Source organism: Aristolochia californica, unplaced genomic scaffold (genome assembly GCF_029961685.1).
Source record: "Aristolochia californica isolate CCGP_79_NKW_82.1479 unplaced genomic scaffold, dmAriCali1.0.hap1 SCAF_5, whole genome shotgun sequence".
NCBI classification, from domain to species: domain Eukaryota; kingdom Viridiplantae; phylum Streptophyta; class Magnoliopsida; order Piperales; family Aristolochiaceae; genus Aristolochia; species Aristolochia californica.
Genome location: NW_027182214.1, coordinates 19,253,730 through 19,325,818, shown reverse-complemented (window position 1 = coordinate 19,325,818; position 72,089 = coordinate 19,253,730). Strand labels below are relative to the sequence as shown.

The following is a 72,089-nucleotide window of genomic DNA, read 5'->3' as shown; positions in this document are numbered from 1 at the left end:
CCCCGCCTCCTCCTTTTTCCCGATGAATGCAAAACCTGATATATAAAAACTAAAAAGAGTTTACAATCCCTAAAAATCACAAAGACTTTTTGGAATTATCTCTCTTTACACTTGTGCATTTCCATTTTAGATGTACACTCTTTTCTTAAATCAAAACTTGAGTTTTCACTTTCCCTTCATCTCCTCATAAATAAAAACGATAAGGCAAATAGATCACAACCAAATGAAAAGTTTAGAGTTTACGCATGGAAATAATTTAAAACAATAACAAATGTGAGTAAATAAAATTTATTCACACACCACAAATGAACAAAAAAGTTTTGTTATCCATGTTTGGGAAATTCCACTAGTTGAACCCTAATAAAAGCTTGGGAGATTTCTAATTGATCCTAACTTGTTTTAAATATGGACATGCATGCTTGAAACCAGTTAAATATGCAAGTGACCTATGGATCCAAACATTTTAAAGAGAATAACTAATGCTCATTAAATTCTCAAGTGAACGTGTTGTGGGATATTTAACAGAGTCAACACAAGCCATTATTTTGCCCACTAAAAAAGACTTGACCTAACAATCATCAAGGATTGTAAAGTGATTTATTACGGGTAACGGGCTATATTTTAGTAAGAAATGACATATGGGTTGGGAGTCAACACTCAGTTAAAAATCCCCCACCTCCCCCTTTTCCCCGATGATAGCAAAACCTGATATATAAAAACTAAAAACAGTTTACAATGCCCAAAAATCGCTGAGAATTTTGGAATTGTCTCTCACTACACTTGTGCATTTCCATTTTAGATGTATACTCTTTTCTTAAATCAAAACTTGAGTTTTCACATTCCCTTCATCTCCTCATTAACAAAAACGATAAGGCAATTCAATCATAACCAAATTATAATTAATGAAAATTTTCGAGTTCATGCATGGAAAAAATTAAAAACAATAACTAATGTGCGTAAAGAAAATTTATTCACTGACCACAAATGAACTCAAAAGTTTTGTTATCCAAGTTTGGGAAATACCACTAGTTCAACCTTAGTAATAGCTTGGGAGATTTCTAATTGATCCTAACATGTTTTAAATACGGATAGGAATGCTTGAAACATGTTAAAGATGCAACTGACCTATGGATTCAAACCTTTTAAAGAGAATAACAAATGCTCATTAAATTCTCAAGTGAACGTGCGTTGGGATATTTACCCGAGTCAACAGAAGCCTTTATTTTGCCCAGTTACAAAGAGCTGACCTAACAATCATAGATGATTGTAAAGTGATTTATCTTGCGTAACGGGCTATTTTTTTGTAAGAAATGACATGGGTTGGGAGTCAACACTCAGTAAATAATCTCCCAACTCCCCCGTTTCCCCGATGATTGCAAAACCTGTTATATAAAAACTAAAAATAGTTTACAATCCCTAAAAATCATAGAAACGTTTTTGAATTATCTCTCTCTACACTTGTGCATTTCCATTTTAGTTGTATACTCTTTTCTTAAATCAAAAATTGAGTTTTCACTTTCCATTCATCTCCTCGTAAACAAAAACGATAAGGAAAAAAAATCACAACCAAATGTAAATTATAGAGTTTATGCATGGAAAAAATTAAAAACATTGACAAATGGGAGTAAAGAAAATTTATACACACACCACAAATGAACACAAAAGTTTTGTTCTCCAATTTTGGAAAATTCCACTACTTTCATCCTAATAATAGCTTGGAAGATTTCTAATTGATCCTAACATGTTTTAAATATTGATATGCCAAATTGAAACATGTTAAAGATGCAAGTCACCTATGGATCCAAACCTTTTAAAAAGAATAAAAAATGCTCATTAAATTCCCAAATGAACGTGCGGTTGGATATTTGTCCGAGTCAACACAAGCCATTATTTTGCTCACTCACAAAGAGCTGACCTAACAATCATAGAAGATTGTAAAGTCATTTATCATGCGTAATGGGCTATATTTTTTTAAGAAATGACTTATGGGTTGGGAGTCAACACTCAGTTAAAAAAACCATGCCTCCCCCTTTTTACCGATGATTGCAAAACCTAATATATAAAAACTGAAAAGATTTTACAATCTATTGGAAGAAAATATCAAGCCCAAACGACCAAGGAAGGCCCACATATGTAACATTATTATAAGATGGGCCACATGACCAAGGAAGACCCACAAGATGGGCCGAAGCCCATAAGATGTTGGACCCACAATGATTACCAAGAGTTGGCATCCTTATCACATCAGTTGGAAGATCAAAAAGAACTCACAAAAGTATCTTTATCTTATGGTCACGACCAAGAAGATTTTTAGTCTAAGGTATATTTGACTTTTATCAATATTGAGTAACCTAATTATATTAGGACTTACCTTAAGTGTTAAGTTTTGGGTTGTAATTGGACTCTACTATCTTCCTCTATTATAAATAGAGGTTCATGTACTCTGATTACAGCAAGTTATTGATGTAAATCATGTATTTCACTTTTCCATAAATTCAACACAATCCCTAAAAATCACAGAGACTTTTTGGAATTATCTCTCTCTACACTTGTGCAATTCCATTTTAGTTGTATACACTTTTCTTAAATCAAAACTTGAGTTTTATCTTTCCCTTCACCTCCTCGTAAACAAAACGATAATACAAATAGATCACAACCAAATGAAAATTTTAGAGTTCATGCATGGAAAAAATTAAAAACAATAACAAATGTGAGTAAAGAAAATTTATTTGCACACCACCAATGAACACAAAATTTTTGTTATCCAAAGCTTGGGAGATTTCTAATTGATCCTAACACGCTATATATATGGATATGCATGCTTGAAACATGATAAAGATGCAAGTGACCTTTGCATCCAAACCTTTTAAAGAGAATAACAAATGTTCAATAAATTCTCAAGTGAACGTGCGATGGGATATTTACATGAGTCAACACAGGCCATTATTTTGCCCACTTAAAAAGAGCTGACCTAACAATCATAGATGATTGTAAAGTGATTTATCATGCATAACGGGCTATATTTTCGTAAGAAATGACTTATGGGTTGGGAGTGAATACTCAGTTAAAAATCCCCCACCTTACTCTTTTTCTCGATGATTACAAAACCTCATATTTAAAAACTAAAAAGAGTTTAAAATACTTAAAAATTATAATGACTTTTTGGAATTATCTCTCTCCACAATTGGGCATTTCCATTTTAGATGTGTACTCTTTTCTTAAATCAAAACTTGAGTTTTCACTTTCCATTCATCACCTCGTAAACAAAAACGATAAGGGAAATAGATCACAAACAAATGAAACTTTTAGAGTTATGTAAGGAAAAAAATTTAACAATAAATAATCATGCGAAAAGAAAATTTATTCGCACGCAACAAATGAACACAAATGTTTTGTAATCCAAGTTTGGGAAATTCCACTTGTTCAACCTTAATAATAGCTTGGGAGATTTCTAATTTATCCTAACATGTTTTAAATAAGGATATGCATGCTTGAAACTTGTTAAAGATGCAAGTGACCTATGGATCCAAACTTTTTAAAGAGAATAAAAAATACTCATTAAATTCCCAAGTGAGCGTGCGGTGGGATATTTACTCGAGTCAACACAAGCCATTACTTTACCCACTTACAATGAGCTGACCTAAAAATCATAGATGATTGTAAAGTAATTTATCATGCGTAACGGGCTATATTTTCGTAAGAAATGCCTTATGGGTTGGGAATCAACACTCTATTAAAAATTCCCCGCCTCCACCTTTTACCTGATGATTGGAAAACCAGATATATAAAAACTAAAAAAAAGGGTTTACAGTCCCTAAAAATCACAGAGACTTTTTAGTATTATCTCTCTCTACACTTGTGAGTTTCCGTTTTAGATGTATACTCTTTTCTTAAATGAAAACTTGACTTCTCACTTTCCCTTCATCTCTTCGCAAACAAAAACGATGAGGCAAATAGATCAACACCAAATGAAAATTTTAGAGTTTAAGCAAGAAAAAAATTAAAAACATTAACAAATGTGGCTAAATAAAATTTATTCACACACCACAAATGAATACAAAAGTTTTGTTATCCAAGTTTGGGAAATTGTACTAGTTCAACCCTAATAATAGCATGGGGATTTCTAAGTGATCCTAACATGTTTTAAATATGGATATGCATACGTGAAACATGATAAAGATGCAAGTGACCTAAGGATCCAAACCTTTAAAAGATAATAACAAATGCTCATTAAATTCTCAAGTGAACATGCGGTGGGAAATTTACCCAAGTCAACACAAGCCACTATTTTGCCCACTTACAAACAGCTGACCTAACAATCATCGATGATTGTAAAGTGATTTATCATTCGTAACGGGCTATATTTTTGTAAGAAATGACATATGGGTTGGGAGTCAACACTTAGTTAAAAATCCCACACCTCCCCTTTTTTTCTCATGATTACAAAACCTAATATATAAAAACTTAAAAGAGTTTATAATCCCTAAAAATCACTGAGACATTTTTGAATTATCTCTCTCTACACTTGCGAAATTCAATTTTAGATATACACACTTTTCTTTAATCAAAATTGGAGTTTTCACTTTCCCTTCATCCCCTCGTAAACAAAATTGATAAGGAAAATAGATCACAACCAAATGAAAAGTTTAGATTTTATGCATGGAAAAAATTAAAAACAATAACAAATGTGAGTAAAGAAAATTTATTCACACACCACAAATGAACACAAAAGTTTTATTATCCAAGTTTGGGAAATTCCACTAGTTCTACCCTAATAATAGCTTGCGAGATATCTAATTGATCCTAACATGTTTTAAATATGGGTATGCATGCTTGAAACATGTTAAAGATGCAAGTGACCTATGGCTCCAAACTTTTAAAGAGAATAACAAATGCTCATTAAATTTTCAAGTGAACGTGTGGTGGGATATTTATGCGAGTCAACACAAACAATCATTTTGTCCACTTACAAAGAGCTGACCTAACAATCTTATATGATTGTAAAGTGATTTAACATGCATAACAGGTTATATTTTCATATGAAATGACTTATGGGTTGGGAGTCAACACTCAATTAAAAATCCCCCGCCTCCCCCTTTTTCCCGATGATTGCAAAACCTGATATATTAAAACCAAAAAAAGTTTACAATCCCAAAAAATCAAAGAAACTTGTTGGAATTATCTATCTCTACACTTGTGCATTTCCATTTTAGATGTATACACTTTTCTTAAATCAAAACTTGAGTTTTCACTTTCCCTTCATCTCCTCATAAACAAAAATGATAAGGCAAATAGTTCACAACCAAATGAAAATTTGAGAATTTTTGCAAGGAAAAAATTAAAAAAAAATAACAAATGTGAGTAAAGAAAATTTATTCACGCACTACAAAAGAACACAAAAGTTTTTTTATCAAATTTTGGGAAATTCCACTTCTTACACCCTAATAATAGCTTGAGAGAATTCTAATTGGTCCTAACATGTTTTCAATATGGATATGCATGCTTGAAACAAGTTAAAGATGCAAATGACCTTTGGATCCAAACATTTTAAAGAGAATAACAAATGCTCATTAAATTGTCAAGTGAACGTGTGGTGGGATATTTACCAGAGTAAACACAAGGCCTTATTTTGTCCACTTAAAAAGAGCTGACCTAACAATCATAGATGATTTTAAAGTGATTTCATGCATAACAGGCTATCTTTTTGTAAGAAATGAGTTATGGGTTGGGAGTCAACACTCATTTAAAAATCTGTTGCCTCCCCCTTTTTCCCGATTATTGCAAAACCTGATACATAAAATTTTAAAACAGTTTACAATCCTTAAAAATCACAAAGATTTTTTATAATTATCTCTCTCTACACTTATGCATTTCCATTTTAGATGTATACTCTATTCTTAATAGAATACTTGAGTTTTCACTTTCCCTTCATCTCCTCGTAAACAAAAACGATAAGGCAAAAAAATACAACCAAATGAAAATTTTAGAGTTTATGGATGGAAATTTTTTTTAAAAATTACAAAAGTGAGAAAAGAAAATTTATTCACACACCACAAATGAACACAAAAGTTTGGTTTTCCAAGTTTGGGAAATTCCACTAGTTCAACCCTAATAACTTGGGAGATTTCTAATTGATCCTAACATGTTTCAAATATAGAAATGCATGCTTGAAACATGATAAAGATGAAGTGACCTATGAATCCAAACCTTTTAAAGAGAATAATAAATGCTCATTAAATTCTCAAGTGAACGCGCAGTGGGAAATTTACAAGAGTCAACACTGGCCATTATTTTGCCCGCTTACAAAGAGCTAACCTGACAATTATAGTTGATTGTAAAGTGATTTATCAAGCATAACGGGCTATATTTTCGTAAGAAATGACTTATGGGTTGGGAGTCAACACTCAGTTAAAAATCCCCCGCCTCCCCCTTTTTACCGAAGATTGCAAAACCTGACATATAAAAACTAAAAAGATTTTACAATCCCTAAAAATCACAGAGACCTTTTGGAGTTATCTCTCTCTATACTTGTGCATTTCCATTTCAGATGTATACTCTTTTCTTAAATCAAAACTTGAGTTTTCACTTTCCCTGCATCTCCTCGTAAACAAACACGATAAGGCAAATAGATCAATACCAAATGAAAATTTTAGAGTTTATGCAGGGAAATAATTTAAAACAATAACAAATGTGAGTAAAGAAAATTTATTCACACACCACAAATGAACACAAAAGTTTTGTTATCCATGTTTGGGAAATTCCACTAGTTGAACCCTAATAAAAGTTTGAGAGATTTTTAATTGATCCTAACATGTTTTAAATATGGACATGCATGCTTGAAACCAATTAAAGATGCAAGTGACCTATGGATCCAAACATTTTCAAGAGAATAACAAATGCTCATTAAATTCTCAAGTGAACGTGTTGTGGGATATTTAACAGAGTTAACACAAGCCATTATTTTGCCCACTAAAAAAGACCTCACCTAACAATCATCAAGGATTGTAAAGTGATTTATCACCCGTAACGGGCTATATTTTAGTAAGAAATGACATATGGGTTTGGAGTCAACCCTCAGTTAAAATCCCCCCACCTCCCCCTTTTTCCCAATGATAGCAAAACCTGATATATAAAAACTAAAAAGAGTTTACAATGCCAAAAAATCGCTGAGATTTTTTGGAATTGTCTCTCACTACACTTGTGTATTTCCATTTTAGATGTATACTCTTTTCTTAAATCTAAACTTGAGTTTTCACTTTCCCTTCATCTCCTCATAAACAAAAACGATAAGGCAATTTGATCATAACCAAATGAAAATTAATGAAAATTTTAGAGTTCATGCATGGAAAAAATTAAAAACAATAACAAATGTGAGTAAAGAAAATTTATTCACACACCACAAATGAACACAAAAGTTTTTTTATCCAATTTTGGGAATTTCCACTTGTTACACCCTAATAATAGCTTGGGAGAATTCTAATTGGTCCTAACATGTTTTAAATATGGATATGCATGCTTGAAACAAATTAAAGATGAGAGTGACCTATGGATCCAAACATTTTAAAGAGAATAACAAATACTCATTAAATTCTCAAGTAAATGTGCGGTTGGATATTTACCCAAGTAAAGACAAGCCCTTATTTTTCCCACTTACAATGAGCTGACCTAACAATCATAGATGATTGTAAAGTGATTTATCATGCGTAATGGGCTATCTTTTTGTACGAAATGAATTATGAGGAAAACAAGTGTTTGTGTTGACTAGGGTCAATATCCCACCACACGTTCACTTGAGAATTTAATGAGAATTTTTTATTCGCTTTAAAGGTTTGGATCCATTGATCACTTCCATCTTTAACATGTTTCAAGCACGCATATCCATATTTAAAAGATGTTAGGATTAATTAGAGATCTCCCAAATTATTATTAAGGTTGAACTAGTGGAATTTTCCAAACTTGGATAACAAAACTTTTGTGTTCATTTGTAGTGTGTGAATTAATTTTATGTACTCACATTTGTTATTGTTTATAATTTTTTCCTTTCATAAACTCTAAAATTTTCATTTGCTTGTGATCTATATGCCTTCTCGTTTTGTTTACGAAGAGATGAAGGGAAAGTGAAAACTCAAGTTTTCATTTAAGAAAAGAGTATACATCTAAAATTGAGGTGCAGAAGTGTAGACAGAGATAATTCCAAAAAGTCTCTGTGATTTTTAGGTATTGTAAACTCTTTTTAGTTTTTTATATCAGGTTTTGCAATCATCGGGAAAAAAGGGGAGGCAGGGGATTTTTAACAGAGTGTTGACTCCAAACCCATAAGTCATTTCTTACAAAAATATAGCCCGTTACGCATGATAAATCACTTTATAATGATCTATGATTGTTAGGTCAGATTTTTTTAAGTGGGTAAAATAATGGCTTGCGTTGACTCGGGTAAGTATTCCAACACACGTTTACTTGAGAATTTAAAGAGCATTTGTTATTCTCTTTAATTGGTTTGGATCAATAGCTCACTTGCATCTTTAAGATGTTTCAAACATGCATATCCATATTTAAAACATGTTAGGATCAATTACAGATCTCCCAAGCTATTTTAGGGTTGAATTGTTGGAATTTCCCAAACTCGGATAACAAAACTTTTGTGTTCATTTGTGGTGTGTGAATAAATTTTCTTTTCTCACATTTGTTATTGTTTTTAATTTTTTCCATGCATAAACTCTAAAATTTTCAGTAGGTTGTGATCTATTTGCCTTATCATTTTTGTTTACGAGGAAATGAATGGAAAGTGTAAACTCAAGTTTTGATTTTAGAAAAGAGTATACATCTAAAATGGACATGCACAAGTGTAGAGAGAGATAATTCAAAAAATTCTTTGAGATTTTAATGGATTGTAAACTCTTTTTAGTTTTTATATATCATGTTTTGCAATCATTGGAAAAAAGGGGGAGGCGGGGGATTTTTAACTGAGTGTTGATTCCCAACCCATAAGTTATTTCTTTAAAAAATATAGCCCGTTACACATGATAAATCACTTTACAATCATCAATGATTGTTAGGTCTTTGTAAGTGGGCAAAATAAGGTCTTGTGTTGACTCGAGTAAATATCCCACAACAAATCCACTTGAGAATTTAATGAGCATTTGTTATTTTCTTTAAAAGGTTGGATCCATTCGTCACTTGCATCTTGAACATGTTTCAATCATGCATGTCCATCTTTAAAAGATGTTTGAATCAATTAGAGATCTCCCAAACTATTATTATGATTGGACTAATGGAATTTCCCAAAATTGGATAATAAAACTTTTGTGTTCATTTGTGGTGTGTGAACAAATTTTCTTTACTCACATTTGTTATTTTTTTAATTTTTTCAATGCATAAACTCTAAAATTTTCATTTCGTTGTGATCTATTTCCCTTATCGTTTTTGTTTACGAAGAGATGAAGAGAAAGTGAAAACTCCAGTTTTAATTTAAGAAAAGAGTATACATCTGAAATGGAAATACACCAGTGTAGAGAGAGATAATTCCAAAAAGTCTATGTGATTTTTAAGGATTGTAAACTCTTTTTAGTTTTTATATATCAGGTTTTGCAATCATCGGGAAAAAGGGGGAGGCGGGGGATTTTTAACTGAGTGTTGACTCCCAACCCATAACTCATTTCTTACAAAAAAAAATATAGCCCATAACGCATGATAAATCACTTTACCACCTTCTATGATTGTTAGGTCAGCTCTTTGTAAGTGGTCAAAATAATGGTTTGTATTGACTCAGGTAAATATCCCACCACACGTTCACTTGAGAATTTAATGAGCATTTGTTACTCTTTAAAAGGATTGGATCCATAGGTCACTTGCATCTTTAACTTGTTTCAAGCATGCATATCCATATTTAAAACATGTTAGGATCAATTAGAAATCTCCCAAGCTATTATTAGGGTTGAATTAGTGGAATTTCCCAAACTTGGATAATAAAACTTTTGTGTTCATTTGTGGTGTGTGAATAAATTTTCTTTACTCACATTTGTTATTGTTTTAAATTTTTTCCATGCATAAACTCTAAACTTTTCATTTGGTTGTGATCTATTTGCCTTATCGTTTTTATTTACGAGGAGATGAAGGGAAAGTGAAAACTCAAGTTTTGATTTAAGAAAAGAGTGTACATCTAAAATGGAAATTCGCAAGTGTAGAGAGAGATAATTCAAAAATGTCTCTGTGATTTTTAGGGATTGTAAACTCTTTTTAGTTTTTATATATCAGGTTTTGCAATCATCAGGAAAAAGGGGGAGGTGTGGGAATTTTAACTAAGTGTTGACTCCCAACCCATAAGTCATTTCTTCCAAAAATATAGCCCGTTACGCATGATAAATCACTTTACAATCATCTATGATTGTTAGGTTAGCTCTTTGTAAGTGGTCAAAATAATAGCTTGTGTTGACTCGGGTAAATATCCCACCACAAGTTCACTTGAGAATTTAATGAGCATTTGTTATTCTCTTTAAAACTTTGGATCCATGGGTCACTTGCATCTTTAACATGTTTCAAGCATGCATATCCATATTTAAAACATGTTCGGATCAATTAGAGATCTCCCAAGCTATTATTAGGGTTGAATTAGTGGAATTTCCCAAACTTGGATAACAAAACTTTTGTGTTCATTTGTGGTGTGTGAATAAATTTTCTTTACTCACATTTGTTATTGTTTTTAATTTTTTGAATGCATAAACTCTTAAATTTTCATTTGGTTGTAATCTATTTTTAAAACAGAGTAAGCTCAACCCAGGAACGTCTCAACAGCAATCAAGAAGAAAGTCAACTCTGATCTCTGTTCTAATACAAACGGATTTCGTCCCACCACACGCTCTTAGAAGAGCTTCAATGGCTTCTGGACTTACAGAAGAAGAAACTAAAATAAAACGAACAGGGAATAGGTATGATTCTAGATGCCCTTCGTTGCTGAAGAACACCTCTATTTATAGGTATTTTGTAGCACTCAATCGAGGAAGACAGCCGGGAGACAACTACGGAAATGATGGTAGGAAGCTTCACTTCTCTTCCGGCGCCGATGGAGGCCTCTGTCCGCTGTGACGGTCAGTACAGAGTGTGCCTCTATTTTTTGCTCCGTCCATTAACTCCCGTTCACACTTGGGTGATTTAAATTTCCATTCATACATGGGTCTCCCAATCATGACTAAGGGCATACCCCAGACCCCGCCGCCAAGAGGGCCAGCCCCCTTGGACCCCCGTTGGGGCTGACGCCCGAACCTCGCCTTCATTTTACAGTTTCTTCACAAATAACCATTGCGGTCACAATTTGACCACATCAGCGTCTATGCCAGAACCGCTAACTAATTTACTCACTATCGACATTGGCGCTCCTTGTAATTGGGGGCCAGTGAATACATTACATTAACAGTAACTTGAGAGAGGTGGGCATTGACACACTAACACTATTTGCCTTATCTTTTTTGTTTACGAGGAGATGAAGGGAAAGTGGAAACTCAAGTTTTGATTTAAGAAAAGAGTATACATTTAAAATAGAAATGCACAAGCGTAGAGAGAGATAATTCCAAAAATTCTCTATGATTTTTTGGGATTGTAAACTCTTTTTAGTTTTTAGATATCAGGTTGTGCAATCATCGGGAAAAAGATGGAGGCGGGGGATTTTTAATTGAGTGTTGACTCCAACCCATAAATCAATTCTTACAAAAATATAGCTCGTTACGCATGATAAATCACTTTACAATCATCTATGATTGTTAGGTCAGCTTTTTGTAAGTGGGCAAAGTAATGGCTTGTGTTGACTCGGGTAAATATCCCACCACACGTTCACTTGTGAATTTAATGAACATTTGTTATTTTCTTTAAAAGGTTTGGATCCATAGGTCATTTGCATCTTTAATATGTTTCAAGCATGCATATCCATATTTACAACATGTTAGGATCAATTAGAGATCTCCCAAGCTATTATAAGGGTTGAACTAGTGAAATTTCCCAAACTTGGATAACAAAACTTTTGTTTTCATTTGTGGTGTGTGAATAAATGTTATTTACTTACATTTGTTATTGTTTTTAATATTTTCCATGCATAAACTCTAAAATTTTCTTTTGGTTGTGATCTATTTGCCTTATCATTTTTGTTTACGAGGTGATGAAGGGAAAGTGAAAGCTCAAGTTTCGATTTAAGAAAAGAGTATACATCTAAAATGGAAATGCACAAGTGTATATATAGATAATTCCAAAAAGTCTCTGTGATTTTTAGGGATTGTAAACTATTTTTAGTTTTTGTTGTGTACCAAGCCAATACTATCCAAAAGACCGGCCTTGCAGGTAACGGAAAGTTAAGTACTTAACCCAGGATCCCATAATCCTTTTTGGCCCACAACATCACACCCACCTTCATGAGCCAACGACCCAACGGATTAACACTTAACAACGAGGTCTCGGGCCTATTTCACCCCAGGTCCACTGTTTCGTGGATGCCTGCGTCTGGGATTCGCGATCGCCCACGTCGGGAATCGAACTCATGACGTAGTCCTAGCTCTGATACTAAATGTTGTGTACCTAGCCAATACTGCCCAAAAGATCGGCCTGGTAGGTAGCGAAAAGCTAAGTACTTAACCCAGGATCCCATAATCTTTTTTGGCCCACAACATTGTGTTCCTCCACAGGACAACAACTCTCAAGTGGTAGAGTAATATATGATATTAATGGGGGGAAGTAACATAAATACAACACTAAGTTCCTCCGTCATGGACTTCCAACCACAAAAATGTGATATTTTGTACGGGGATGAAGTTCCTCCGTCATGGACTTCCAACCACAAAAAATTTGATATTTTTTACGCGGATGAAGTTCCTCTGTCATGGACTCCCAATAAAAAAAAATTGATATTTTTTACAGGGATGAAGTTCCTCCATCATGGACTCCCAACCACAAATAAATTTGATATTTTTTACGGGGATGAAGTTCTGCCATCACAGACTCCCAACCACAAATAAATTTGATATTTTTTACGGGGATGAATTTCCTCCATCATGGACTCCAAACCGATCAAATTTGATATTATTACGGGGTTGACAATAAATAATGGTATAAGGCTACCTCTTCTTTAATAATAATGTATCATCAAAAGTGACACAATAGCAATAACTGAAATGGGCTTGGCTTGGGTCCATTTAACACAACCCAAAATAATCCTTGTAAAATGAGCCATGAAATAATCCAATGCACATATCTAGACCAAATAATATATTGACCAAAGAATAATCTGTCAATTCTCCAATAATAATCCAGCCAGATATAAAAAATTTACCGAGTTGCACCGAAATCTTGGGCACATTTACAGAGGTAGAAAATAAGTGGCCCGAGTCAAGGTTGACCCGGACCAGAGTTGACGGTCTGGGTTGACTTGGTCTGCTGGTGCTATAACAGTGGCCGGCTGGGACGGTGGCTCACTGGTCCGAGTTGACTCGGGCGAGTTCGAGTCTCGGCAGAAGAGCGGGCCCGAATTTAATAAGCTCTTCCAAACTTAGGAAGAATTAAAATTTGGAACAGTGCGTCTTCTTCCTCGGCATCTTCGGCGGAAACTGCGGAAGGACAGTTTACCACAGCGCTCGGCGGGAGGAAACTTTCCCACAAAGGCTCAAAGGATCTCGGCGAAAACTCAGAAGGAAAGTTTCCAACCCTCTTCGTCTTCTCTGGCAGCGGTGGGTCGTCTTTCCCCGCGGCCGAACAGAGAACGACTGAAAAAAAAAAATGCATAGTCGAGCAAAGACAACGGGAACTTCCGAAAAACAGCAACGCAGAATAACTTTCCGAAGATAGGTAGCAATGATCTTTCCGACAGCAGTAACGAGAAACTTTCCGGTAGCAACAATCGTTTTCCACCTCCAGAACAGAAACAATGGCAAGACATCTCATTCGGTGGATTGTAAACATCAACAGAGCAACGCTCACTGACTTCCTCTCCGTGAGAAGTTGTCTTCTCCGGCGCCATGGAAAAAATACTTCTAGTTGTAGCAAAGGCTACCAGCAGAGCAGTGTGAAGGCCGGCGAAGAACTTCGATAATTTTCATAGAGAAATAACTCAACGGCAGGTTACTCGGCAATAGTTCGGTGGGAACAGAGTCTGGTTGCCAGTGCGACTTCCTTGTCGTGAGGAGTCATCGTCTCCAGTGCCAATCTCCAGAAACAGTAACATGAATCTTTTGTAAGGGTTGGAGTGCCCTTCTAAAGACCCCCCACAGAAGCTGCAGGTAGAGAGTTTCGGCGATAGTGGGTCGACAGCAGGGAGATTTTTCCAGTGGTCGGCCTTTGCACCGGTGATGAGTACCGGTGAAAGCAGAGACTTCGTCCGTGGAACCAAGAAAACTAAGGTTCAAATCAGAGACTTCCAGGCTTAAATCAGTAGTTTCAATTAGACAACCAAGAAAACTAATAACAAGATGATGAAAGACTAGGCAACGGTAGAACAAAGAAAAACCTTTAATTGAAAAATGCTATAGTTTGGGGAAGAAAATAACAAGAAAGAAGAAAGAAGAAAAAATACGACAAAAACATATATATGGGTTTTTTTATTCAAAAAAACCATACTACGAGTCCTGAAAGTCAAAGCTCTGATACCATGTTGATTTTCAGGACTTCATGAATTTAGCTCGTAAAGAAAAAGGGAAAAAAACCCATTGAGAGAAAACTGGAGGAAGAAGGGTTATGGAATTGATTATTCCTTCCCTCCCCCTAAAGCTCTATTTATAGATTTATGAAACTACTATATTATAATAATACCCCTTAACTTAGGGTTTAGGGTTTAGGGTTTTAACCCTGGAACTTTAACTTAATTACATCAATGTCATCTCTCTGAGATGTCCCTTTATTTACCATCCTGCCATCAATGTATGTGGGCCTATGGGCCTACTCATTGATCTGTAGGCCTTGAGCATGTCTTCTATTTCTCTTGGTTGCATAAGTCTTCCTTGGTCTTATGGGCTTGGGCCCATCTTCTAAAATACTTTGATATGTGAGCCTTCCTTGGTCGTGTGGGCTTGGGCCCTGCCTTCCAAAACACTGTCTTCACTGTTAGCTTGATTTGCCTGACTAATTTTTTATCCTCCATTCTCTATCAACTATAAATAATAGAGTTTGCCCCGTCTAACACCATAACCAATAATCCTCCGGGTTAGAATGTCCTGAAAGACACAAAATGAAGATAAAAAAGTTACAATACAAGCAAGAGTTGAAGTAATTTGGCTAACTGACAAAACATTGTATTCAAGAGATGGAACAACAAGGATAGTATCTAATGTAAGATTATTCGACAAGATAACCGATCATTCCCTAGTAATAGGAGAGGTATTGCCATTGGAGGTGGAAATAACGGATTGCGGAGAAGGTAGGACAAATTTGAACTGACTAGAGTCCTTCGTCATGTGATCGGATGCACCTATATCAATAATCCAAGTTTTATTCCTAGAATATGTAGAGAATATTGTTGCTTTACAGATAATACCTGGATGGGCAACATTTTTCATAGGCAGCTGATTTTTTTTTGTGGATGTCATCATGGTTTTCCCAACAATATTTTTTCGAGGTTTTTTTAGAAGTCCCACCACTCCGGATAACCAATAATCTTGTAACATCGCTATTGAAAATGACATTTTCCCCCAGAATGAGTGCATACCCGGTTGTAAGCTTTTCCATAGGATTGAGTGTTTCGATTATGTGATGATCCTTGTCAAGTATGATCCATTTCAATTTTTTATTTTTTTGGTTCTCGATCCAGTCCGGTCTGGGAACTGGTCTGGTTTGCCGTGGGGCTACCCCGATTTGGGTCTTAGATTCCGGTCCGGTCTGAGCCTGGGTCGCTCGGCAAAATAATAAAAATACGGACCTAAGTTAATGGAAGAAAAAATTTTATTTTCGTACCTTCGTATTCTTCTAGATGATGCGGCTTCTTCTTCGTCGACCGGTGATGCGGTCTATTGGAAGGCCGAGTGGTGGACCGGTTGTTCACAGCGACGTTAGGAATGCCATCGGACTTCTCTTATGGTGGCTCTGGTCACAATGATGACAAAGAAGAATACGGTGTTCACGACGGAATAGAGAGTCTTCTCGACGACAACAAAGTGCCTCTTCATTTCACAGCAATGATAGAGCGTCTTCGGCGATGACAAAGTGTCTTCGGTTTTTGTGGTGCGGTCATCGGCGACGTTCGGGCTGGTGGTGGGGTCATCGGAGATGTTTGGAAGCCGGTTTAAACCAGCTCTTCGTTCACGGCAACTACTGAGCAGACCTGCTCAGGTTTTTTTGTATTTTGGGCAACAGAGTTGCTGATCTGTGCTTCGGCTATGGGATAGAGCTTTCTGCTCTGTTCTTCAGCTATAAGATAGCTTTTTCATTCACGGTGACGGCAGGAGACTTCTCTTGCTCTGATACCATATCAAATAGAGTAACACCGAAGAATGATTTTTTGATATATTCTTTTCTCAAACGGAGGCTATTTAACATACATATACAACCTAAAATCAAGAAAACGAATCAGGGAAACAAATCGTTTCCTACAATTACGCTAATTATACATGTCATAATTTTACATTACAGCTTTGCACACAGAAACCACTTCCTAAAATAAAGGGTTAAATATATAACGTGTCTAACATAACCATCCAGTATTTTCTCTGATTTCCTAAGTGGTAGCAGATAGTTTCCAGAAATGAGGGCGACCGGAGTGGAAACTGACGAGGAGAAGTATCCTTCAGGTGCCCGGAGTCTGCTGCTACAAAGAAGGTCAAGCTCCCTTGCAATCCAACTACAAGTAAGACTGAAACAGCTAGTTTGAGACCATGTGCAATCCTGATGAAACTCCAACTCTGATTGGTGATGTTGTTAACCAAGCGAAGGTGGTTTCCACTTTCCTCTACAATTCTGCATCTGCATATTTCACGCTCAAATTACATGGAGACACCATGACGTGAAGATAACTATTACAGGTTTGGCCTAGAATTTTACAGCTCTAAACTCGTAAAACTCTCGACTGTTGATTGCGCAATCGCAAAAGATGCTGTAGCACATCATCTTGCTGGCCGCTGCACTGCAATTTTGTCTCATTAACGTACACTGGGCTGGCTACATGCCGAAATGGGCATGAATGGTCTCGTTTGCAGCCCAGATGGATTCCAATAGAGCCTGCCCACAAGGAGAGACGAGTCGTCGTTATTCTGAGCAGTACTGGGCAAAGGAGAAGAAATCGAAAGGCCATTTGGATCTGCAGAAAATCAGATTCTCGGTCAGTCACCAACTCCACAAAGGATGCACATCAACCCTCTTGAATTAAACTTCTGATGACGTCGTTTCGTGCTTCTCCTTCTTTCTGCAATTTCTACCTCGCAGCACAACTTATGATAGCCTCCGGTATGAAAGTCTTATGTGGGGTCGAACCAGAGATGGAAACTGCTGCAAACGCAATTTGTCCCTCCAGCACAGCAGGGCACTATAGATTTGCAAAGTGGAATTCTTCATGCAAAGGTGAAGGATTTGAGGTTTTCAATGCACCCAAGGATCCTGGGGCAGTCTTTAGTTTGAAATGCATGCTCTTGTGCATGGTTATGCTGAATCAAGCTGACTATGTGGCTAGGATAATCTTGTCAAAGGCAGAAATGCTATATGTGGGGCCTGAATTGGATACGATGAAAGCTTAATTTCACATATTGCTTAATTAATTGATCTGCCAGTTGATCATGTGGAGAAGGAGCTCTCGCAGATGATTTTGGCCACGAAGTTTGCTTGAGGAAATCGAGTGAAAAGATTTCAACAAGTTCTGGCCAATAAGTCTTGAGAAAACTTCTCGCTTCCTTCAATTCTCCCTTCTTTAGGAAGAAAATCAACGACAACAACAATAACAACAGACACTCATTCTTTACGAACACAGCAGACATGAGAATGACACTAGCTGACAGGAGAGGCAAAACTCCATATTTCGTATGAAAGGTCGTCCACAGCTCATCATTTGCCCATCCAAGCAGTCTAAATTTTCCAAAAGAATGTCACAGAAACAGTCTGGATATTTGTCATAAAATTTGAGCAGCATGGTGATGGCTTTTTTGTGAATGAGGGACTTAGCAGAAGATGAACTGATAGAGCTGAAAAGTAGAGGACTCAAGGAGCTGATAGAGTTGATGGATCTATTAATGATAAAAGACTAACATGGAATATGGAAAGACTAGCAGACAATGAGTAGTCTATGCGAAGGAAAAAATTAAAAAGGTGTACTAATTAAAAAAATAAAGAAAACTAACAACTAGAATCACACCAAAAAAGTGCTCCATTGTCTATATGGGCTGACCGAGTCAACTCATAGAGCCCACTCTAATACCATGTTGATATTCAAGAAAAGAGAAATTAATTCACAAACAATGAGCTTCTATTTATAATAGAGGAAACAAGTTCAATCATATTATAATTAAACTACATTTCCCAGTTGCACTCAAACTCAAACATTAAAAAAAAGTTCTAAAATAGTTAAAAAAACTGAACATAAATAGAATTCTAATATAATTAAAACACCTCTGAATTGAGCTATTTCAGTGGGACTTCTTCCTATGAGACTCCTATTACTCCACCATGTTAATTCTGGTTTTGTTAGACTTCTTAATATGAAAGTCGTGTATGACTCTTCCAAACTTGTTCTTACACAAATCCAAGTATAAATAAACACTTACTTTTACATATGTTGAATGACTTTTGTCAAGTGTGTTTAAACTAGAGTTCAGTTACTATGAAATTGAGTGCAAAGGCTCAAATTGCAACTTATATGCTGAAAATTTTAAGTCCTACCAATATTGAGCTGCCCCATGATTTGGAAATCAAATCTAATTTTTTTTGCCTTAAATTTTATAATATGGTCTATTTAAGACTTATTGAGCTCTTCCACATACATTGGGCACATAGGATTTGTTGTAAATCTTATTTGATCTTGTAACTTTGAAATCGGCCTATTGAGGGGCCTTATATATGTGACCATAAATGTAAGCAAGTAACTCTTACATGTGATTGGAGAAGAGTTATGAAAGCATGGCCTTTCCTCAGCGTAATTCTTTTGTAGCTGTTGATGACATACTGGAATCTCTTTGTGAGTTTAGGCTTGTGTACTCTAGCTAGTTGGTGAAAATCCCCATAATGGTCTAGGCCAAAGAGCGTAGTTAGTTTTTGTCGATTAGCTAGCTGTTGAAAATTTTTTATGGTCTATGCAAGACTGCCTAGTTGGTTGTTGAAAAGCTCAAGAGTCAATCTAAACCTTTGTGTCTAGTTCATTGCTGAAAATCCCAAGTGTGGTCTTTGTTACATTCCCACTCATATGCAATGACTTGTGTAGATAGAATTGAGACTCAAGCACCCTAGGCAATTTATGTGTTGAAACACTCTCCCTAGGCTCAATTTGATAAATTTACCACTGTGGTTAAAGCTCAGGTTCAAGAGGTTTGAAAATGACCACTCAGTGTTCACCAAAAAACACCACTAAGGAAAACATCCTTATGATTGTGTATGTATATGACATTTTTATTACAGGCAGTGATTTTAGTGGCATTCAATAGGTTAAGTAAGACCTAAAAAAAGAGTTCCAAACCAAGGACCTTAGACTTCTCAAGTACTTCCTAGGGATTGAAATTCTTGATTCCAGACATTGTATAATTTTATCGAAAAGGAATATGTACTCGATCTGTTGAAGGAAACTGAGATGCTTGGATGTAAGCCAATTGATACACCCATGGAACCTAATGTTAAGCTATCTGGTGGAACTGGGAATGATGCTGATGTTGGTCGATTTCATCAATTAGTTGGAAAAATTATCTATCTCACTGTCACCATACCATATATATCCTATTCAGACAGTGTTATCAATCAATATATGCATCAACCTCAACAATTGCCTTGAAAAACATTGGATAGATTCCTTTGGTACTTAAAGAAAAGTCCAGGGCAAGGATTGCTATATTGTCATGGGAACACAAAAATTGAAAGCTTTATTGATGCAGATTGGATCGGGTTTCTTGGTGATAGGAAATCTACCTTTGGCTATTGCACAATAGTTTGATGCAATCTAGTCACATGGAGGAGAAAGAAACAAAAAGTGGACGAGATCGAGTGTTGAAACTGAATACAGGGTTATGACACTAATTGTGAATGGGTTGGTATGGCTGAGATCATTCATGACTAAGCTGGGACATTTCTGATAACCATGCCGATGCAACTTCATTAAGATAATCAGACAACTATCCATATTATAACCAATTCAATTTTTCACGAAAGAACTAAGTATATTGAGATAGACCGTCATTTTGTTTAGTAAAAACTCCTAGCCAGATTAATATCTAACCTTCAAGGAATCAATTGGTAGACTTCTTTACAAAAGCTATTGTTGCTAAGTCACTCACAGATACATGCACATAGCTAGGAATATTTGATTTGTTTTTACCAGCTTGAGGGGGAATGTTGAAGAAATTCAAGTAGTATAGAATGTAATTAAGAGTGTGAGGTGTGTAGGTTGTAATTAGTTATAAGTTGAGAGTTATTTTTTGACTTGCTCATGTATTAAAGTATTCATGCCCACCTATATAAGTAATACAATGAGGGGGAGGAGGCTCATTTGAGCTCATCTCAAAACCCTAATTTTCACTCCAACTTGTGCCTCTCACAAGCACTCTTCTTTTCATCGTCTCTTCTCATCTTCCTTCCTTCTTTTTCTCTCTTCTTCTTCTTCTCAAACCTAGTTCCTATGGATTAAAACCTAGAATTTAACAAGGTCATTGAGGAGCATGTATCGATTCAAGTCTTTAGACCTTGAAAGTAATGTCCCTTGAAGGAAAAGTATGTAGAAGACTAGATTTACAATTATTATTTCTATTAAGTTTTGTTATCATCAAAATCAAGAAGGGATTCAACGCTCAATCAAAAACTTGGACTCTAATCTTTAGTTGTTCATTTCTTTTCTTGGGGGTGCTCTTTCAAGATGATTGGACACATATTTGAAGTTTGAGGTCTAGAAATGTTTGTGCCAGTTCTTTTGTATAAACCTTGAATTTTGTGTCTCTTGAAGGAAATGCATATGAAATTCTACATTTTCTATTAATAGATCGATTAATTTTTTATATCATCAAAATATGGATAAGAGTCAGCACTCAGTCAACACAAAGCACGATGGATCTTTTCCCTAAGCAATTCTAACATGTTTGAAAAAGAGATATGCATCAGTAAAACATGTTATGAATTCAAAATGTCCTATATGTCCAAACATTTCAAATTTTAATTCAAGTTTGAAGAATTGTGCCTGCACTCTTACATAGGTAGAGTTCTGTTAGGATCCTCACGAGCCATGGATCTTGTCACCCTCCTCTCTTCTCTTCCTTCCATTATCTTGCTTGACGTTGAGATGGAATGAGGGGTTGAAGGGGATTGAATTTCGGAAAGGAGAATTGGGGAAATTCGGAAGAGAGCTTGAAGGAGCTCTTGACCTGTTTATCTAAATTACGTTAACTAGAGTGAACTCAATTCATAATCTTCATTACCCTAGTCGTCCCCTTAAATAGGGTGGAGGACGTCCAAAACCCTAAAGACCTCTTGGGTCAATGGTTCAAACCAATAAATGCTAAACCAACCCAAACCAAAGACAAAACCAAACCAAAGACAATTACATGGAAATTGAAAACACATTAATTAATTCCTACGCCTGTTGGTAACTCGTGATGCTATAGAGTCCATAACATCACCCCCCTCTTGGAGAAAGAGCTTGTCCTCAAGCTCGAAGGAAGGATATAAAAGTCGAAATGTTGATAACTGCTCCCATGTGGTGTCACTGGGATCGGCATCGGCCCACTGGACTAGAATTTCCCAATCCCCTTGAATGTGGCGTACTTGTATTACCTGAGCTGGAATAGAAAGGACTCTGCCCTCATGTAGTGGCGGCAGTGGAGTGTGTAGTAGGGGCGAGTCACCTTGGAAGGGCTTCAATTGGGAGACGTGAAATACATTGTGGATCTTTGCTGCCGGTGGGAGCTGCAAACGGTATGCCACGGGCCCAATTTGGTCCAATATCGGAAATGGACCATAATATTTTGGAGACAGCTTATGGCGCTTGGCTGCAGTCAGGGACAGCTGGCGGTAGTGTTGAAGCTTTAACCACACATAGTCTCCAGGGCAATAAGATGCCTCCCGGTGCTTCTTATCATAAAAGCGTTTCATAGAGTGTTGGGCCGCTTGCAGATGTGTACGTACCTCAGTGAGCATAGCATCTCGTTCAGCTAATGCTTGGTCCAAAGTGACGACTTTGGATGCCCCCGGTTCATATGGTAACAAACGAGGTGGATCTCTGCCATAAACTACCCTGAAAGGAGTAGTACCCAGTGCTGTGTGGTAAGATGTGTTATAGCAAAATTCTGCCCATGAAAGCCATTTCACCCATCTTCTAGGTGCGTCCCCCACAAAACAACGAAGATACATTTCAATAGTGCGATTGACAACCTCTGTTTGTCCGTCCGTTTGTGGGTGATAGGCTGACGAAAATGCCAATTGGGTGCCCTGTAATTTGAATAATTCCTTCCAAAAGAGACTGGTAAAAATTGCATCCCTGTCACTGATAATAGATGAGGGAATTCCATGTAATCTGACAATGTTGTCCATAAATAATTGAGCGACCTGAGCAGCAGTATATGGATGCGCCAAAGCAAGGAAGTGCCCATATTTGGAAAACCGATCAACGACGACAAAGATCACCAATTTACCTGATGAAATGGGAAGTCCAACAATGAAGTCCATGGAAATATCAGACCAGATTTGAGATGGTAGTTGCAGAGGTTGCAGTAGGCCGGCTGGACTTAAGGATTCGGCCTTGTTTCTTTGACAAATCTGACAAGCAACTACATAATCAGCAATTGTGCTCTTCATGCCTTTCCAGTAAAAGTCCCGACTGATTCGGAAATATGTTTTCTGTTGACCCTCATGTGTGCTATCATGGATAGAGGATAGGATTGTGTGAAGAAGTGGTGATGTATTATGTAAAAATATCCTGTTTTTGTAGAGAATGAGACGATCCTGAATCGTCCAATGAGAAGCAGCTGTCCCCTGTTGAATATCCTGATATAAAGACATAAGATCCGGATATTGATTTACTTCCTCACGAATAGAATCTAATAGCAGTGCACGTGGGTGACTGATAGCATAAATTTGAGTGGTGGAAATATCCCGACGTGATAAGGCATCAGCCCCCAAATTCGAACTACCTGGCTTATAATGAACCGTAAAATCAAAGCCCATGAGTTTAGTTAACCAATGCTGCTGTGGGGATGTGGTGAGGCGCTGTTCCAGAAGATACTTGAGGCTACAATGATCTGTACGAATGAGAAACGGTCTTCCCCAAAGATACGGTCGCCAATGTTGGACAGCCTTGGCTAACCCAATCAATTCCCTCTCATATGCAGCTAACTTATTATGGTGTTGTCCCAACTGACGACTGAAATAAGCAATGGGGTGCCCCAATTGTTGTAACACTGCCCCTATACCTCCCCCGGAGGCATCACATTCCACCACAAATTCTGCCTCAAAATCTGGTAATTGTAGGACTGGCGCTGAGGCTAAGGCCTCCTTTAACAGGTTAAATGCCTGTTCTGCTGAAGAAGACCAGTGGAAGGCATTTTTTTTGAGCAGGTTGTTGAGTGGTGCTGCTATCTGTCCATAAGATTGGATAAATTTTCTATAATATCCCGCTAAGCCCAAAAAGCCCTTTAATGCTGTAGTGGAGGTGGGAACCGGCCAATCTGTAACTGCTTGAATCTTGCTCTGGTCAACTTTCACGCCCCCAGCTAATATGACGTGGCCCAAATATGCCACCTCAGATGTACCCATAGCACATTTAGATTGATTCAAAACCAAATGATGAGAGCGTAGAATGGTAAATACCTGGTGGAGGTGGTGGAGATGTTCTTCCCAATTTTTGTTGTAGACCAGAATGTCATAAAAAAAGACTAACACATAGTGGCGCAGAAGTGATGAAAAGACCTCATTCATGAGGGCCTGAAAGGTGGATGGTGCATTGGAGAGACCGAAGGGCATGACGAGGAACTCGAAATGACCGTGATGTGTGCGGAAGGCAGTCTTCTCCACATCCGCCTGGTGAACTCGTATTTGATGATAGCCCGATTTCAAATCTAATTTGGTAAAAATTGTAGCACCATGTAACTCATCCAGCAACTCGTCCACAACTGGAATGGGGAACTTGTCCTTAACTGTGTGCAAGTTTAGTTGCCTATAATCGACACAAAATCTCCAAGATTTATCTTTTTTACGTACAAGTAACACTGGTGAGGAGAAAGGAGATCGACTGGGCTGGATCACACCCTGAGCGAGTATATGCATGCACTGTAGTTCTATTTCATCTTTCTGGATATGTGGGTAATGATAAGGCCGCACCACTACTGGATTAGTTCCCAACTTTAAATGAATGTGGTGATCGCAATGACGCACTGGTGGTAGACCTGTAGGGTCATTAAATAAATCCGCAAATGCTGTAAGTAAAGGAGCTAACTGATCATCACCCGTGTGTTGAATATGCAAAGTGTGAAGTGCGTAAGGGACCTGTGCCACAATGCCTTGTAATGTAATCTGGCCCTGTGGTGCTGAAAATGTCATAGTCCGAGCCTGAAAGTCCCATAATATCGGTCCTAATAACTGGAGCCATTTGACCCCGAGCACCAAATCAAATCCAGCCAATGGAATGACTAGTAAATCTGCCTGAAAGGAATGCCCCTCAATGGTGAAAGGGGTGTTAGCACATAACCCCACGCTAGCAATTTTGGCCCCATTGGCCACTGAAACTGAGAGACCCCTTTGTTGTTGAATTTCCAATCCCAATTGTTGTGCGGCTGGTTCACTGATAAAATTATGTGTGCTGCCCGAATCAACTAAAGCAAGTAGCATGAGATGATGTAACCTGGCCTTTACCTGCATGGTATTAGAACTATGCAGGCCATGCATGGCATGGAGGGAGAGCTCTGCTTCCTGTTGTACCTCTTCCACAATTTCATTTTCAAGAAGCTCTTCTGAATCTTCTTCCAATAATTCAATACTGAATAAACGTTTACAGGTATGTCCGGGCAAGAATTGTTCGTCACAATTAAAACATAGGCCCTTTGCCTTTCGAGCATCCATTTCCTGTTTAGTCAAAAATTTACGTGGCATAGAGTGTGGAGGAACATTAGTAGCCTGATCTGCTCGGTTAGGGGCAGAGGACCCACAACGTGGACTAGATGCAGTACCCTGTGTTCTGTTTTGCCAAAATGGTTTTCTTTGTAAAGACTCTTTTAGAACTCTCTGTTTGTGCTCCACAGCCCTGGCATAATTCATTGCAGAGTCCAAATTTGTTGGACCTAGTAATTCCACTTCCAATCTGACTGCCTCTGTCAATCCAGCATTAAAAATCTGAACATGTAGGTGAGGAGGAACAAATTCACTAGCTCTGGCCAACCTTTCTTGGAACATTTTTTGGTAAACCTCTAAGGTGCTGGTCTGTTTGTAGTTGATCAATTCCCCCACTGGGTTGCTGCTAGCTGGAGGTCCGAACCTTAACTGGCAAGCATGTTTAAAGTGCAGCCAATCCTGAATGGAATGGACATTTCGGTAGTGATGGAACCACATGAGCGCTTCATCGAGCATGTGGTAGGCGGCCAAAGTAACCTTGTCCATTTCCACCGTTTGTTGATGATAAAAGAATTGTTCACATTTCATGAACCACAGTAAAGGATCTTTAGAGCCATCATATGTAGGAAAGTTAAGTTTAAGGTACCTGGGAACCGTTGATGGTGCTTGTGCGTGAGTGGTCATTGAACCCATTGGTTGGCGCAAGGGTGGATTTGGTGGTGGCGTGAATTGTTGGTGGGGAACTGGTTGTTGTTGAAAATTGGTTGCTGGTGGTGGCGTTGGTGCTTGAAGTGCAGCAAGTTGTCGTAGGATGGATTGTAGAGATGATTCCAGAGTTTGTAAGGTAGTATTGATGTGAGAAATTTCAGTACCTTGAAGAGTGGATCGTTGTTGAAGGTCTGAAAGGACTTGACGTATGTCCTCTGGAGAAGAGGAATCACCGAGGGTGGACCTGTCTGATACCACGTTGTTAGGATCCTCACGAGCCATGGATCTTGTCACCCTCCTCTCTTCTCTTCCTTCCATTATCTTGCTTGACGTTGAGATGGAACGAGGGGTTGAAGGGGATTGGATTTCGGAAAGGAGAATTGGGGAAATTCGGAAGAGAGCTTGAAGGAGCTCATGACCTGTTTATCTAAATTACGTTAACTAGAGTGAACTCAATTCATAATCTTCATTACCCTAGCCGTCCCCTTAAATAGGGTGGAGGACGTCCAAAACCGTAAAGACCTCTTGGGTCAATGGTTCAAACCAATAAATGCTAAACCAACCCAAACCAAAGACAAAACCAAACCAAAGACAATTACATGGAAATTGAAAAACACATTAATTAATTCCTACGCCTGTTGGTAACTCGTGATGCTATAGAGTCCATAACAAGTTCTTGAGATTTTCTTGACTTAGTCATTAATCTTCAAATCTTCAATTCTTCAAGTTAAATTTCTGGACAAGAGAAAAACTTCACTAACTTCATGTAATTTGAATACAATGAGCCTCTATTTATAATAGGGGAAACTAGTAGAATCCAATTTCATTTAAACTACCCTTGTCTCAATTACACACAAAGTTAAACACTAAAAGATAAGTCCTAGAACAATTGAACAACTGAACATAAATAGATCACTCACAAACTAAAACACTTATAATTGAGACTTTTTTATGAGACCTCCTATTGTGAGACTTCTCATTGTGGGTGTCAAGTAAAACTCTTCCATACTTTCTCTTCAACACTTCTCTCATGGGTGCTTCTTTAAGATGACTTGAGACATTTGGTGAAGCTCGAGGTCCTGAGATGCTTGTGTTGATTCTATTACATAGACCTTGTTTTTTTGTGTTTTTTTGAAGGAAATGGATCTAAAATGCTAAATTTGTAATTGTTAGATCAATTATGTGTTTTTATCATCAAAATATGGATACGAGTCAACCATCAGTCAACATTGGTAGTGCTACAACACTTACTGCCAATTACCTTTATAGACATGTTGTTACCCTTATTAAAGGAGTTATGTCCCTCAATTAAGCACAGTAGCCAATTTATAATGCATAATCTCTCATAGATTTATAGTAGAAAACTTGACACACATCTTAGACTCACTAAGGGATTTTCAATAGCTAATTAGGCAATTATAGCATAATAGTGGAAATTACCGTCTATTAGAGCGAAATTGTGGAATTTTCCCAAGCAAGGGTTCTTGTGCAGTGACTACCACTAGGGGAACATCGATAACAAAAATATTTTGATCTTTGTGGTGGGTGCCCGTTGCTATTTACGTTGAATTACTTTTATGGATGATATTTTAACTACATGCACAAATTGGTTTTAATTTGAATGTCTCAAGCCTAATTGAGACTTGGGAAATTAGATAAATCTGAAACCTCAAGCTTAGATTGGTGAATCTAGTATCCTTAGTGATACATGTGTGAATTTATGACTTGGAGCATATTTGAAAATTGAAGCCACAACCATAAATTCAAACTTAATGTATAATTATACCCACAACAAAGTGAATTTAATCAACTATTAATCTCAACAATTGGAAGAATTAATCACTTTGTTGCCTTGAGCTTAATTGAAAATCAATGATTTGCTACTTGTGCAAGTCATACTTGGGTAAACTATAAGCTTGCAATAGGTATTTCCCTAAAATAAGAATTGGTTGAAATTTAAGGGAAAGATTAGTTTATTGAAGATATGAAATTCAAATTAAGTGCCTTCATACAAACTAATCAAGCCTAATGTGTTAGGAATGGATTAGGACTTGGTTAGAAGATAATTAGAAATTTTTTTAGTTCCTATAGCCATTAGATCAATTATAGTAAACAAAATTGGATTTATCATCATATCTTAGATGATTGGCTATATTGGATGCCTTTTTGCCTAAAGCATATTTAAAATCTCTTGGTTTAGGCAAATTTGGCTCCTATTGCCATTAGCCTTACTTATAACATAAGATCTAAGGAGTTGGGTGAGTTAAAAAGCATAACACTTGAGTTAGTGCACATTATGTATTATTACTTAGGTAGCCAGACTATAGAATTAATGTACTTATGTTTTAGGATCTCTATCAAGATCTTGTCCATCTCATATCATAGCTATGAATCACTTTTGACTTGAGAAGTTTATTCTATGCTTGATTCATATGTTTGATTCTTATGCTTCTATAGAAACCTTGACGTAAGCAATTTTCATTTAGTTGACTAAAATTGCTGAAAGAGTGTTTTGAATTTGCATAAAGCAATTCAAACTTGCCTACATATGCTAAATTAGATTTTGACACTACTGTTGCTAGAGTCAAGAAAATCTCAATAGGAAATTGTATAGATCTTTTTAAAATATTTTCACAAACCACACAAGTCTAAGATGATGAACCTTAAAGAATTTGACCTAAAATAGAATAGCAAAATCAAGTTGTTGTGCTTAGAGTAGTGAAACTCTCCTTTGAGTTTCAAAATATCTCATTCTTTGAGCATGCTATCAGATTAGACAATCATTTTACAAATCAAAGATAAAAAGAGAAATCCAAACCATATGTATAATTGCATATTTATTTATATGGTTTGAAGCAAGCTCGTAGAGCTCATGGTGTAGTAGAATCTTGGGAAAAAAAGGATAGAAAAGAGGTGTGGACAAAAAACCTTGTATATCTTGTATCATAAACAAAATTTCTCTATTGTTCAAATCTATGTAAATTATAGTATCTCACCTCCTCCTATGAAGAATTTGCTAGACACATTGTTAGAAGGTACCCATGAAGGATGGAACAAAGGGTAAAATGAGAGAAAACTTCTCCCCCATGTCTAGAGGTAGAAAAGGGGGTAGATAAAGTCATCTTCATAAGGATGTCTGAAGGGTGTAATTATATAAGATGATATGTCCACTTAAGTCTTTTCTTTCATAAATCTTGTGGTACTAAGGGCATTTTAGTCTTTGTAAACCTCCTCCCACAACTAAAAATAAGAGCCTCAAAGCATGTGGTAGAGCATAAAGCCTCTCCTCTTCTCATAATTCGTCCATATCCTATTCTCTCTTTTCCCAAGAGCTCTCTTCCTCTTTTTCTACCTGCCATCTCTCTCTCTCTCTCTCTCTCTTTCTCTCTCTCCCCTCTTCTCCTCTCTTCTCTCGTTTCTTCTCTTCTTCTTTCTCCTCTATCTCTCCACCACCTTCATCAAGGTCTTCCATCATAGTATCAGAGCTATGGTTTTAGTATTCCAAGTCCCTCAGTTAAGGTGTTGATCATACAATTTTATCAAGCATGCAAAGTTGGAGTTGAAACAAAATTGAGCTACTCATGCTCTCCAAGATAAGTGTTCTTCTTTTAATTCTATGAAATGATTAATGATGATTAAAGTCATGAAGAAGGTTTGAGAATGAGTATTCTCATCTTATTTTCATGAATAATAAAGACTGATAGTTTGATTGAATTAACATAAGGGTTTTTTATTCGGTTTCCTCTTATTCATGCAAGTTTCGGTTAAAGAGCAGTTTTTTTGTGTCTTAATGCTGTTTTTTAATCTTTTGGAAATTATTTGAATCAAGTCTAGAGTATTCCATACTGAAATAATTGTTTATTATGCTTAATACAATGGAAAACATTTGTTGAACAGCCACTAGAAGATTGCTACTTTTGGCTGTTGACTACTTGTTTTTCCTCCACAATGGGTTCTTGGTTGACGCAAGGCAAGGGAGGAAAAGAAAAAAACTTTGGCAAGAATATTGCTGAATTCATATGCGATTTTGATCCTTCTAATTAGAATTATATTATGATATTTATTTCTCTAAATACTGAAGAGCCAAAGGAAAGTCCAAAGGTTGAAATTTCTTTACATATGGGGCACTCACTTAAGGAGGAAAGTTTTCTTCTTTGGAATTGACTTGACTTTAAGCAAGATTTGATGATTTGATTTGATCTTCTTTTAGATTTCGAGATTTTTTTTATTAAGAATGATAAAAGAATTCTTCTAGGTTTCATGGGCCAGCATAAAAAAGGTCTATTCTTGTTTAAGTGATTGTATGAATTGAGCTTCGGATTTAACACTCGGTATGTGCTCTCCTCGCTTCAATTATTGCTCTCTTAGCTTAATTCTGAATTGTATCTAGGTTGATTATCTTTTGGGTTTACTTCATCTTTTGGCTTTTAAACCAAGATGATGTGCGGTTAACAGATTTTTCTCCCACATGCTCTCTTAGCTTAATTCTGAATTGTATCTAGGTTGATTATCTTTTGAGTTTACTTCATCTTTTTGCTTTTAAACCAAGATGATGTGCGGTTAACAGATTTTTGTCCCACATCAAACAAAAAGAAAGGTGCTGAAATTTAAGCAAGTATAATTGAAGCTACAATTTCAGCTCATAAACTTTTTGGGTGGTGATTTTTTGTTTAGTGGATAATATTTCATGGCTGAAGATTTTAGATTTAATATGGTTAGAAAAAGTGACCTCAAAATCACCACAATTCCTTTTAAGGGGTTATCAAATTACTTTAGTTGGTCACAATCTGTTAAGCGATTTCTCATCACTCGTAAGTTGTTGAGTCACTTGAATAAGCCACATCCTTTTCTAGATGAGAAAGATAGTGCATATACCAAGTGGCTTAAGGAGGATACTCTAGTCCTTAGTTGGTTGATAAAAAACAAGGAAGTGATTCTTGTAAATAATGTGGTGCATCTTGAGATTACTAAATAAGTGTGGGATACTTGTGCAAATTTCTAGCCCAGTGCCAATAACTTGCAACAATAATACGATGTTTTCGAAACAATATATAATACCAAGCAAGGAGAAAATGTACATGACTATCTTGCAAGGTTTAGAGGTTTCATTCAAGAATAGAAATTTGCTCAGCCCTATTCCACTAATATTTTAATTCAAGAGAAAGAAACAAAGGGAATCATTGGCAAGAACCATCTATCTTGCCAATATCAAACCATATCTTGAAGTAGCCAAAACTCAAATCCTCGCCTTAGCTGCTCTTCCCTCCTTTGATGATATATGTGCTACACTTACACATATCACAGATCTATCTACCACTTCCCAAGTTGATGTCTCCTTTGCCATGTACTCTAATAATTGAGGACGAGGAATAAATAATCGAGGCGGTCATGGAAGAGGTGGTAGGAATGGGCAAGGCTCTTCTCAATCCAAAAATCAAACCTATTCTCACTATGGAATAACAGGTCATAGATACTTGCTAGAAAATCCATGGAAAATGACTGGGCTACAACCAATCAAGCTTCTATCAATAGAGGAGATAAGGTAGAGAACAAACTTGACAAATCAAGAGACCAGGAAATTATATGCGTAGAAGACAATGATTTACTTCAACAAATGAAGGGCATAATGATATCTTCCTCGAACTAGACCTCTTCCATTACTGCAGTTACAACTTTCTTAGGTATGATCTTAGCTACTTCACCCTCTCCATCCTAGATTATTGACTATGGGGCCTCCGAGCACCTGATAGGAAATGATCATATTTTGAGTTATATCTCCCTTTATTTGACTAATAAATTCTTTTCCATAGCAGATGGATCCCAAACCAAGGACCAAGGGATGGGATCCATATATGCTACACCCATATTACACTTATAAGATGTGCTTTTTGTTCCTCAGTTCTCTTTAAATCTTCTATTAACCAGTCAACTAACAAAATGATTTAACTATTCCATTAATTTTTTTTCCTACTTCTTGTGTTTTTAGGACCTACAAACGAAACAGGTGATTGGTAGGGGCCACGAACAAGGGGGTCTATACTACCTCAACCACTCAGTAATCTCAGCCATAACCAGCTCACTACACAAGGCCCTTCAACGGCACATCAAACTAGGCCACCCATCTCTACAAACCCTTAAACATGTAATTCCCTCATTATAGTTTATTTCTCATTTGAACTGTGAAAGTTTTCAATTGAGTAAACACCAGCGGAGTACTTATTCCCCTCGAGGTGAAAATAAATGTGTTGCTCCTTTTTTATTTAATTCACACTGATGTGTGAAGGCCCTTTAACATATCTAATGTTTCTCATACAAAGTATTTTATCATATTTTTTATGACTTCTCTAGGGTTATATGGTTATTTTACTTAAAAATAAATTAGAACTATTACCTACTTTCAAATCCTTTTTTGGAATGATCTCTACTCGGTTTAATACCACCTTAAAAGTACTTTGGTCTGGTAATGCAAAAGAATATATGTCGAGATAATTCCAATCTCTTTTCCAGAATAATGAAATCATACATCAAACCTCATGTGTCTACACACCATAGCAAAATGGTATGGAAGAGAGAAAAAATAGACACCTTCTTTAGGTTGCTCAGGCCCTCCTTCAACATATGCATGTGCCCCACTTCTACTTGCCACATGCTATCCTTAAAACATGCTTTCTCATCAATAGGTCACCATCTTATGTTCTAAATGAGCAGTCACTCTTCTCCCATTTCTTTCCTACTGAAGATAAATTTTTCCGTCCTATGACATTATTTATGTATACTTGTTTTGTCCATGTCAAATCTCCACATACAACCAAATTAGACCTCAAAGACCTTCAATGTATTTGTTTGGGGTACTCTTGTTCTCAGAAAGGATATGTGTGTTATAATCTTTCATTCAAGACAATGTTCAAATCCAAAGATGTGACCTTTTTATTTGCCCATTGTGCCCATCAAAGGCTCCACCATTCATGGCCGAGATGACTTATCTTTTCAGCCCTTGAAGCATTGGGAGACACCTTACATGTAGAGTCACCAACTCCTTCAGAGGTAAGTTCTCCTTCTGCCCCTCATTTTTTTTGTCCTCCCTTGGATACTGGACGAATTTCTCTTCAGATGGAGCCAAGGTCTTGTACAAGACAAACCACCTCTCACCCCATCTCAATTTTTATTGACTCATCGATTATCACCATGTTGTCATCACTTCCTTGCATCCATATCAACTACCTCTATTCCTCAGTCTTATTAGGAGGCTCTTCAACATCCATGATGGAAAATGACGATGGATGAAGAATTGGCACCCCTACATGAAAATATGACTTGGACACTTGTTCCCCTCCCATCCAAGAAATAGCTAGTGGGTTATAAATGGGTCTTCATTGTTAAGCACAACATGGAAAGCTCCAAGGCCCATTGTGAAGCTTAACTCATAGAAAAAGGCAACACTCAATGCTATGGTATTGAATATAAAGAAACCTTCTCCCCCATCACCAAACTCAACTCGACACGCCTCTCATTCTCTTGTTGCTATCTCTTATTGGTCGGTGTTTTAGCATGATGTGAAAAATGCCTTTTCTTAATGGAGATATGAAGGAGGAGATCTATATGCATCAATCATCAGGCTATGTGGTTGAGGGGGAGTTGGTATGTCATTTACAGTAATCTGTATATGGGTTAAAGCAGTCTTCGTGAGCTTGGTTTGTCAACTTTGGTCAAGCCATGCTTCGATTCGAATTTACCCGGAGTTTTGTGGACTATTTGGTGTTTGTCAAGCACACTAAGAAGGGTGTGGTTCTACTTGTTGTATATGTATATGCCATTATTCTGATGGGAAGTGATACCGAGAGCATAAATCAAATTAAAATGAAGATGTGTAGTGAATTCAAGACAAAAGACTTGGGACTCCTCAAGTACTTCCTGGGCATTGAAGTTCTTCGGTCCAAACATAGAAGTATCATATCACAAAGAAAATATGTTCAATACTTTCTCAAACACACAAGAACAATGGGATGTCACCCTGTTGACACTCCAATGGACACAAATGTAAAATTATGTGCAAGCTCTGGTGAAGATGTTGATGTGGGTAAATACCAAAGGCTATTTGAAAGACTTATGTTACAGTTACTAGACTTGATATCTCATTTCCAGTCAGTCTTGTCAGCCTATACATGCACAAACCTCAGGTCCCTCACTGGCAAGCACTAGAAAGAATCCTCAGGTACTTAATGAAAGCCTCATGACAAGGTCTTTTATATAAGTACCACAGTCATCTCAATGTTGAAAGCATTGCTAATGTAAATTGGGCTGGATCTCCAAATTACAAAAAATCCACCTCAAGGTATTGTATCCTAGTTAGAGGCAACCTTGTGACATGGAAAAGTAAAAAAGAAAATGTTGTGGCAAGATCTAGTGCCAAGGAAGAATATCGAGCTATGGGACATGCAATAAGTGAACTTCTAGGGATCATATCCTTCCTAGCAAAAATGGGATTTAACAAAAAATGGCCCGATGGAACTCCACTACTATAATCAAGCCGCAATTCATATTGCTTCCAATCCAGTCTTTCATGAAAGAACTAACCATATCGAAGTTGACTATCACTTTTCAGAGAGAAGCTGCAAGTAGGAATTATAAGTGTCAAACATGTCTCATCTCAAACCAACTTGGAGATGTACATACAAAATCAGTTAGCTTGATAGATCTCTCCATTTCTAGAACCAGGAATCAAGAAGGGGAGTATTTGACTAGATCCAAAATGTTGTCCTTTGTATTGAATCTCTTGGGAAATTATAAATCGTGTAATTTTCAAACTATTAGAGCATATAGTGGAAATTTCCCAAACAAGGGTTCTTGGGCGGTGACTACCAATAGGGGAATATCGTTAACAACTTATTTTTAATTTCTATTCTCAATTCACCCCCTCTTGAAAGCCACATGAGCGAACAATTATTCTTTAACACTACCTACACAAGGACTTATAGCTCTACATCAACAGTAGCAGCAAAACCTTTTTAGTCTTTCCTCCTAACCTACATACGACTTATCTCAACCAAATTTATATGAGGATAGTCTTGCCTTTTGAAAAAATCATAGGAATTTCAAGGGTTACTTTCTAAATCCAACACATACAAATGTCTCTCCCCAATAGGCAACATTGATAATTCAAGCTCTCAAGTGTTGACCATAGGTTGACTCCCACATTGCTTTTGATGATAACAAAACTTAATTGAACTAATAATTTGCAAATATAATATTTTAGATACTCCTCCTTCAAGAGCATCTCGAGGTCTAAAACATCAAAGCCAAAATGAAGACCTCAAGCAGAATTGAAGAACATCTCTTGAAGAATTGACAAGGAAGAAGAAAAAAAGAAGACTCAATTTCTTGCATCATAGACAAACATTTAAACTCAATCAATTTTTGTAAGAGAGTATTCTAAATTCCTATTCCTCAAGTACTGGAGAGATCTGAGCTTTGGGATATATATTGCATATAGACATGTTTAGATTCATCATACACATCACTTAGAAACATGTTAAAGCACTTAGAGAGTAATTCTCATGCTTAATAAAATATATATTTTAAACATGGCAATGGAATGATCAATCAATCATTGACTGTGATTGATCATCCAAAACTGTGCAAGCTAGAAATGTAAAGAATGATTGGTCAACCATAGTTGATTGATCGATGATAGTTGTTTAGGCAAGCGTAACTTACATGGAATGATCGATCATCCCTCCAGGTTGATCAATCAATCAAAACCTTGCTAGTAAGGGACTTCAAACATGATCGATCAAATGAAAATACATTAATTGATCATACTTGTATTGCAAAGCTAGAGGGAATCTCGATTAATCGATCAACCACTAGCAATGACTTTTTTTACCATAAGTACCATATTGATCAATCAATCTATCGACCAATAAGTCATTGTCTGATAGAAAAGTAGTTGTTATGATTAATTGATCAATCAGTCACTTACCAGTGATGGATCAATCAACAATCTGATATTTGCAAATGGGCAAATAACACTAGTTTGAATTTGGGAAGGTATAAATACCCCCACCAAACCGTGAGTAAAGGAGTGAAAGAGAATTTATTGGGATATCTTCAACCACAAACCTTTATCTTGAAAATTCCCACCAAAAGTGCTTTAGAGAGAAAGTGAGAAAACATTTTCTTTGAAAAACCTTCAATCTCTTTCGATCATCCTTACATATATCATAGTACAATCTCATTGATCTATTAACAACATTCTACAAAGGAGGATGCAGCTTGAATCTCTCAAGGAGAAGTATCTCTCCAAAGGTGTACTTTTTCCCTTTCTATCTAGATTAATAGGTTTTAGAATCTAGCAGAAATCTCTTTGGGAGATTGGCTTGTGTAAAAATCATGTATTGAGCTACACGTGGCCAAACAGAGCCAAAATCTCTTTTTAATTTTCCAACAATTGGAGAGTAATAGTGGAAATTTTCCCAAGCAAGGGTTCTTGGGTGGTGACTACCACTAAGGGAACATCGATAACAGAAAATCTTTTTTCCTTTTGGTGTGTGCATGTTTCTATTTATATTGAATTGCTTTTATGCTTGATATTTTGATTACATGCACAAATTGGTTTTAATTTGAATATCTCAATTCACCTCCCCTCTTGATAAGCCACTTGGGCCAACATCAAGAAGAATCCTAAGTACCTATTCTTTGTACTAGAAGCTCAATAGGCCATTTATTTACCAGATTTTAAAATATAAGTTCAAAATAAAATCATATTTGTTTTAAAAGGGGGGAAATGCTTAAAGAGGCTTGATTTAAGAATAATTTTACAATATATACCTACAAGTATCAATTTGAATAGTGCAGTCAAATTTTAAAGTATGAGATCTTCAATTAAGATACATTGGACCAAGTATAACCAATAGATTTCAAAATATAAACAAGTAGCCACTTAGATTTATATATTTAAGTCCCCATAGCTCCAAGTACTTTTAGTAAGATGCAAATTCAAATTCACTTGCTAGAACAATAATATTATTTCAAAGTAATGGTGAACAAAATCTAGCAAGGATTAAGCTAATTAAATAATATGTTAAATAAAAAGAAAAAGAAAGGAACTTGGCTCATTGAAAGATGGTGTTTCAAATACCCAAATCCAATCTCCAAATTTGGTTTCAAAGTGGAAGAGTTCTTGGGATTGGTCATTTTTTTCTAGGTGTTGAGAGTAACAAAACTTGGGGCTAAATCACTATATTGCCTTTTCATTGAATGATCATGCCTTTGTAATGACTATATTTTTTTATTTTTATGGCCTAATGATTGATCATGGCATTAGTTAACACTTTGAAACCCTTTGAAAAGAGGATGAATAATCCAACTAGCAAAATTGATCGATCATGCTTTATCAAATGACTTGTCAATGTTTCTATATGATTGATCGTGGTAAAGGTGGATGACTACAGTGGATGATCAATCGTTTCCCTTCAATGATCGATCAAGCTATAGTGGATGATTGATCATGTTTATAAATCCATCTTGCAGAACTTAGAATGATCGATCATTTTGCTAGCTGGATGATTCAGCATGCCTATTTCCAATATATAAAAATTATTTTTAAGCATGATATAGATCATGACTAAGGGTCTTGCCGTTTCCAAAATCTTTATATCCAATTAAAAACATATTTATGGAAATTATTTCATTTGATTTTTCTTGAATTCAATGATTGGTATAATACAAAATCATGAGATTTGAATTTAAAGTAATGTTTATATTTCGCAAAAACTTTTGTGATATTTTCAAACCTTTATAAAACAGGTGTATGATGATTTTGAGTATGTTTTGAAAATATGAATATCCTAATGCTCCATAACATTGATGCACTTAATAGTTCAAAATTGGCTAGCTATTCTCATGCATGACTACAATTCTTGAGATTTTCTATGTCACTTGGACTCTAGTATTAAAATATTTAAACTTCTTCTTTATGGAAGTTCTTCTTCACGACAACAATCTTGTATGAGTTTTTTTCTTCAGGTATTAACTTGACAAATTGATTAAATAGCCGTCATAATATTTGTGTTGGATGGTATGTGTCTAAATACATTAATAACACCGTTAGTAGCACAGTTTGAAACTATCCATTTTATTATAAGTAGAATAATAGAGAACAATATGATTTTACCATTAGTCTAATGGACACATTCATATCAAGAAACTCCTACAAACTCTCAACCCCCTTTTCTTTGCACATTAGATAGATTAGGAAGATAGATGATTTGATAAGAATCCACTTGTGAAAGTTCCCTATTTTTTATTAAAAGGGCAAGGAAGAGTTGAAAAAGAGAGATTAAGAGGGTTTGAATATGAGAGAAGAGAAGTATAGGAAGAGAGGGAGACAGAGTGAGAGCTAGAAGGAAAATAATGAAGATGGGAGGTGAAAGGAGAGGAGCGGTGCTAGGCACGAATTTGAGAGGGGAAAGAGAGGCAAGAGTGATTTAGGAAAAGGCTTTAACGATCTCTTCTTTCAGCCAAAAATCCCCACTTATAGCATTATTTTGAGAACTCCTTAATCAACTAGATTATATAACTCAAGGAGGGATTCTAAGAAATTGAATGGATTAAATCAATTTAGGATAGATTCTAGGAAATGAAAGATTACATCAATTAAAGATAAATCTAATCCATTAGGATCTTATATTATCAAGAAGAGGGATAATTTTCATTTTTATCCTCATGCCTCATGCCACTTGGGTATTTTCCCTTTTCTCCCACATGTTCCACACCCCTTGTTTCTTGGAGGTGGTACTTTCTATTTTGTGTTGGCTTGTCTTTCAATTTTTCTTCTTCTTTCTTCTTCTTTTCTACTTTTCTCCTTCTCTTGTTTCTTTGGGTATAATTTTGGGTTTCTACCATAATTAAATTTTGTGAAGGTATCTAAGGTCTTACTATGTGATGCCAATTACCGTTGAGCTTGTTTAAAACAACGTTACAAGATCCATTATTAGCAATATCCGGCTAATGCCCCATGAAGCCTATGCCCTATCATAAAAAAATACCACTTTTTATACATTACAAGGATTCCCTTTCCACCATTTCTTTTTTTATGTATTCACGCTGATGATCTATCTTTTCTTTCTTGTTAAAATAGTCAACAACATACTCAACATAAAAAATATTATTTTAATTTTTAGTTGGTTCTAGCTATTTGCTCCTATCATCATTGACCATCCTATAATATTTTTTTGAATGTCACTTTTAGGAATTCTTCCTCTTGGCTCAAATTCGTATAGGCTACTAGTATGGTCCCAGATCAACACGGCGATTCACAAGAAGATGGGAGAAGATAACGAAGAAGAAGAAGAATCGTAGGGGGAGACCACGAAGGTGAATGGTGGTGGATAACCCGGCTCTGAGGGAGACCGTAACCTACGGCTCTGAGGGATTCTACAACCTAGGTTCATCGGAGGAGAACCTGATCCTATGTTGGGTGAAATTCGACTTGTTCATTTCATTCTAGGGCGTCCCTTAAATAGGACTCATGACCACAAAGTTTAGATAATTACAATTTTTCCCTTCTATGACATTTAACATGAAAATAAACTAAATGACTACTTAACTGACTCAGTCAGGGTAATTGACTCAGCCATGGTGTCTCAGCCTAGCTCTGCTCACTTTTTGGTCCATAACAACTACTCATAAGAATAAGATGTTAAACTCCCTCAAACACATATAATTGAGAGACACAAAATATAAGTGACATGGATAAATGCCTACCCTAAGGGGAATTTTATTGAACAAATTTTAAACCTATCTTCTTCACTTCCCATGATATTTACGGAAAATGGCCTTGTCCGCCTTGTTGATGATGGAACACATCTTCAATTAAATGGTCCATGCCTTGGAAAGTAGGTGTTTGGCATGTCCTTTCTTAGGAACTTTTTAAATAGTGTTTCAATATCCCATTCCATATGTTTGTCATTGTCCACACAATTCACTCTTTCAACATTGTTCTATGGATTTAATATAATCTAGCTAAGTCTATATAAATTTTTCCTATCCCTCTCTAGAGGTTGATTTTTTCGATTGCTGATGATGATATAACTTATCCTAAGGGCCTATTTGGAGCCCATAGGAAAGAAAAGAAAAAAGGAGAGAGTTTTTTTTTTTTTTGGCAGTAGAGAATCATTGGCAAAAAAGAAAATAAGAGATAAAATCACTTTCTCACTTAGTTATTAATTTATCTCTCACAAAATAATGGAATTTGGGGAGATAGGAAAAGAAATAAAACTTTAGAGAAAGTTTTAATCATAATTTTTTTAATATTTACTGACTTTCAATTATTTTTCATTTTCCATGTGTATCCAAACTAGAGGAACTATATTTCTCTTCCATTTCCTCTTTCATTTTCCATGGGCATCCAAATAGGAGAAAAGAAACCTCCATTGTTTTTTTTTTTTTGTTTTTTGTTTCTTTTTCTTTTCTCTCCACTTTCTATATTTAAAACACAGCCTAAGGGTTTATAAAAATCCTCCATGGTCTTATGAGTGAAATCATGATTTATTCTATTTATTATTTTCATGTTTTACATGATACACAAAAAATTCAACATTTATTTTTTAGCCCACACTGATAAACTGAGGTTGACAACGGTGAACCGAGTGTGATGAAGCAGCCAATACCAGAGCTCATGTTCTGGTTTCTCATGGACGAAACCACCTCGTCACAAGGCTGATGGCACTACCCAATAGAGAGCACTAAGCTCTGATAGTGGTGGATGGAACCATCATAACCTCTAGAGGCCGACGACGCAGCCCAACAGAGAGCTTCACGCTCTGGTTTCTCAGTCACGAATACGAAGTAATTTTTTTTTGGAAATAATCTGCTCGAGAGCTTCCCTTCCTCTTTATTTTCTATTTATACTTAGGTGTTAGATTAACCTTATTACATAACAGTCCATGGGCCCAATACAATGCAACCCAGCCCATTAATCCCTGTCTAATTACTCTATGTACATAACACAAATTATACAACAAATATTAACATAAATTATATCTAATATACATCCCAACATATCGTAACATCCCCCCTCAAATTGATGTTGGGGAGTCAACCAACAACAATTTGCCAACCAGAAAATTATGTCAGGGTTGAGACAATGCTTTGGTGAAGATATTAGCCAATTGAAGATCCGAATAAATGAACGGAAGAGAGATTACCTAGCGCTCCAAAGTGTCGCAGATAGAGTGACAATCAACCTCAATGTGCTTGGTCCGCTCATGAAAAATAGGGTTGGCAGCAATCTGAATAGCACTCGTATTATCCGCATGAAGTGGTGTAGGTGAAGTCCGAGGAAACTGGAGCTCAGAAAGAAGACCGCAAAGCCATATAACTTTAGAACACACATTTGACATGGCATGATACTCGGCCTCAGTGGATGGCTTTGAGACCCGGTCCTATTTCTTACATTTCCAAGAAATCAGTCCATTCCCTAAAACCATACACCAACCTATAGTAGAACGACGGGTATCGAGGCACCTAGCCCAATCAACATCACTATATGCAACCAGTCGTAGTGTGGAGCCTATAGGAAAGAATAAGCCACGAGTAGAAGAACCTCGCAAATAGTGGATGATGTGATGAACTGCCACAATATGAAGGTGCCGAGGAAATGATATAAACTGATTGACATGATGAACAACATATGAGATGTCACGGTGAGTAGTGGTCAAGTATATGAGACTCCCAACCAATCGTCGATAGATACTAGGATCATCAAGAAGATCCTCTTCATCTTTCCTGTATTTGACATTGACCTCCATAGGAGTAGCAACCGAATATTTGAATTGTAACCCACCTAGAGTAATAATTTCTTGAATATACTTATGCTGGTTTAAGAAAATACTGTTGGGCGGTTGATGTACCTCCAGCCCTAAGAAGTACATGAGCTGGCCAAAGTCCTTCATATGAAAGGTGGCAGGCAACACCTACTAAAACTTGGTAATCAGGCCAGAGTCAGCTCTAGTAATGATGATGTCATTTACATAAACCAAGAGAATGTTCATGCCCATGGCAGACTTGTATAGAAAAGAGAGGAATCATATTGACTCTGTGTAAACTTGCGGAGAATAAGTGTGTGGCGAAACGTCTCAAACCAATCTCGGGGGGAGGGGGGGGGGGGCTTTCTTGAGCCCATACAGAGGACAACATAGCTTGCAGACATCATCAGGAGAGGAGGTAGTCATACCAAAGGGGAGCTTCATGTAGACAACTTCCTGTAGGTCACCATGTAGAAAGGCATTCTTCACATCCATCTGATGTAGTGACCAGGACTAGGAGGCTACAATGGAAAATATAGTGCGGACTGTGGTTATCTTGGGAACTGGCACAAATGTATCCTAATAATCAATCCTGTTGAATTTAGGATCCCTATTCCATAATTCCAAGCAAGAGAAAGAAGAAAGAAAAAAATAAGAAAAGGGAAGAGCTCTTAGGTAGAGAGAAGAAAAAACTAAAAGAGAAAAGAGGTGGCGCAAGCAAGGAGAGAGAGAGAGAGAGAGAGAGAGAGAGAGAGAGAGAGAGAGATTAACTCAAGAATGAGATGTGTAACTTGATTAATTCCGAATTACAACACCTCTATTTATAGTAGATGAAGAGGTAGAGTCCTTATACAATTAGCCTTTCAATCCTATTTACATTCCAACTCTAACTCTCTAAGATAAGTCTATTCCAACCAATCTAATAGAAGACAAATATGAGTTGAACTATAATTTTTTTACATGCACGTGAATATAAGGGAGGAGGCCAGCTCATGGCCTTATCCTTGTGGGTCCCTCATGATCTTCCAGCTCATCTTGATAAGGTTGCCAGCTCAGAGATATTTGTGGGTCCCACTTGATCTTCAGGTCTTCTAACTCATTTTAGTTTGTGCTTCTTAATTCCTTAACTCGTGCTTGCTTGGATGAGGACTATTCTTGGTGTCCCACGTCCTCATGGTGGGTCCCACTAGCTTGAGCACCATGGTGGGTCCACATTGTAACACTCCCCCTCAAGCTGGGGGTGAGAAGAGACATCATAAATGCCCAGCTTGCTGCATATGGTAGACATAATCTTGTGAGTGACCGGCTTAGTGAGAATATCTACAACTTGACTTTGTGATGATATATGCTTCAGAGATAAGAAATCGGCTTGGAAATTTTGTCATATAAAATGGCAATCCACTTCAATATGCTTTGTTCTTTCATGGAAGACTGGATTCGATGTAATGTGTATTGTTGCTTGATTGTCATAGTATAGATCTATTGGAGCTTCTTTGTAGAATCCAAACTCAGTGAGAATAGATCTTATCCATATGAGTTCACTAACAGTGGATGCCATGGCCCTTTATTCTACTTCTGCACTAGACCGTGCTACTACATTTTGCTTCTTGCTTTTCCATGTAACCAAATTCCCTCCAACTACAGTACAAAATCCCAAAGCAGATTTTCTGTCATCTGGGGATTCGGCCCAGTCTGCAACTGAGAATCCTTTGATATTGAAGTGACCATGGTTTTTATAGAGAAGCCCCCTTCTTGGAGCTCCTTTCAGATATTGTAGTATTCTTTCAAGTGCTTGCCAATTATTAAGTTGTGGCTTGTGCATTTATTGACTTGCCACACTTACTGCATATGAAATATCTGGCCTTGTTACACACATGTAAATAAGTCGTCCCACTAGTCTTTGATATTTCCCAATATCTACATCCTCTACAGTGCCTGCACATAATTTTTTATTTGATTCCATAGGAGGGTCTGCTGGTTTGCATCCCATCATTCCAGTCTCCTCTAGTAGATCAAGGCCATACTTCTTTTGGGATAGCACAATCCCATGTCTTGAATTCAGCACATATTTTCTCGTTTGTTTTTTGGATGCCCTCGGAATCACTCCCCGTTAAAATAATATCATCAACATATACAGCTAGAATCACCTTACGACTTGGTGTATTTTCAATAAATACTGAGTGATCTCCAAAGCATCTGTGAAAGCTGGCCCTTATGATGGCTTGACTAAATTTCTCAAACCATGCCCGAGGGGACTTCTTTAGACCATAAAGATTTTTTTAGGCGGCATACTGGCTCCCCCTCAACCACATACCCGGGTGGTTGTTGCATGTAAATTTCTTCTTTAATATCACCATTAAGAAATGCATATTTCCCGTCAAGTTGATATGGCTGTGATGAATTGGCCACCAGAGATAATAATATATGTACCAAGTTCATTTTTGCCACTAGAGAGGAGGTTTCTTCATAATCAATTCCATAGCACTGAGTATAACCTTTGGCAACCAATTGAGCCTTTAGTCATGTAATTCGACCCATCCGGATTATGTTTGATAGTATAAACCCACTTGCAACCAACAAGTTTTTTATCTATGGGAAGAGGAACTAGTGACCATGTATGATTGTCATTAAGGGCCTCCATTTTTTCATCCATTGCTGCCTACCACCTTGGATGTTGTAGAGCCTCCTGATAGGACCAAGGAACAAATATGGAGGAAATAGAAGAAAGAAACTGACAACATAAAGGTGAGAGGCGATGATGAGACACAAAATTTGAAATGGGATGAGAAGTAGAAGGTTTAGTGCATGATCTTGGTACTTTCCTTATAGAAATAGGACGAGTATCATATTGAGGGCCAAAAATATCTGGTGATGAAGGACTTACCTTTGTTGGATCTGTTAACTCGGCAGGTGTGGTGTTGGCCACTTGCTCTAGGGGTTGAATAATTTCTGTATCACGAGGCACAACCGGTCGAGAGGAACCTAGTACTAAGGATAGACCAGGAGGAGCACTATCAGAATAAAAAGAGGAGTCTTCAAAAAATGTTACATCCCTGGACACAAATAAATGTTGAAGAGTAGGACTATAACAAACATAACCCTTTTGTGTGCAAGAGTATCCTAAAAAGATACACTTGATAGATTTAGGATCAAGTTTGTTGTGCCTAGGTAATGAATTATGAACAAAACATTGACATCCGAAGACTTTCAAAGGTAGTGAAAATGGATCATCCTTTGGTAATAATCTAGAGTAAGGAGATTTACTACCAAGAATGGTAGATGGTAGAGGATTTATAAGAAAGTAAGCCATAAGGACTGCATGAGGCCAATAAAAGTATGGAACTTTCATGGCATAGAATAAACCTCGAGCTACCTCAAGAATATTACAATTTTTTCGTTCGGCTACACTATTTTGTTGAGGAGTGTAGGTGCATGATGTTTGATTGATAATGCCATTTTCTTGACAAAAAGAGTCAAGGTCTTTGGAAACATATTCTTTGGCATTATCAGACCGGAGAATTTTTATTTTCTGACCAAATTGTGTGAGTACCATAGCATAAAATGATTTAAAAATGAATGGTATCTCAGAACTCTCCTTAAATATAAACAACCAAGTTGGTGAGTGAAATCATCAACAAATGTAATAAAATATTTTGCTTGGGAAATGTGGGAGACACTCAAGGGCCCCCAAACATCAGTATGAATTAAAGAAAATGGAGTGACACTTTTGACTTCTGGGCGAGGAGAGTATGTACTCCTTTGATGTTTACTCAATTGACAAACCTCACAATGAAATTCTGACCTTACTTTAAGAGAAGAAAAAATACAATGAGTACATTCTTTCCCATCTGCTATGCCAGCACCAGTCTTTCCACCTCTTCCTTGGCCGTGGTCAGATGATAACCCTCTATGATCGGAATACATAGCAGATGATACTTCAATAGTGGAGGAAGAAGTGTATGGAATACGAAGTAGTGTTTCGCATACATCATCAAACTTGGGGATAACAACAACACTCAAAAGTTGACTCTTGGCAATCTCAAGATGGGGTTTAACATTTGCAAGACAAATAGTAGTAATTAAGGCTTCCTTCTATTTGTCTTGGATAGAAATATTAGTGGTTGAAGGTTGAGTGTTATATACTCGATAGCCGAACGAGTCATTCAAAGGTATCGTAGTTGAAGGTAGATCACGTGTGTTTTGTGTTCTTGAACGTGCAAGCCATAATGGCACTTTTGGTAAATCTGTTTTGTAGATGCTACTTAATATTTATGATGTATGCTTCAGGTCTTTGAGTGTTTAAGATTTAATGATGTCATTGTAAATATTAAGCCTTAGTGAACATCTTAAAGGTGCAAAATGAAATGAAGCAAGGCAAGGAAAGTTGAAATCAGAAAACAAGACAGGTTCTCCTCTGACGAACCAGGTTATGGTCTACCTCAGAGCCGTAGGTTACAGTCTCCCTCAAAGCCAGGTTATTCTCCATCTCCTCCCCTCTATCCTGAGCACTTCCCTTTTCTCATTTTCCTCACTTATGTCACCCAGAATTCGAAATCATTGGAAGACCAGGACGTCCACAACACCCTGGTGCTGAACCTGTGCTGGACGTAGAGCTCTCCTTTCGTCGGGTTACACGGTCCATGGTCAGAGACCATAACACGTTGGTATTAGAGCGGGGAACTATGGGAGAGACGTCTAGCCAGGAAGAGAGGTTTGAAAGGTTCAGAGAAGAGATGCAAGCAAGGCAGGATGAGGCAGAGGGTCGACTGGCAAGCATGCTGGACAGCATAGTGTCTCATTCAGTCGCTCAGGCGATGTATCAGCAGATGGCTCAGCATATGGAAGAGATCACCAACCTGATTCGTAGGACATCCACTCCACATGGGGGACACCCAAAAAATCATGGACTAGGGGGACACTACAGTTCGAATGGTGGACGTCCAGAGGCTACCACCATTCCAAGGTACACAAAAATGGAATTTCTGCTCTTTAGCGGGTCAGAGTTGGGATGGCTGCATTCCACATGCTCAACGAAGCGCAGCTGTGGGGCCACCAACTAGAACGGGAACATCCGAGCATCAATTGGGAAGAATTTAAAGAATTATGCACCATCCAGTTTGGGTCTACCACCCACGCTAACCCATTGAGCAATCTCATTATGTTAAAACAGATTGGCAATGTTGCTGATTACCAGAAGATATTTCAGGAGAAGTTAGCCGGAGCTAGACAAGTGATCAGAGTAGATCAGCAAGTTAGCTTCTTCACAACAGGGTTAAATGAGGCATTGAGGTTGGAAGTAGAACTCATGCCCCCCTCAGATTTGACCCGAGCTATGAATTTCGCTCGAACTTTGGAGACCAAACACAAATTTTAAAACAAGAAGCCAACGTGGTCAACTGGGAAAACCTCCTCGGGAGGGTCATCCACCTCATCTCACTGATGCAGCAGTCCTTATAACCCTCCTCCCTACCACCCAAAACCCCCTCCAACACAACAATCAGTCATCAAAAAACTCACCGGACCATAAATGGAAGCCAGGAAAGAAAATGGGTTATGCTTCAATTGTGATGAACACTATACCTTTGGACACTGCTGTAAGAAACTTTTTTGGGTGGAACTGGAAGACGAAGATGAGGAAGACCCACCGGTGGAAGAGATTGCTGCTGAGGAACCTGTGATCTCCATCCACGCCATTACAGGCATTCAGACCACCACCACAATGCAGGTCTGTGTGTTGGCTGGTCCCCAACCACTGGTCAGTCTCGTGGACTAAGGCAGCACACACAAGTTCATCAGCCTTACCACCGCCAATTATTTGAAACTTCCGGTGAAATCCAAGCCAACCGCTTCAATGTTTGTTGCCAATGGGGACAAAGTGCCGAGCTATGGAGTTAGCAAGTCTGTCCGGTTCTCCATTGCTGGACATATCTTCTCAGCAGATTTCTGCATCATACCCCTCGCTGATTTTGATTTAGTTCTCGGCGTTACGTGGCCCCAGACCTTAGGGCCAATATTATGGGACTTCGTTGCCCTTACTATGAGCTTTGAATTTTATCACACAGCATCACACTTCAGGGCCGTCATACCGAAGGTTCAGCACAGCTGCATACCATCCAGCAACAACAGCCCACTGTCAACATGTTGGACGCAGTGTTGGATGAATTTGCTGATTTGTTTCACCTACTCAGCAACCTACCGCCTTTACGCCACTGTGACCACAGAATCCATTTGAAGGCTGGCTCCGAGGTTGTGGTGGTGAGACCCTATGGATACCCCCACCTCCAAAAAGATGAGATTGAAAGACAATGTGCTGTCATGCTCGATCAGGGCCTCATAAGGCCGAGTACCTCTCCCTTTTCGTTCCCGGTCCTCTTGGTGAAGAAGAATGACCACACATGGCGGTTTTGTGTTGATTACCGGGAATTAAATGCCAAGACAATTAAGGACAAGTTTCCCATTCCGGTTGTGGATGAGCTACTAGATGAACTCCACATGGCCACATTTTTCACCAAGCTCGACTTGCTGTCTGGCTATCATCAAGTCCGCATGCATCCTCCGGACATAGAGAAAACAGCCTTCCGCACTCACCATGGCCATTTTGAGTTCATTGTCATGGGCTTCGGCCTCTCCAATGCGCCATCTACTTTTCAGGCATTAATGAATGAGGTATTTTGCCCCTTTCTCAGAAAATTTGCCCTTGTTTTCTTTGACGATATCCAGATTTTCAGCAAGAGTTGGGGGCAACACCTCCAAGACCTGCGTCGAGTCTTCATCATCCTCCGGACGCACCACCTATATTTGAAGCGCTCCAAGTGCTCCTTTGGTCAGCCACAGGTGGCCTATTTGGGCCATGTGATTACAACAGCTGCCGTCACTATGGATCCAACCAAAATCGAGGCGATACTGCAATGGCCACCACTCCACAATGTTGCTGCCTTATGCGGTTTTCTGGGTCTCGTGGGGTATTACAGAAAGTTCAGAGAGAATTATGCACACCTCGCAGCACCCTTATCCAACCTGCTGCGCCATAATGCCTTCCAGTGGACGGAGACAATAGAGAACTCCTTTAATGTGCTCAAAGAAGCTCTCGCTTCAGCACCGGTGCTGTAGCTGCCAAATTTTGACGACGACTTTGTGTTGGAATGCGATGCCTCTGGCAGTGGAATTGGGGCTGTCCTTCATAAATCCCAGCACCCCATTGCATACTTCACCCGACAGCACGCCCTCCACCATCACGGATTGCCAGCCTACGAGCGAGAATTAATTGGGTAAGCGAAGGCCATGCAGCACTGGAGACCCTATTTGTGGGGCCATATGTTTCGCATCCGCACTGGTCACTCCAGCCTCAAGTTCTTGTTGGACCAACGCATCTCCATGCCACCTCAACAGCACTGGATCAGCAAGCTCATGGGCTTCGACTTTACCATGGAACACAAACCGGGTCCCTTGAACCGAGCAGCGGATGCTCTCTCCCATCAGTCAGACGCAGCAATGCAACTCGCAGCCATTAGTCACCCCACACCACTGCTGCTAGAGGCTATACGTCAGGAGCACCAGTCCACAACAGAATTACGGCAACTATTTCAGAAAATTACAGAAGGTCAGATGGTGCCTCACTGGTCGATCCTGGACCACCTCATCCTATACAAATGACGAATCTACCTCCTGCCTTCATCTCCCTTGGTGCTGAAAATTTTATCAGCCTACCATGACAGCGTAGGTGAGGGGCTCCAGAAATCTTTACGGGGGGTACACGATGATTTTTATTGGGCTGGGTTGAGGTCTCACATTGCTGAATATGCTGCTGCATGCCTGAACTGCCAGCGCAACAAGGCCACCATTTTTCTTCAGCTGGGGTACTCCAGCCCCTCGACCTCCCCACTCAGGTATGGTCCGACCCCTCCGTGAATTTTATTGAAGGCCTTCCGAGAGCAGCGGACAAATCCATCCTTTTGGTTGTGGTTGATCGCCTTTCTAATTATGCCCATTTCATGCCCATGGCCCATCCGTATATAGCAGCCATAGTTGCCCAAGTTTTTGTTGACAACATTGTCCGTGTGCATGGCATTCCCGAGTCAATAGTCAGTAATTGGGATGTGATCTTTACCAGTAACTTCTGGAAAGAACTCTTCAGACTCTGCTGCACGAAAGTCAAATATACGTCGGCCTACTACCCTCAAACAGACTGTCAGATGGAAGTAGTGAACCGCACCATCGAGATGTACTTGCGATGCCTTGTGGGGGACAACCCTAAGAACTGGCTTCACTGCATTAGTTGGGCCAAGTAATGCTACAACACATCATTTCATAGAGCCTTACACCCCTCTCCCCCCTGTCTGCTCTCATATACCATAGGGTCCACCCGCGTGGATGCAGTTGATGACACCTTACATAACAGGGATCAGTTGTTAGCAATTGCCCTCGCCCGGTTCCGGCAAGGTTAGGCCCGCGTGAAGCTTCAGTATGATCAGCACCACCGGGATGTGCAGTACCACCCCGATGACTTTGTTTGGCTCCGCCTCCAGCCATATCGCCAACACTCCCTTGCCAGGATGCCCCACAAGCTATCCCCCAAGTACTTTGGGCCCTACAGAATTCTGCGGCAAGTGGGACAAGTTGTCTATCAGCTCCAACTGCCCCCAGAGTGTCAACTTCACGATGTTTTCCATGTTTCCCTGCTCAAGCCTCTCAAGGGACCAGCACCTCACTCATCCCTGCTTGACCATCGATTGAAGACGGTAAGGTCTCTCTCACTCCTATCAAAATTCTGCAGACCAGGCAGCTCGAGGACAACCCCAGATTTTGGTTCAATGGTCACATACTGATCCGACCGAGGCCACTTGGGAAAACTTATAGGTGTTTCAGCCCGTATACCCTTCATTTGATCTTGAGGACAAGCTCACTTTCAAAGGGGGGAGTGATGTTATAGAATCGATAGCCGAATGAGCCATTCAAAGGCGTCGCAGTTGAAGGCAGATCACGTGTGTTTTGTGTTCTTGAACGTGCAAGCCATAATGGCACTTTTGTAAATCTGTTTTGCAGCAGCTACTTAATATTTATGTTGTATGCTTCAGCTCTTTGAGCATGTAAGCCTTAATGGCATCATTGTAAATATTGAGCCTCAGCGAACAACTTAAAGGGGCAGAATGAAATGAAGAGCGGCAAGGAAAATGAAAATCAGAAAATAGGACAGGTTATAGTCTCCCTCAAAGCCAGTTTATCCTCCATCTCATCCCCTCTATCCCAAGCACTTCCCTTTTCTCATTTTCCTCACTTACTTCACCCAGAATTCGAAATCATAGGAAGACCAGGATGTCCATAGCACCCTGGTGCTGAACCTGTGGTGGACTCAGAGCTCTCTTTCAGCCGGGTTACACGATCCATGGTCAGAGACCATAACACTAATCTAACTTCCACTCTTGAAGAAAACCTCTAAAGCAAATCTAGTACTCATGGATATTTTCTCCTTGTTTAGTATTCAACATTCTTTGGAGAATATCATATGGTCTATGTAGAGTATCCGGGCAAGAGTACAGTTTAGCACATGTCTCCCAAATTTGTTTAGTACTGTCAAGATGAATAACATTATTGGAGACATGTTATTACATGCTATTTATTAGCTAACTAATCACCAAAGTATCATTTTTCAACCATTTTTTATAAAAAAATATCATCTTCATCAATAGGTGGTCCTCGGGTGGTGAGGTGACAAAGTAGGTCTTTTGTTATAAGGAACCGATGTGGACCACCTCATAAAATTTGATACCCCAAGTAAGGGTATGGTGGTAATTCTTAGTATATCACCTTTGATATTCATATTCTCTTCAGCCATGACAGGCCCTTCTTAAAAAAATAAATTCTAATAATTAACACCAAGTAGTACTCTTCAAACAACTCGATGTATGGGGAATTTTAACATTGATGCTAAATTATTATTCTAATTTTTTTCCTCTAATACCAATAATAAAAGACTCAATAACCATCTTCTATATCATGGAATTCTTATCTCATGGAAAAAATTCCAAAAATCTGATCATGGACTAGTCTCCGTAAACAAAATTTCCAAACCGACAAGACTGTTTTGATAGCTCCTTCTAGATAGAGAGGCATGCATATCCATAATATAATAAGATGAAAGAAATCACATACTCATCCTTAAATCATCTTCTAAATTCAGAAAACAGTAACACAAAAGTAAAAAAAATTGAACACTTATCTCTTGGCTTGTGTTCTTCCTTCATAAAAAAAGACTTCTTTGAGTGGCGTTGATCATCACTTCTTTAGAGCATTCCTTTGATGAGGGATCCTAAATATAATGCTCTGATACCATGTTGAATTTAGGATCTCTTTTCTTTAATTCTGAGCTAGACAAAGAAGAAATAAAAAAAGAAAAAAAGGGAAGAAGAACTCTCGGGTAGAGAGAAGAAAAAAATAAAAGAGAAAAGAGAGGTGGCACCAAGCAAAGAGAGAGAGAGAGAGAGAATAACTCAAGAATGAGATATGTAACTTGATTAATTCAGAATTACAACACCTCTATTTATAGTAGAGGAAGTGGTAGAGTCCTTATACAATTAACCTTTCAATCCTAATTACTTTTCAACTCTAACTCCCTAAGATAAGTCTATTCAAACCAATCTACTAGAAGACTAATATGAGTTGAACTAGAATTCTTTCTTCATTCACATGAATATAAGGAAGGAGGCCAGCTCATGGCCTTATCCATGTGGGTCCCTCATGATCTTCCAACTCATCTTGATATGGTTGTCAGCTCGTGAGATATTTATGGGTCCCACTTGATCTTCAAGTCTTCTAACTCATTTCAACTCGTGCTTCTTAATTCCTTAACTCGTTCTTGCTTGGGTGAGGACTCTTCTTGGTGTCACACGTCCTCATGGTGGGTCCCACCAGTCCGAGCACCATGGTGGGTCTCACATTGTAACAAATCCCATATTCCTGCTTTTTCCCCAGGGCTATGAGGCGGGCTTTGTACCGATCCAAAGATCCATCTGAACGCAGCTTGACAGAGAAGACCCACTTACTCCCAAGAGGCCGAATAGCAGGGGGGTAAGTAATAATGTCCCAAGTGTGATTTTCCGCTAGATTTTTTAGTTCTATTTGTATTGCCTTTTGCCAAGATTCTTGTGCCATAGCCTATTTGTAGCAAGAGGGAACGGAGATAGAGGATAAAGTAGCCACAAGAGATACATGGGAGGGAAACCATAACTATCAGGAGCGCAAGAAGGACGAGTAGACCTGTGAAGAGTGATGAGGGTAGGTGCAGAGGGATGATCAGGAGGAGGTGCCAGGTTGGGATTGGGAGGGGCAGCGATGAAGTGGGGCGAGACTCATCAAATCTAGGTAGGATAGACAGAGATGCAGATGGCAGTGTAACTTGAGATGGAAAAAAATATTGATTTTCAAATAAGGCCACATTACGAGAAACACGGACTCGATGAGCCTAAGGAACATAGAAAACATAGCCTTTTGGATAAATGGCATACCCAAGAAATGCACACATAACTGATGGGGCTATAAGTTTGTGTCATTCATGATCAGGTCGATGCACAAAAAAAACACAACTGAACATCCGAATATCAGTATATGATAGAGAGTGAGCAAATAACTTAACGAATGGAGAAACATGGTGCAAGATAGGCGAGGGTAGGTGTTTGATTAAATGAACTGAGTTAGAGAGTGTTTCACACAAAAACATGGAGGAATGGATGATTCAAGTAGAAGGGTGCAGACCATATCCAGAAGGTGACGATTTTTTTGATTAGCAACCCCACTTTGTTTACGGTGTCAAGGGACAAGAACATTGAGAGATAATGCCTTTGCTTTGAAGAAAATCCTTGAATTCAATAGACAAGTACTTGCCTCTAGAGTCAGAGTGTAGTACCTTAATGTGAGCAGGGAATTGTGTTTCAAGAAGTGCAAGAAAAGACTTAAAGAAGACGAAAACTTCAAACTTAGCCCGTAGGAAGTAGACCCACGTAGACCGACTAAAGTAATCAGTAAAGGTAACAAAGTACTTATATTGTGCATGCGAGACAATAGGATCAATTCCCCAGACATCACTATGAATAAGATCAAAACAGTGGGAGGCATGATGAGGAAAAGGTAAAACTTTACTTTTGCCAAGTTTGCATGATGAACAGTCAAAAGAAAGATCAAGAGTGGAGCATGTTTGACTGCCTAATAAACCAGATTTAAACATTGTATGAAGAACATCCAAGCTTGGGGTGGCCTAGACATCTATGCCACATCTTAGTGCCAGAGCCAACAACATTACATACAAAAGAAAGTATAGGAGTACATGGAATAATGGTGGATAGAAAGACTTTAAGTGGAAATAGCTATCCACTTTAGACCCCTTCATGATCACCTTCCCCGATGCTTGATCCTACACAACACAACAGGAGCAAGAGAGTTGAACATTACAATTTTTATCAACCAGTTCAACAAAAAATAGAAGATTTGTCGATAGGTCAAGAAACATAAAGACATAAACTAAGGAGGGGTAGAAATCACCAACAACACTGATAGGCAGAAAGCTGCCATCAGTAGTTTTTATGTGCAGGTTTTCATCATACTTTCTGACATTAGAAAGAGACACGACATTGGTGGTCATATTTGCTAGAAGCACCGGAATCAAAATACCATTGCTAAGTAGAGACTTCTTGCTTACTTGAGATACCACATTTCAGGGGTGAGTGTGTTCGGATTTGCAAGTGCTGGAGGAATAGGAATTGTAGTAACCGGGATGGAAGTCGGCAATGCTGCTGAACAAGAAGTACCAGTGGAGGCATGATAAGCTGTATTCTTCTTCTTTTTTAGGGTGAGTAGGGCAAGTTGCGATGAGATGACCCGACTTCTTGTAGTAGTTACAGAACTTCTTGGGCCATTCCTGAGCAAAGTGACCATATTCCTTGCAGTGGAAGCACTGGACAGAACTCATGTACTAACCCTTATTTTCCCCTTGTGCTGCTTAGGCCACAAAAGCAGAGGTATCATCCTGGACTCGATGTTCCATGTCAGCCTGAGTAGCAATGCGCTGCTCCTCCTTAAGAAGTTCACTCAAATAGGCATCCAGAGACGGCATTGGATGAGGACGCATCAGATGTGAATGAGCAATCTCAAATTCTAGAGGAAGCTTCATCAAGAATTGATCACTATTACTAGTTTCATGTATGGCTTGCACTGCAGAGAGAGCAGCAACTAGGACGTTCTCATAAAAGATATTAGTATAGTCAGCCGAAAGATTTTGGAAACCCGAGAAACATTCTTCAATGGAACAACTTCCTTGCATCAAATTTGCCATTTCATATTTGACTTGAAACTGCCAAGCCGTGCTGTTTTGATGATAAACCTTGTGGAGGTAATTCCACATATCCGTTGCAATTTTATAGGGCCTCATTTTAAGGACTAGATGAGGCTTAATGGATCCAAGTATCCAGGTCCCTAGCATCCATGGTGGTCCATTTTGACAACTCTTCAGTCTCACGATGTGCCGGATCTCACCCATCAATATGACCCCATAAATCTTTTCTCATGACAAATAACCGGAACTGAAATGCCCAGACACTGTAGTTCTTACCCGTGAGCCGAATAGGAGAGAAATCTAACTTGTCCATTGACATGATGAGAGTGAGAGTGGCAGAATACAACCTTCACAAATTTTTTTTTCAAAGGCCACTAAGTTGGAAACCCTTGCTGAGATTTTCAGAAATATCGCCCCGCAGAAAATTCCAGATTTACCCCTACTACTGCTAAAAATTCCAGATTTACCCCACTGCTGTAAAAAATTCCAGATCTACCCCCGCTGTTGCTGAAAATTCTAGATCTACCCCCAAAATTTTAGAAACTTTCAGATCTACCCCCGTTGTTGCTGAAAATTCCAGATCTAACCCAACAATTTCAGAAAATTCCAGATTTACCCCACGATTTCAGAAAATTTCAGAACTGCCACCTTACACACATAATATTAACTAGAATAGGCCCTTCAGCCCAGAAATCCGAGCTCAGAGAGAAACACCCACCTGACCGTTCACCTTCCCAACATGGATCCGTCAGCCCACTTCTCTGATCTCTGATAGGAGTTTCTGACCAATCCTTTTAGCTCCCCGAAAAGTGATATCGAGAGCTCTAACCGGTCTCTGAGTCGTCGGACAGAGAGAGCTGGAGCTCCAAGCTCATGTTCAGCAGAGAGAAGATGAACCACCAAGCTCTGATACCATGATAAACTGAGGTCAATGACGGTGATCCGAGGCTGGCGGAGTAGCCAAGACCAGAGCTCACAAACGTGCGGTGGGATATTTACCCGAGTCAAACAAGCTATTATTTTGCCCACATACAAAAAACTGACATAAAAATCATAGATGATTTGTAAATTTATTTATTGATCAATCATGCGTAAGAGGCTAAATTTTTTCAAGAAATAACTTATGGATTGGGAGTCAAAACTCAGTTAAAAATTCTCCACCTCCCCCTTTTCCCGATCATTGAAAAACCTAATGTGTAAAAACAAAAAGAGTTTGCAATCCCTAAAAGTTAAAGAGACTTTTTGGAATTATCTCTCTCTACATTTGTGCATTTCCATTCCATTTTAGATTTACACGTTTTTCTTAAATCAAAACTTTGAGTTTTCACTCTTCGATTCTCTCGTAAACAAGAATTTAAAGGAAAAACAGATCACACCAAAATGAAAATTTTAGAGTTTAAGTATGGAAAAAATTAAAAAAAATAACAAGTGTAAATAAAGAAAATTTATTCGCACACCACAAACGAACACAAAAGTTTTGTTTTCCAAGTTTGGGAAATTCCACTAGTTCAACCCTAATGACCTGGAATTTGAAAAGAAAGAGATTTCTAACTGATCCTAACATATTTTAAATATGGATATGAATGCTCAAACATGTTAAAGATGCAAATGCCATATGGATCCAAACCTTTTAAAGTGAACAACAAACGCTCATTAAATTCTCAAGTGAACATGCGGTGGGATATTTACCCGAGTCAAACAAGCCATTATTTTGCCCACGTACGAAAAGCTGACCTAACAATCGCAGATGATTTGTAAATTGATTTATCGGTCAATAATTTGTAATGGGCTATATTTTTGTACGAAATGACTTATGGATTGGGAGTCAACACTCAGTTAAAAATCCCTCGCCTCCCCCTTTTACCGATCATTGCAAAACCTAATGTATAAAAACTAAAAGAGTTTGCAGTCCCTAAAAGTTACAGAGACTTTTTGGAATTATCTCTCTCTACATTTGTGCATTTCCATTCCATTTTAGATTTACACATTTTTTTTAAATCAAAACTTTGAGTTTTAACTCCTCGACAAAAAGAAAATTTTAGAGTTTATGTATGGAAAAAATTTAAAACAATAACAAGTGTAAATAAAGAAAATTTATTCACTCACCACAAACGAACACAAAAGTTTTGTTTTCCAAGTTTGGGAAATTCCACTAGTTCAACCCTAATGGCTTGGAATTTGATAAGAAAGAGATTTCTAACTGATCCTAAAAAATTTTAAATATGGATATGCATGATCTAAACATGTTAAAGATGCAAATACCCTATGGATCAACACCTTTTAAGCGAACAACAAACGCTCATTAAATTCTCAAGTGAACGTGTGGTGGGATATTTACCCGAGTGAAACAAGCCATTATTTTGCCCACTTATAAAAAGCTGACCTAACAATCGTAGATGATTTGTAAAGTGATTTATCGGTCAATCATGCATAAAGAGCTATATTTTTTTAAGAAATGACTGATGGATTGGGAGTCAACATTCAGTTAAAAATCCCCCGCCACCCCCTTTTCCCGTTCATTGTAAAGCAATTGTATAAAAACTAAAAGAGTTTGCAGTCCCTAAAAGTTACAGAGACTTTTTGGAATTATCTCTCTCTACATTTGTGTATTTACATTCCATTTTAGATATACACTTTTTTCTTAAATCAAAACTTTGAGTTTTCACTCTTTGATTCTTTCGCAAACAAGAAGATAAAGGCAAAACAGATCACAACAAAACTATTTATGTATAGAAAAAATTAAAAACAATAACAAATGTAAGTAAATAAAATTTATTCACACACCACAAGTGAACACAAAATTTTTGTTGTCCAAGTTTGGGAAATTCCACTAGTTAAACCCTAATGGCTTGGAATTTGATAAGAAAGAGATTTCTAACTAATCCTAAAATATTTTAAATATGGATATGCATGCTCAAAACATGTTAAAGATGCAAATGCCCTATGGATCCAAACCTTTTAAAGCGAACAACAAACGCTCATTATATTCTCAAGTGAACGTGCGGTGGGATATTTACCCGAGTCAAACAAGCCATTATGTAACCCACTAACAAAAGAAGACCTAACAATCACAAATGATTTGCAAAGTGATCTATCGGTCAATCATGTGTAAAGGGCTATGTTTTTTGTAAGAAAAGACTTATGGATTGGGAGAATACACTGAGTTAAAAATCTCCCGCCTCCCCCTCTTCCTGATCATTGCAAAATCTAATGTATAAAAACTAAAAGAGTTTGTAGTCCCAAAAGTTACAGAGACTTTTTTGGAATTATCTCTCCCTACATTTCTACATTTCCATTCTATTTTAGATGTACACTTTTTTTTAAATAAAAACTTTGAGTTTTCACTCTCCGATTCTCTTGTAAACAAGGAAATAAAGGCAAAATAAATCACAAAAAAATAAAAAATTTAGATTTTACGTATGGAAAAAATTTAAAATAATAAAAAATGTGTTGGAATTTGTGTTTGTATCGACCGGGCCAGTCCTTGTATAAGATCCGTGTGGTTGCTTTCCTAAAAGGTTCGAGCCTTTTAGCGTACTGGTTTCAACATGGTGTCAGAGCAGGTTGGTCCCGTGTTCGAATCCCGCTTCCACCGCTTTCCACGTCTTGTTCCCCGTGCTTTATATGGGCCCCGAATTTGAATTTCACGGGTTGTCCCATGCGGGGGAGTGTTGAGATATTTATATCGACCGGGCCAATCCTTGTAGATTTACCTGTTGTGCTTTCCTAACAGGTTCGAGCCTTTTAGCGCATTGGTTTCAACATGGTATCAGAGCAGGTTGGTCCCGAGTTCGAGTCCTGCTCCCATCGAATTTTGTCCTGGTTTTTTCCAGGAGTTTGTCCATGGTTTTTCCGGTGAATTTGTCCACGGGTTTTCCCGTGCGGTGGAGTGTTGGAATTTGTGTTTGTCCCGTGGTTGCTTTCCTAAAAGGTTCGAGCCTTTTAGCCCAATGGTTTCAACAAAATGTAAGTAAAGAAAATATATTCACACACCCCAAATGAAGACAAAAGTTTTGTTGTCCAAGTTTGGAAAATTTCACTTGTTCAACCTTAATGGCATGGAATTTAATAAGAAAGAGATTTCTAACTAATCCTAACATGTTTGAAATATGGATATGTATGCTTGAAACCTGTTAAAGATGCAAATGCCCTATGGATCCAAACCTTTAAAAGCGAACAACAAACGCTCATTAAATTCTCAAGTATACGTGCAGTGGGATATTAATCCGAGTCAAACAAGCCATTATTTTCCCCATTTACAAAAAAAAGATATATAAATCGCAGATGATTTGTACAGTGATTTATCTGTCAATCTTGCCCAACGGGCTATGTTTTTGTAAGAAATGACTTATGGATTGGGAGTCAACACTCAGTTAAAAATCCCCCGCCTCCCCCTTTTCCTGATCATTGCAAAACCTAATGTATAAAAACAAAAAGAGTTTGGAGTCTATAAAAGTTAAAGAAACTTTTTGGAATTATCTCTTTCTACTTTTTTGCATTTCCGTTCCATTTTTTCTGTACACATTTTTCATAAATAAAAATTTTGAGTTTTCACTCGACCTTTCTCTCGTGAACAAGAAGACAAAGGCAAAATAGATCACAGAAAAATAAAATTTTAGAGTTTATTTATGGAAAAAATTAAAAAAATTAAAAATGTAAGAAAATAAAATTTATTCACACACCACAATTGAACACAAAAGTTTTGTAGTCCAAGTTTGCGAAATTCCACTAGTTCAATCCTATTGTAGTGGAATTTAATAAGAAATAGATTTCTAAGTGATCCTAACATATTTTAAATATGTATATGCATGCTTAAAACATGTTAATGATGAAAATGCCCTATGGATCTAAACCTTTTAAAGTGAACAACAAACGCTCATTAAATTCTCAAGTGAACGTGTGGTGGGATATTTACCCGAGTCAAACAAGCCATTATTTTGCCCATTTATAAAAAGTTGACCTAACAATCGCAAATGATTTTTAAAGTGATTTATCGGTCAATCATGCGTAATGGGCTATATTTTTGTAAGAAATGACTTATGGATTGGGAGTCAACACTCAGTTAAAAATCCCCCGCCTCCCCCTTTTCCCGATCATTGCAAAACCTAATGTATAAAAACTAAAAGAGTTTGCAGTCCCTAAAAGTTACAAAGACTCTTTGGAATTATATCTCTCTACATTTGTGCATTTCCATTCATTTTTTGATGTGAACCTTTTTTTTAAATCAAAACTTTGAGTTTTCACTCTTAGATTCTCTCGTAAACAAGGAGATAAAGGCAAAACAGATCACAACAAAATGAAAATTTTAGAGTCTATGTATGGAACAAATTAAAATAATAACAAATATAAGTAAAGAAAATTTATTCACACACCACAAACGAACATAAAATTAATGTTGTCCAAATTTGGGAAATTCCACTAGTTCAACCCTAAAGGTTTGGAATTTGATAAGAAAGAGATTTCTAACTGATCCTAACATGTTTTAAATATGAATATGCGGCTTAAAACAAGTTAAAGATGCAAATGCCCTATGGATACAAACCTTTTAAAGTGACAAACGCTCATTAAATTCTCAAGTGAACGTGCAGTGGGATATTTACCCGAGTGAAACAAGCCATTATTTTGCCCATTTAGCAAAAGCTGACCTAACAAACGCAGATGATTTGTAAAGTTATTTATCGGTCAATCATGCGTAGAGGGCTATGTTTTTTTAAGAAATGACTTATGGATTGGGAGTCAACACTCAGTTAAAAATCCCCCGCATACCCCTTTTTCCGGTCATTGCAAAACCTACTGTATAAAAACTAAAAGAGTTTCAGTCCCTAAAGTTGTACAAAATTTTTGAAATTATATCTCTCTACATTTGTGCATTTCCATTCAATTTTAGATGTAAACTTTTTTAAATCAAAACTTTGAGTTTTCACTCTTCGATTCTCTTGTAAACAAGGAGATAAAGGCAAAATAGATCACAACAAAATGAAAATTTTAAAGTTTATGTATGGAAAAAATTAGAAACTGTAACTAGTGTAAGTAAAGAAATTTTATTCACACACCAAAAATGAACATAAAATTTTTCTTGTCCAAGTTTGGGAAATTCCAGTAGTTCAACCCTAATGGCTTGGAATTTGATAAGAAAGAGATTACTAAGTTATCCTAACATGTTTTAAATATGTATATGCATGTTTGAAACATGTTCAAGATGCAAATGCCCTATGGATCCAAACCTTTTAATGTGAACAACAAACGCTAATAAAATTCCCTAGTGAATGTGTGGTGGAATATTTACTAGTGTCGAACAAGCCATTATTTTACCCATATACAAAAAGTTGAGCTAACAATCGCAGATGATTTGAAAAGTGATTTATCCATCAATCTTGCGTAACGAGCCATGTTTTTGTAAGAAATGACGTATGGATTGGGTGTCAACACTTAGTTAAAAATCCCCCGCCTCCCCCTATTCCCGATCATTGCATAACCTAATGTATAAAAACTAAAAGAGTTTGCAGTCCCTAAAAGTTACATAGACTTTTTGGAATTATCTCTCTCTACATTTGTGCATTTCCATTCCATTTTAGATGTACATTTTTTTAATAAACCAAAACTTAGAGTTTTCACTCTCTAATTCTCTGGTAAACAAGAAGATCAAGGCAAAAAAGATCACAAAAAAATGAAAATTTTACAGTTTATGTAAGGTAAAAATTAAAAAAAATAAAAAGTGTTAGTAAAGAAAATTTATTCACACACCACAAATTACAAAAGTTTTGTTGTCCAAGTTTGGAAAATTCCACTAGTTCAACCCTAATGGCTTGGAATTTGTTAAAAAAGAGATTTCTAACTGATCCTAATATGTTTTAAATATGGATATGCATGCTTGAAACATGTTAAAGATGCATATGCCCTATGGATCCAAACCTTTTAAAACGAACAACAAACACTCATTAAATTCTCAAGTGAACGTGCGGTGAGATATTTACTCGAGACAAACAAGCTATTATTTTGCGCAATAAAAAAAGCTGAGCTAACAATCGCAGATGATTTGTAAAGTGATTTATCGATCAATTATACATAACGGGCTATATTTTTTTTAGAAATTACTTATGGATTGGGAGTCAACACTCAGTTAAAAATACCCCACCTCCCCCTTTTCTTGATTATTGCAAAACCAAATGTATAAAAACTAAATGAGTTTGCAGTCCCTAAAACTTACAAAGACTTTTTGGAATTATCTTTCTCTACATTTGAACATTTCCATTCCATTTTAGATGTCACTTTTTTCTTAAATCAAAACTTTGAGTTTTCACTCTCCGATTCTCTCGTAAACAAGAAGATAAAGGCAAAACAGATCACAACAAAATGAAAATTTATAGTTTATGTATGGAAAAAATTAAAAACAATAACAAATATAAGTAAAGAAAATTTATTCACACAACACAAACGAATACAAAAGTTTTGTTGTCCAAGTTTGGGAAATTCCACTAGTTCAACACTATTGGCTTGGAATTTGATAAGAAAGAGATTCTAACAGATCCTGACATGTTTTTAATATGGATAAGCATGCTTGAAACATGTTAAAGATTCATATGCCCTATTGATCCAAAACCTTTTAAAGTGATCAATAAACGTCATTAAATTTTCAGGTGAACGTGTTGTGGGATATTCACCCGTCAAACAAGCCATTATTTTGCCCACTGACAAAAAGTTGACCTAACAAGCGCAGATGATTTGTAAAGTCATTTATTGGTCAATCATGCATATCAGGCTATGTTATTGTAAGAAATGACATATGGATTGGGTGTCAACACTCAGTTAAAAATCCCCCGCCTCCCCCTTTTCTCAATCATTCCAAAACCTAATGTATAAAAACTAAAAGAGTTTGCAGTCTCTAAAAGTTACAAAGACTTTTTGGAATTATCTCTCTCTACATTTGAGCATTTACATTCCATCTTAGATGTACAGATTTTTCTTAAATCAAAACTTTGAGTTTTCACTATCCGATTCTCTCGTAAACAAGAAGATAAAGGCAAAACAGATCACAGCAAAATGATAATTTTAGAGTTTATGTTTTGTAAAAAATTAAAAATAATAACAAATGTAAGTAAAGAAAATTTATTCACACACCACAAACGAACACAAAAGTTTTGTTGTCCAAGTTTGGGAAATTCCAGTAGTTCAACCCAAATGGCTTGGAATTTAATAAGAGAGAGATTTCTAACTGATCCTAACATGTTTTAAATAAGGATATGCATGCTTCAAAACATGTTAATGATGAAAATGCCCTATGGATCCAAACCTTTTAAAGCGAACAACAAACGCTCATTAAATTCTCAAGTGAACGTGCGATAGGATATTTACCCGAGTCAAACAAGCCATTATTTTGCCCATTTACAAAAGCTGACTAACAATCACAGATAAATTGTTAAATGATGTATCGGTCAATCATATGTAACGGGCTATGTTTTTGTAAGAAATGACTTATAGATTGGGATTCAACACTCACTTAAAAATCCCCGCTTTCCCTTTTACCCGATCTTTGATAAACCTAATATATAAAAACTAAAAGAGTTTTCAGTCCCTAAAAGTTACAGAGACTTTTTTGGAATTATCTCTCTCTACATTTGTGCATTTCCATTTCATTTTAGATGTACATTTTTTTCTAAATCAAAACTTTGGATAAAAGCAAAATAGATCACAACAAAATGAAAATTGTAGAGTTTATCTATGGAACAAATTAAAAACAGTAACAAATGTAAGTAAAGAAAATTTATTCACACACCACGAACGTTCACAAAAGTGTTGTTGTCCAAGTTTGAAAAATTCCACTTGTTCAACCCTAATGGCTTGCAATTTGGTAAGAAAGAGATTTCTAACTGATCCTAACATGTTTTAAATATGTTTATGCATGCCTAAAACATGTTAAAGATGCAAATGCCCTATGGATCGAAAGCTTTTAATGCGAACAACAAACGCTCATTAAATTTTCAAGTGAAAGTGCGGTGGGATATTTACTCGTGTCAAACAAGCCATTATTTTGCCCATTTACAAAAAGCTAACCTAACAATTGCAGATGATTTGTAAAATGATTTATCGGTCAATCATGTTTAATGGGGTATGTTTTTTTAATAAATGACTTATGGATTGGAAGTCAACACTCAGTTAAAAATCCCCTGCCTCCCCCTTTTCCTGATCATTGCAAAACATAATGTATAAAAACTAAAAGAGTTTGCAGTCCCTAAAAGTTATAGAGACTTTTTAGAATTATCTCTCTCTACATTTGTGCATTTCAATTCCATTTAACATGACAATTTTTTTTTTAAATGAAAACTTTGAGTTTTCACTCTTCGATTCTCTCATAAACAAGGAGATAAAGGCAAAACAGATCACAACAAAATGAAAATTTCAGAGTTAATGTATGGAAAAAATTAGAAATAGTAACTAGTGTAAGTAAAGAAAATTTATTCATACACCACACGAACACAAAAGTTTTGTTGTCCAAGTTTTGGAATTTCCAGTAGTTCAACACTATTGGCTTGGAATTAGATAAGAAAGAGATTTCTAACTAATCCTAACATGTTTTAAATATGGATATGCATGCTTGAAACATGTTCAAGATGTAAATGCCCTATGGATCTAAACCCTTTAAAGAGAACAACAAACGCTAATAAAATTCTCAAGTGAACGTGCGGTGGAATATTTACCCGAGTCAAACAAACCATTATTTTGCCCATTTACAAAAAGCTAAGCTAACAATCGTAGATGATTTGTAAAGTGATTTATCGTTCAATCATGCGTAACGGGCTATGTTTTTGTAAAAAAATGATTTATGTATTGGGAGTCAACACTCATTTAAAAATCCTCCGCCTCCCCCTTTTCCCGATCATTGCAAAACCTAATGTATAAAAACTAAAAGAGTTTGCAATCCCTAAAAGTTACAAAGACTTTTTGGAATTTTCTCTCTCTACATTTTTGCATTTCCATTCCATTTTAGATGTAAATTTTTTTTTTAAATCAAAACCTTGAGTTTTTTCTCTCCGATTCTCTCGTAAACAAGTAGAAAAGCAAAACAGATCACAACAAAATAAAAATTTTAAAGTTTATGTATGGAAAAAATTAAAAACAGTAACAAATATAGGTAAAGAAAATTTATTCACACACCACAAAAGAAAAAAAAAGTTTTGTTGTCTAAGTTTGGGAAATTCCTCTAGTTCAACCCTAAAGGCTTGGAATTAGATAAGAAAGAGATTTCTAACAGATCCTAACATGTTTTAAAAATGGATATGCGTGCTTGAAACATGTTCAAGATGCAAATGCCCTTTGGATACAAACCTTTTAAAACGAACAAGAAACGCTCATTAAATTCTCAAATGAACGTGCGGTGGGATATTTACCCGAGTCAAACAAGCAATTATTTTGCCCATTTACTAAAAGTTGTGCTAACAATCGCAGATGATGTGTAAAGTGATTTTTAGGTCAATCAAGCGTAACGGGCTATATTTTTGTAGGAAATTACTTATGTATTGGGAGTCATCACTCAGTTAAAAATCCCCCGCCTCCCCCTTTTCCCGATCATTGCAAAACCTAATGTATAAAAACTAAAAGAGTTTGCAGTCTCTAAAAGTTAAAGAGACTTTTTGGAATTATCTTTCTCTACATTTGTGCATTTCCATTCCATTTTAGATGTAGAGTTTTTTCTTAAATCAAAACTTTGTGTTTTCACTCTTCGATTCTCTCATAAACAAGAATATAAAGGCAAAACAGATTACAACAAAATGAAAATTTTTGAGTTTATGCATGGAAAAAATTAAAATCAATAACAAATGTAAGTAAAGAAAATTTATTCACACACCACAAACGAACACAAAAGTTTTGTTTTCCATGTTTGGGAAATTCCACCATTTCAACCCTGATGGCTTGGAATTTGATAAGAAAGAGATTTCTAACTAATCCTAACATATTTTAAATATGGATATGGATGCTCTAAACATGTTAAAGATGAAAATGCCCTATGGATCCAAACCTATTAAAGTTAACAACAAACGCTCATTAAATTCTTAAATGAACATGCGGTGGGAATTTACCCGAGCCAAACATGCAATTCTTTTGCCCACTACCAAAATGTTGAGCTAACAATCGCAGATGATTTGTAAAGTGATTTATTGGTCAATCATGCATAACAGGCTATGTTTTTGTAAGAGAAGACTTATGGATTTGGGGTCAACACTTACTTAAAAATCCCCTGCCTTCCCTTTCTCCCAATAATTGCAAAAGCTAATGTGTAAAAAGTAAAAGAGTTTGCGGTGCCTAAAAGTTACAGAGACTTTTTGGAATTATCTCTCTCTACATTTGTGCATTTCCTTTCCATTTTAGATGTACACTTTTTTCTTAAATCAAAAAATTGAGTTTTCACTCTCCGATTCTCTCGTAAACATGAAGATAAAGGCAAGATAGATCACAAAAATATGAAAATTTAAGAGTTTATGTATGGAAAAATTTTTAAATAGTAACAAGTGTAAGTAAAGAGCATTTATTCACACACCACAAATGAACACAAAAGTTTTGTTGTCCATGTTTTGGAAATTCAAATAGTTCAACCATTATGGCTTGGAATTTGATAAGAAAGAGATTTCTAACTGACCCTAACATGTTTTAAATATGGATATGCATGCTTGAAACATGTTAAAGATGAAAATGCCCTATGGATCCAAACCTTTTAAAATGAACAACAAAAAATCATTAAATTCTAGAGTGAACGTGTGGTGGGATAAATACCCGAGTCAAACAAGCCATTATTTTGCCCATTTACAAAAAACTGAGTTAACAATTGTAGATGATTTGTAAAGTGATTTATCAGTCCTTTAAGCGTAACGGGCTATATTTTTGTAAGAAATTACTTATGGATTGGGAGTCAACACTTGGTTTAAAATCCCTTGCCTCCCCCTTTTCCTGATCATTGCAAAACCTAATGCATAAAAACTAAAAGAGTTTGCAGTCCCTAATAGTTAAAGAGACTTTTTGGAATTATCTTTCTCTACATTTGTGCATTTCCATTCCATTTTAGATGTACTCTTTTTTCTTAAATCAAAACTTTGAGTTTTCACTCTCCGATTCTCTCGTAAACAAGAAGATAAAGGCAAAACAAATCACAACAAAATGAAAATTTAGATTTTATGTATGGAACAAATTAAAAAATATAACTAATGTAAGTAAAGAAAATTTATTCACACACCACCAACAAACACAAAAGTCTTGTTGTCCAAGTTTGGGAAATACCACTAGTTCAACGCTAATTACTTGGAATTTGATAAGAAAGAGATTTCTAATTGATCCAAACATGTTTTAAATATGGAAACACATGCTTGAAACATGTAAAGATGCAAATGCCCTATTGATCCAAACCTTTTAAAGCGAACAACAAACGCTCATTAAATTCTCAAGTGAACGTGCAGTGGGATATTTATGAGAGTCATAAGCGCCATTATTTTGCCCACTTACAAAAAGCTGACCTAGCATTCGCAGATGATTTGTAAAGTTATTTATCAATCAATCATGTGTAACGGGCAAGAAATGACTTATGGATTGGAAGTCATAACTCAGTTAAAAATCCCCCGCCTCCCCCTTTTCCCGATCATTGCAAAACCTAATGTATAAAAACTAAAAGAGTTTGCAGTCCCTAAAAATTACAGCGACTTTTTGGAATTATCTGTCTCTAACTTTGTGCATTTTCATTCCATGTTAGATGTTCACATTTTTCTATAATCAAAACTTTGAGTTTTCACTCTTCGATTCTCTCGTAAACAAGTATATAAAGGCAAAACAGATCACATAAAAAAGAAAATTTTAGAGTTTATGTATGGAAAAATTAAAAACAATAACATGTGTAAGTAAAGAAAAATTATCACACACCACAAACAAAAACAAAAGTTTTGTTTTCCAAGTTTGGGAAATTCCACTAGTTCAACCCAAAAGGCATAGAATTTGATAAGAAAGAGATTTCTAACTGATCCAAACATATTTTAAATATAGGTATGCATGTTCTAAACATGTTAAATATGAAAATACCCTATGGATCCTAACCTTTTAAAGCGAACAACATACCCTCATTAAATTCTCAAGTGAACGTACGATGGGATATTTAGCCGAGTCAAACTAGCCATTATTTTCCCCACTAACAAAAAGTTGACCTAACAATTGCAGATGATTTGTAAAGTGATTTATCGGTCAATCATGTGTAACGGGCTATGTTGTTGTAAGAAATGAGTTATGGATTAGGAGTCAACACTCAGTTAAAAATCCCACGCCTCCCCTTTTTCTCGATCATTGCAAAACCTAATGTGTAAAAACTATAAGAGTTTGCAGTCCCTAAAAGTTAAAGAGACATTTTGGAATTAGCTCTCTCTACATTTGTCCATTTCCATTTCATTTTTGATGAACACATTTTTCTTAAATCAAAACTTTGACTTTTCACTCTTCGATTCTCTCATAAACAAGAATATAAAGGCAAAATAGATCACAAGAAAATGAAAATTTTAGAGTTTATGTGTGGAAAAAATTAAAAACAATAACAAGTGTAAGTAAAGAAATTCTATTCACACACCACATACGAACACAAAAGTTTTTTTTTCCAAGTTTGGAAAATTCAACTAGTTCAACTCTAATGGCTTGGAATTTGATAAGAAAGCGATTTCTAACTCATCCTAACATGTTTTAAATATGTATATGCATGCTTAGAACATGTTCAAGGTGCAAATGCCCTATGGATCCAAACCATTTAAAGTGAACAACAAACACTCATTAAATTCTCAAGTGAACATACGGTGGAGTATTTACCCGAGTCAAACAAGCCATTATTTTGCCCATTTACAAAAAAGCTCACCTAACAAACGCAGAGGATTTGTAAATTGATTTATCGGTCAATCATATGTAACGGGCTATGTTTGTATAATAAATTACTTATGCATTAGGAGTCAACACTCAGTTAAAAATCCCCCGCCTCCCCCTTTTCCTAATCATTGCAAAACCAAACGTATAAAAACTAAAAGAGTTTACAGACCCTAAAAGTTACAGAGACTTTTTGGTATTATCTCTCTCTACATTTGTGCATTTCAATTCCATTTTAGATGTGTAAACATTTTATTTAAATCAAAACTTTGAGTTTTCAATCTTCGATTCTCTAGTAAACAAGGAGATAAAGGCAAAACAGATCACAACAAAATCAAAATTTTAGAGTTTAAGTATGTAAAAAATTAGAAACAGTAACTAGTGTAAGTCAAGAAATTGTTTTCACACACCACAAATGAACAAAAAAGTTTTGTTGTCCAAGTTTGGGAAACTCCAGTAGTTCAACACTAATGGCTTGGAATTTGATTAGAAAGAGATTTCTTACTGATCCTAACATGTTTTAAATTTGGATATGCATGCTTGAAACATGTTCAAGATGCAAATGCCCTATGGATCCAAACCTTTTAAAGCGCATAACAAACGGTAATAAAATTCTCAAGTGAATGTGCAGTGGAATATTTACCCAAGTCAAAGAAGCCATTATTTTGCCCATTTACAAAAAGCTAAGCTAACAATCGCAGATGATTTGTAAAGTGATTTATCGGTGAATCATGCGTAACGGGCTATATTTTATTCAGAAATGACTTAAGGATTGGGAGTCAGCACTCAGTTAAAAATCCCCCTCCGCCCCCTTTTCCCTGTTATTGCAAAACCTATTGTATAAAAATGAAAAGAGTTTGCAGTCCCTAAGACTTTTTGGAATTATCTCTCTCTACATTTGTGCATTTCCATTCCATTTTAGATGTACACTTTTTTCTTAAATCAAAACTTTGACTTTTCACTCTCCGATTCTCTCGTAAACAAGGAGATAATGGCAAAACAAATCACAACAAAATGAAAATTTTAGAGATTATGTACGGAAAAAATTTAAAACAATAAAAAATGTAAGTAAAGAAAATTTATTGACACACCACAAATGAACACAAAAGTTTTGTTGTCCAAGTTTGTGAAATTCCACTAGTCCAAACCTAATGGCTTGGAATTTGATAAAAAAGAGATTTCTAACTGATAAAAACATGTTTTAAATATGGATATGCATGCTAGAAACTTGATAAAGATGCAAATGCCCTATGGATCCAAACCTTTTAAATCGAACACCAAACGCTCATTAAATTCACATGTGAACAGGCGGTGGGATATTTACCCGAGTCAAACAAGCCATTATTTTGCCCATTTACAAAAAGCAGACCTAACAATCGCAGATGATTTGTTAAGTGATTTATCGGTCAATCATGCGTAACTGGCTATGTTTTTGTAAGAAATGACTTAATGATTGGGAGTCAACACTCAGTTAAAAATCCCCCGCCTGCCACTTTTCCCGATCTTTGCAAAACCTAGTGTCTAAAAACTAAAAGTGTTTGCAGTCTCTAAATGTTACAAAGACATTTTTGAAATTATCTCTCTCTACATTTGTGCATTTCCATACCATTTTACATGTACCCCTTTTTTTTAAATCAAAATTTTTGATAAAGGCAAAATAGATCACAACAAAATGAAAATTTTAGAGTTTATGTATGAAAAAAATTAAAAACAATAGCAAATGTAAGTAAAGAAAATTTATTCACACACCAAAAACGATCACAAAAGTTTTGCTGTCCAAGTTTGGAAAATTCCACTAGTTCAACCCTAATGGCTTGGAATTTGAAAAGAAAGAGATTTCTAACTGATCCTAACATGTTTTAAATATGTATATGCATGCTTAAAATAATTTAAAGATGAAAATGCCCTATGGATCCAAACCTATTAAAGCGAACAACAAACGCTCATTAAATTCTCAAGTGACCATGAGGTGGTATATTTAACCGAGTCTAACAAGCCATTATTTTGCCCATTTACAAAAAGCTAACCTAACAATCACAGATGATTTGTAAAATGATTTATTGGTCAATCATGCGTAACGGGCTATGTTTTAGTAAGAAATGACTTATGGATTGGGAGTCAACACTCAGTTAAAAATCCCATGCCTCCCCCTTTTCCCGATCATTGCAAAACCTAATGTACAAAAACTGAAAGAGTTTGCAGTCCCTAAAAGTTGTTGAGACTTTTTGGAATTATCTGTCTCTACATTTGTGCATTTCCATTCCTTTTTAGATGTAAACTTTTTTTTTTAAATCAAAACTTTGAGTTTTCACGCTCCGATTCTCTCGTAAACAAGGAGATAAGGACAAAACAGATCACAAAAAAATAAAAAAATTAGATTTTATGTATGGAACAAATTCAAAAAAATAAAAAATATAAGTAAAGAAAATTTATTCACACACCACAATCGAAAACAAAAGTTTTATTGTCTATGTTCGAGAAATTCAACTAGTTCAACCCTAAAAGTTTTGAATTTGATAAGAAAGAGATTTCTAACTGATCCTAACATGTTTTAAATATGGATATGCATGCTTGAAAGATGTTAAAGATGCAAATACTCTATGGATACAAACCATTTAAAGCGAACAACAAACCCAAGTCAAACACGCCATTATTTTTCCCTTTTACAAAAAGCTGACCTAACAATCGCAGATGATTTGTAAAGTGATTTATATGTCAATCATGTGTAACGAGCTATGTTTTTGTAAGAAATGACATATGGATTGGGAGTCAACACTTAGTTAAAAATCCCCCGCCTCGCCTTTTCCCGATAATTGCAAAAACTAATGTATAAAAATAAAAGAGTTTGTTGTCCCTAAAACTTACAGAGACTTTTTTGAATTATCTCTCTTTACATTTGTGCATTTCTATTCCAATTTAGATGTAAACTTTTTTTCTTAAATCAAAACTTTGAGTTTTCACTCTCCGATTCTCACGTAAACAAGGAGATAATGGAAAAACAGATCACACCAAAATGAAAATTTTAGAGTTTATATACGGAAAAAATTAAAAACAATAAAAAATGTTAGTAAAGAAAATTTATACATACACCACAAACGAACACAAAATTTTTGTTGTCCAAGTTTGGGAAATTTCACTAGTCCAACCCTAATGGCTTGGAATTTGATAAAAAAGAGATTTCTAACTGATCCTAACATGTTTTA

The 72,089-nt window shown here is 36.8% G+C and overlaps 3 protein-coding genes across 3 annotated transcripts; 2 read left to right on the top strand and 1 right to left on the bottom strand.

Annotated features, from left to right (window-relative positions):
- The first annotated feature begins 33,705 nt into the window (after positions 1 to 33,705).
- LOC137965272 (uncharacterized mitochondrial protein AtMg00810-like) lies at positions 33,706 to 34,777 on the top strand. The gene is made up of 4 exons (XM_068811607.1): positions 33,706 to 33,961; positions 34,027 to 34,096; positions 34,145 to 34,319; positions 34,439 to 34,777. The coding sequence occupies exons 1-4, from the start codon at positions 33,706 to 33,708 to the stop codon at positions 34,775 to 34,777; spliced, it is 840 nt and encodes a 279-aa protein (XP_068667708.1).
- Positions 34,778 to 41,090: 6,313 nt separating this feature from the next.
- LOC137965271 (uncharacterized mitochondrial protein AtMg00810-like) lies at positions 41,091 to 43,248 on the bottom strand. Its single transcript, XM_068811606.1, has 4 exons — positions 43,093 to 43,248; positions 42,093 to 42,185; positions 41,370 to 41,858; positions 41,091 to 41,327 (listed from the first exon to the last, which is right to left on the bottom strand). Exons 1-4 carry the CDS (start codon positions 43,246 to 43,248, stop codon positions 41,091 to 41,093), a joined length of 975 nt encoding a protein of 324 aa, XP_068667707.1.
- Positions 43,249 to 48,971: 5,723 nt separating this feature from the next.
- On the top strand, positions 48,972 to 49,598 carry LOC137965269 (uncharacterized). The gene is made up of 2 exons (XM_068811604.1): positions 48,972 to 49,290; positions 49,393 to 49,598. The coding sequence occupies exons 1-2, from the start codon at positions 48,972 to 48,974 to the stop codon at positions 49,596 to 49,598; spliced, it is 525 nt and encodes a 174-aa protein (XP_068667705.1).
- Positions 49,599 to 72,089: the final 22,491 nt, after the last annotated feature.

What these genes read in the sequence shown, in the direction of transcription:
- LOC137965272 (XM_068811607.1), top strand. Translation starts at nt 33,706, where the DNA reads ATGGGAAGTGATACCGAGAGCATAAATCAAATTAAAATGAAGATGTGT. An exon ending in TGGTGAAGATGTTGATGTGG is followed by an intron (nt 33,962 to 34,026) that starts GTAAATACCAAA and finishes TCTCATTTCCAG; the next exon opens with TCAGTCTTGTCAGCCTATAC. An exon ending in AATATCGAGCTATGGGACAT is followed by an intron (nt 34,320 to 34,438) that starts GCAATAAGTGAA and finishes CTTCCAATCCAG; the next exon opens with TCTTTCATGAAAGAACTAAC.
- LOC137965271 (XM_068811606.1), bottom strand. Translation starts at nt 43,248, where the DNA reads ATGGCATCCACTGTTAGTGAACTCATATGGATAAGATCTATTCTCACT. An exon ending in AAAGAACAAAGCATATTGAA is followed by an intron (nt 42,186 to 43,092) that starts GTGGATTGCCAT and finishes TCACTACATCAG; the next exon opens with ATGGATGTGAAGAATGCCTT. An exon ending in CTACCTCCTCTCCTGATGAT is followed by an intron (nt 41,859 to 42,092) that starts GTCTGCAAGCTA and finishes AAGTTTTAGTAG; the next exon opens with GTGTTGCCTGCCACCTTTCA.
- LOC137965269 (XM_068811604.1), top strand. Translation starts at nt 48,972, where the DNA reads ATGCAGCACTGGAGACCCTATTTGTGGGGCCATATGTTTCGCATCCGC. An exon ending in ATTTCAGAAAATTACAGAAG is followed by an intron (nt 49,291 to 49,392) that starts GTCAGATGGTGC and finishes AAATTTTATCAG; the next exon opens with CCTACCATGACAGCGTAGGT.